The sequence below is a fragment of the Canis lupus genome, chromosome 29 (assembly GCF_011100685.1).
Source record: "Canis lupus familiaris isolate Mischka breed German Shepherd chromosome 29, alternate assembly UU_Cfam_GSD_1.0, whole genome shotgun sequence".
Taxonomy (NCBI): Eukaryota; Metazoa; Chordata; class Mammalia; order Carnivora; family Canidae; genus Canis; species Canis lupus.
This window is the reverse complement of record NC_049250.1, coordinates 21,426,406-21,498,494: the sequence shown is the minus strand read 5'-3', so window position 1 is coordinate 21,498,494 and position 72,089 is coordinate 21,426,406. Positions and strand designations below refer to the sequence as shown.

At 36.9% G+C, this 72,089-nt stretch overlaps 1 protein-coding gene across 1 annotated transcript; it reads left to right on the top strand.

The window, feature by feature from the left end:
- Positions 1 to 14,575: 14,575 nt before the first annotated feature.
- On the top strand, positions 14,576 to 66,885 carry TRPA1 (transient receptor potential cation channel subfamily A member 1). Its single transcript, XM_038579246.1, has 27 exons — positions 14,576 to 14,704; positions 21,416 to 21,575; positions 24,010 to 24,185; positions 29,480 to 29,587; positions 33,067 to 33,175; positions 33,366 to 33,511; positions 33,932 to 34,068; positions 36,095 to 36,143; positions 37,760 to 37,859; positions 38,541 to 38,641; positions 39,639 to 39,808; positions 39,894 to 40,058; positions 41,705 to 41,819; positions 42,943 to 43,109; positions 44,480 to 44,573; positions 47,765 to 47,824; positions 48,547 to 48,645; positions 51,315 to 51,385; positions 52,093 to 52,255; positions 53,034 to 53,123; positions 54,455 to 54,624; positions 56,218 to 56,347; positions 56,753 to 56,935; positions 59,817 to 59,885; positions 63,873 to 63,983; positions 65,623 to 65,720; positions 66,313 to 66,885. Exons 1-27 carry the CDS (start codon positions 14,594 to 14,596, stop codon positions 66,515 to 66,517), a joined length of 3,357 nt encoding a protein of 1,118 aa, XP_038435174.1. The 5' UTR covers positions 14,576 to 14,593; the 3' UTR covers positions 66,518 to 66,885.
- Positions 66,886 to 72,089: the final 5,204 nt, after the last annotated feature.

The window sequence follows — 72,089 nt, the reverse complement described above, 5'->3', positions numbered from 1 at the left end:
CAGACTTCTTTTTAATCTTTTGATGAATGATATCACTTATCACCAAGAAATATCTAATCATCTTAGAAAGAGGTCCCCTTTCATCTACCCACATTCAACTGCTTAGAATTTTAGCTGTTTCTTGGGGTGGCTGGGTGGCTCAGGAGGTTAAGCATCTGCCTTCAGCTCAGGTCATGATCCCAGAGTACTCTACCTGGGATGGAGCACTCTACCTGGTCCTCTGCTTAGTGGGGAGCCGGCTTCTCCCTCTCCCTCTGCTGCTCCCCTGGCTTATGCTTTCTCATTCTGTCAAATAAATAAAATCTTTAAAAAATAATTTTTGCTGTTTCTGTCTCCTATAAATCTTACCCATCCACCAGGCTCTCCATTTGTATTTCTACTGCCCCCTAGCCAGACTTTTAGCACTACCTGTCTGTTAGGACCTCCTAAGTGGGCCCCTATTTTTCTAAGAAGCAAATTGAATATTGTTCCATCTGTGTGTATGTGTGTATTTGGTGTTTCATACAATCTACAGGATAAGAAAGCCATTAGCAAACTCATTTCCCCTTTGTGATGCAGGCCCTTGCTATTAATTTTATACTCCAAGAACACTGAAAAATTTACATCAGACTTCCAGTCCCTCAAACCTTTGTCTATGCTGTTTTTTTTCTTCCTGAAATGTCTTATCTACCATCTCTTGACTCCTGCAAACACACCTATGTGTTTTTCCTCCCAGGAGGAGGTCTTCAGGCCAGAAAGCATGTCTTTCTTTCCTTTTTGTTATCTCCCGCATCTAGTCCAGAGGGTCTTCAGGAAATGTTAATTGAACAAATGCATCATTTAAAGTGGGAGATTAGGGGAAGGTAGGTGTCTCGGTGGTTGAGCGTCTGCCTCGGGCTCAGGTTGTGATCCCAGAATCCTGGGATCCAGTCCAGCATCAGGTTCCCCACAGGGAGCCTGCTTCTCCCTCTGCCTATGTCTCTACCTCTCTCTAGTTCTCTCATGAGTAAATAAATAAAATCTTTTAAAAAAGTGAAATGAGAGATTAATGTCTGACCATGTATTTATTAAATATTCTAGTTTAATTTATACACTAAGATTTATTTTAAATGTCATTAGAAAGCAAAACTATGATATTTATCTTGATGTTTTCAATAGTGGGGAAGCAATTTTTAAAGAAAGAGCTTAATAATCTTCACCCTGGCACTCCATTTGGCCTTTATTAGAGATTAATTGGTTATCTTCCTTGGATCTGTGTTTGGAATCTCTCAATGAGGGTGACAAATGATTTGTCCAATGTAAACCCTAATTTGGATTAATATTGTATCTTACTGAGCAAGTAAGCAATTGTAATTTGTTTCTTTCTCTTTAACCACAACACAGGAAATTTATATCTGGAAGGATTTCCTCTTGGGCAGGCAATCTGCTTGGAAGTATTTATTGAGCACAGCCAGGATGAATTAGACAATCAGATCTCAGTGTTTACAGATAAAAATAACTTACATGAGTAGAGCAATAAAGGGAGTATTTGACTTTTTGATGCATAAAAATCATTAAATGTTAGAACTGACAACCAAAAATGCTACAGAATCTCTATCTGTAACAGACCTTAAAAGCCATATACATTGATTTGGGAAAGACACTCCACCATTCTATGCCTTAATTGCCTCATCTGTAAAATGCGCAAAATAATCTACTTCATAACCTGTCATGAGAATTCACTGATGTAATAAATGTGAAGCACTCAAATGAGATAATAAGTATAAAACCTGGCTCAGTGTGATCATTAATAAATGTTACTATCAATGTAGTGAACGGTGTCCAGTGATTACTGTATCTTGGTGACTTTAGAATAAAGAGGAAGCAAAAGCATTATTTCCCTTTTATTATAGTGACTCAGTTTAAAAATTACTCTACAGTCATTTCCCCAAAGGCTCATCTCATTCCCAAGAACCTCAGTAACCTTTAACTTTAGAAGAGTCCAAGATTTAATGTTTCTCCACCCGAAAGTTTCATAAATGTTGCCTTGCATTGTGCTCCTAATCCTTTCTCCTATTACTGATCATCAGCATAATAAATAAGCATTTTTTATGGTGCTTGTAAAACACAGATGATTATGCTGCACTTTACAGTTTAACATTTTCTCATACACTAACTTGCTTGTAACATAAGCCTGGGGAGGCTGTTTTAACTATTTCCATTTTGTGCATAAGAGATGAGAAATTACATGACCAACCTAAGGATACGAAATTGCCAGATGGCAAGTTATGGGACTCAGACCTTGGTCTTATTTCAAGTCCTATGTCATTGCATGAACTTTTGGTCTTTTAGCCTGGAAAAGACTGGTTTAGCAGAGGATGTGTGGAATCCTCTGTGAGTAGATGGTACTTCGGGTATAGGTTTGCTGATTTCCTACTGAGGTGACAGACCAACATTTGTAGTGTCCTCTATTAGTCTATAGCTGTTTTACTTTTCAATATAGAATTATTGCATTTACCTCATCCCTGGGGAGTCCACAGAAAAACAAAACCCAAAATAACCAAATGTAAAAGGCAGGTTATTTATTTTTTTATAAGAATTCATCATAAGTTTAAAATAAATGTAAATTATTTGCCACTTAAGGTTTTGAGCTTCTCATAGAATATATTATGAAAAAGGTGCTCCATCTCACTTTTTAAGAGTATCTGTGATTGCGTAACCAAATATATTCAATAGGTCAATTTCCACATCACTTTCACTTCTTAGAGACTTTGTTATTCCAGATAATGCAGTATTACATTTTAAGTTTTGAGACTGTTTTCTTAGTAAAATCATACTCTTCCATTCTACCAATTCCAGTTTTGCTAATTTTTATAAGGTACTTCTTATTCTTTGGAGATTTGGTATTGGATATGAAATGTCTGTTATTAAAATGTTTATTATTTGATAATAATAACTAAAGCATATTATTTGGTATAAGGATTGAAAAAATAATTTTTGACTCTGCATACCTTTAAATTTTGTCATAAATTCCAGAAGTCATCATTTTTGCTAATAGCATTATCTTCTGTCATTTTGATATTGAACTTTAAAAAACATTAGTGTAAATTTCAACACTTAGCATGATGTTTTAGTATCAATAATCATATGCATATCATAATCAAATTTCCCAACAAATTTAGGCAGAGATGAAAGTCTTCCATATGGAGATATGTCAGAGTTAGAACTCCACTAATTCTGTATCAAAATCATCTTTTTTTATATTCAAAGCATAATCATTCATTTTAAAATTTGCCCAATATCATTGTGATAAACATCAAAGCCTCTTCCTATCTATAACTGAATCATGTAAACACTAAGGTAAGCTGTGCTGTTAACTTATCATAACAAATATGATATCATTTCCAATGTTATTAAAGTGCTTAGTATTAAAGAACAAATTTAAATTCTCATACTGCTGTTAGCAATGTAATCAGTGAGATTCTAGTTTCCACATTGAAAAGTTGACTTTTGGTTTTCATTTTCTTTTTATCATTTTGTAGATTTTGCAAAATTAAAATTTTCTCCCATTTTGAAACCTCTCATCTCAATGGCCTTCTGGATGACAGGACTTTTTTCTCCCTCCTCTCTGAACACATCTTACTTTTTCCTTCTTCTGCTCTCCATCTCAAGGAAACCAGGAAAACTGAAGCCATTCTACACTCTACTTTCGCTCATCTCACCTTCAAGTTAGTTATCCTTGAATTTCTGTAGTGTCTATGTCCTAGACATCTAATAAATCCTACCCCCTTTTTATTTCCATTGCCATGGTTCAGGACTTCTTCCTTCTCAACTTTATGGCCACTGTGCCATCCTTACTGATTTTACTCACTCTACTCTTGTCCTGCTTGCTTCATCCCCACCATATTGTTAGGGAGACATACAAAATATGGAGTTTTATGCCCTACAAAGTGAACAACCATGCTACAAAACCATCCATGGCCCTTCATGCTCTCTTTTTCTCCTATTCCTTCATAGGAACCCATGTTCTTGAAATGCCTTAATTTTACCATCTTCTCTCACTCCTGTGATTTGCATATGGCTCTTCCTTCTATCTACAATGATCTTGCTCATGTGCATCTTCCTTCACCATGCCAGCAATTTTCTCCTGATTAGCTGCTACTCATCAAATAAGATGGGCTTTGCTTCCTGTAGAGAGCCATTTTTGACCAACCTTGCACCCAAGCTGTAGTTCCAGAGCACCTGCAGAAGAGACTATCAAGAAATACTCTCATTCTTGCTGCTTGGTACTGTTTCCCAGCCTCCTTGGCAGTTATAATTACCATGCAACCACAATGGACCTAGCCCAAAGCAATACCTCTGGAACTGTTCCATGCTTTTTTGTCTTCCATGGCTGGATACAAATAAACAAGGCAACATGGAAAGTCCTGAGATGAAGATGGCAGAGTCACTATATGGGAGTATCCATGATCTCTGAACCAAACTTGAAGAAAAGTTTCTGGCTGATTAGGAATACCTATTTCAGACTTTGTATGTTTGAAGTACAAATTTTATTTCCACAGATAGTCTACGTTAGTATACTCTGTAAACTCTAGTGCAAAGGTCTACCTTCTTGTCTAATTAAGATGGTAGTTCTTTATGAGATCCTAATACACTACGTAGTATATAGTTACTGTTCAATCAGTATTTCTAAATAATAATTAAATGAGTGAATAAAATGCTTTAGGGACAGAAAACAGAGAATACATCAGATGGAGCATCTTCAATCAAGTTATCTTAGGTGATGTGCAAAGTTAACTTAATTTTTAAATATTATAGCTTTCATAAGGTAACTAGATAATCAGCATCTTTAGAAATGTATTTTTCTTCAATTCATATCTATGGTAGACACAGATATATGTTTATGGTATGAGGCATCATCATATTTTATTTTAATAATTCTCTCTCAGATAGGCCAGTTTCATCTCCAATTTTCTGGTATATAGCAGATTTTAACAAGTGATAATGCTACAATCCTTTACTTTTCTTAGTAATCTTTCATTTGGTAGGAAGGCGGTAATTCCTTTCCTAAAAAAGTTAGATGATTCTCCTAAGCCTACCATTGTTATCTATTTTGATTTGTAGTCATAGCAGGTGAGATAAACCTACAAGCAATAATTATATTAGGTGATTTTTTTCAGTAGCCAATAATAAAACTTAAAAGCTGAAATTATGCAATCTTAGTGTTTACCCATTATTTATAAGATAGTCTAATAAAAAGGAATAATATTGACTCTTAGAATGAACCACCCCTTGGATAATTATATGGAACTATAAAAGTGGGTGCCACCTATTGACTCTGTCAGAAAGAGAACAGTTTTCTACTTGGACATTTATATTTGTGTAACAACAGAAACAGGATGTCAATTTCTATGAATGAAGGTAAGCATAATTTTTACTATCTTGCAACTTTCATATTTTTAAAGGATGAATAGATTCAGATGTTAGATGAGTCAAGTATTTGAATATACAAAATTAGTATAATTTATTTTATTTTTTTATTTCAAAATTAGTATAATTTTAATTCTAATTATATACCTGAAAGGCTAGTTCAGGTTTAAACTGAAAGAAATGTAGCTCTCATTTTACATTTGATGTTATTTAGTTTATATAATTTGACCTACTTCCTGACATTAATTGGATAAAATAATTTATTTTACAATTAATTCTATTCTAATTAAGGTATTGCCCAGAATTCACTAAGAAGCTTAAGACTTGAGATCCTAAAAAGTTTTTCTCTTCACAGACTGGGATAAGTTAATATATGTTCTTGAAACAGTAAACAAGAACATCTGTAAATACTGAAAACAGATTTTGAACCTCAGACATTATTAGTGTTAGCTACCTAGGACAGATCCAATGAAATGTTTTCATATTTTAAATATTTTTAAATTGAAATAATTAAAATATCCTTAGACTAAAAAAGTTCCATATATAATAAAGTTGCTAAGGTAAATAGCAGAGGTGCTAAAGAGAAAAGAGCTTTCTTTTGTATTCTTACTGCTCCAGTCTGAATGATCTATGTATAAATTAGTTAAATGCGTATCAAGTAAAGTTGCACTATACAGACATTCTATAATCAGTAAGAAGCCTCAATTGTAATTTCAAATCCTATAAAGAAATACTACTACTACGAGAAATCTGCCATTACCTCTTATTAACTGGCAGACAGTATTTTAAATTCTGTTGCTTCAGCTTAATTAGAAATAAAAATTCACAATGTAAAATTAATTCCATCATAAAATTTTGGCTATCACTTCAAGTTAAATAGTTAGAAATAAAAATTCACAATATAAAGATTAATTTCATCATCTGATTAAGTTATGGAGTAAAAGTTTATAAGAATTTAATACAAACAAAATAAATTTATAGCTAATTTTATTCTAAATTTGAAATAGTTTTTGGCATGATCCAATTAACTTTTAGCAAGGTTTTCCTTGTCTAGAAGGTCACCTTAATTAGCTTTTTAAATATCTCACATTTTAAAGAATCCTATCAGATTTGCATTTTTATTAATTGTTCAAATAATCTCTCTAGACTATGGTTGCCTAAAGACCCTGAGAATGGTTGGTTTGGACAATCTATGTATAGCAATTGGTCTTCTGGGAAGTAGATAGAGCAGAATTTGCTTCAGGTTTCTCTATTACAAAGTATACAGAGTTTCTCTGATTCTCCAGTAGAAAAGAAAAGAGCATTTCATAGATATCCACAGTAGTGTGTGTGTGTGTAATTTATCCATTTATCAATATTAAACAGAATTATCTATCTGAGACTCAACTGTCACCAGACTAACAGAACATCCAGGTGAGTAGAAGAATCTCATGAGCATTAGTTTCTTTCCTTCCTCCCTGACACAATCTTTTTCTAATGTAACTTATTTCAAGAAATGCTATATGAAAAATTTCTCCTTTCCACACAATTTGGCAGAAACGGTAGTATTTTTAAAAATTACGTAAAAAATAAGGGAAAGCAATTGAATTAAGATGGTTGTCTGAGTACATATATTTATCTTCCTTTCCATCTGAAAACCTATGAAGTGTTTTAATAAAGAGTGTATACAAACAAGGTAGGAAACAATGAACAATGTCACCTACAGTCTAGAAATGTTAAAGAATTCTGGAAAGATAGAAGGTAGATCATATCTATAGAGATATAAATAAAGGAAAACACAAGCATAGGCAAAAGTATACTGAGGTGGGAAGAATGAAAGTGAAGCCAGGGGCCACAGGATAAAAGAGGTGGTCTTCTGAGTGTCTGGGTGGCTCAGTTAGTTAAGCTTCTGCCTTTGGCTCAGGTCATGATCCCAGGGTCCTGGGATGGAGCCCTGCATCAAGCTCTCTGCTCAGTAGGGAGCCTGCTTCTCCCTCTCTCTCTGCAGCTCCCCCTCCTTGTGCTGTCATTCTCTGTCAAATAAATAAATAAAATCTTTAAGAAAAAAAGGTAGTCTTTGAACATTCCTCAGAGCAGTTAAGAGGGGGAGAAATGGTTAGAGTAAGGCTAGTCAATACCACTCCCCTCTCTAATTTGTAGGCAGCAGTGGGCAGCAATATTTGCTCATCAGTTAAAGTGAAATGTGGGTAATGGGGCCCTGGAGGCGGAGAAATGTTCCACAGAGGACAAGAGCTACTGTACTCAGAAGGGAAGCTGAGGCACACTGCACAGCCTCCCAAGAGCACATCACCAGAGACTAACCTTGAACAGAAGAGGCAAGTGCATAGAGATACCAAACACAAAAATTGGCAAACAGGGTTACTCAACATTTGAGGGAAATGACCACTATTGTAAAGAGAAAAGGAGATCAGGATTTTAAAATAAAATGCCAATGTGAGAATATATTATATTATATTTACAGAGACTCAAGCAGAGATTTTTGAAATAAAAATTTCTTCATGAAATTGAAAAAAAATACTTGAATGACAGACATTCCTGGAGAGCATCAAGTCAAAGAATTTTCCCTTGATACTGTGTAAAAGGAAAAATAAATTATATGTACACACATATGTGTATATATGGGTATGCATTCATACATATAAATGAGTGATAGTAAACTTAAGATGCAAAGAAATGGATCAGGAAATGTTAATATGTAACCAGAAAAATCAAACAGAAATAGGGTATATAAACATCTACACATCCAGCTGGAAACAGCCAGTCGTGCTTCAATTGATCTCAGGGTGATGGAAATTATCCTTTTCCCATTCTCAGTCCATGCAATTCATGCAAAGTTGACTCCAAGTATGACTTTGACAAAGGGCATATAACTCTGATTTGAATTATCAGATCATTGTTTTTCTGGCTATGGTGATTAAGGTATTGAATTTATAACCTAATTAGAGCCAGTGGTGCATCATGAAATTTTGTAGAGCTGTTAGAAAATTCAGTGATCATATTCATGGATATAAACTTGAGAGATTTTGGGACACCTCAGTGGCTCAGTGGTTGATCTGCCTTCAGCTCAGGGAGTGAATCTGGAGTCCCAGGATCAAGTCTCACATCAGGCCCCCTGTAGGGAGGCTGCTTCTCCCTCTGCCTTTGTCTCTGGCTCTCTCCCTCTGTCTCTCATGAACAAATAAAAAAAATCTTAAAAAAAAAAAAACTTGAAAGTTTTTAGCGAGGGGTTGCTGTTAGTGAGCCTTCAGAAAAATGGGAGGTTTCTTGCTCTTGATATAACAAAGAGAGAGAGAAAAAGCTTTAAAAAAAAGATTTTATTGATTTATTTGAGAGAGAGCACTAGAGAGGGGCAGAGGAAGAGGGAGAAGGAGAAGCAGATGCCCCACCGAGCAGGGAGCCTGACTTGTGGCTTGATCCCAGGGCCCAGGGATCATGACTTGAGCCAAAGGCAGATGCTTAACTGAGCTATCCAGGTGCCCCCAAGAAACAGCTTTGATGACAGTGAGTCCAGGATCCATCTGGGTCTTAAGCTAGTTCTACCACAAAGCTTTTCAATTTAATTCAGCCAATTAATTCTAGTTTGGGTTAAGCCAATTCTGGTTGTGTTTTTCTATTACTTGCCATGAAAAGATGTCTAACCTATGTAGAAATAAATAATGATACTAAACAAAATAGAAGAAAATTTCCCAGAGCTCAAGAAAGATAATCACGAGATTAGAAGTGACCACAGAGTACACAACAGGGTAAACAACAAAAGATCCCCACTGAGTTGCATGATGGTGAAATTTCAGAATACCAAGAATATGATAAAAGTCCTAAAGGTTTCAGAGAAAAGAAATGAAATAAAGTACCAAGAAATGAATGAGAAATAGCTTGGCATAAGATACTTTATCTGCAAAAAATGGATGATGAAAGGAAACAATAAAGTTTTCAAATTTATGATGGAAAATGACTTTGAAAGAGTTTTATATCTATTAAACTTTCTAATAGAAAGCCAAAATAAGGAGAATTTACATGTAAGGACCTAGAAGTTTTACCACCAATCTACTTTTCCTGGCAGAATTACTTACATATAGACTCTAGAAGAACTAATATGAATTCAAGAAAAAGAATGATAAAGATTATAACAATACAATTTATAATTATCTAAATATTATATAAAGTTTAATATCTTAAAAATCAAAAATTAAAATACTGGATGTATTATTAATATGGATGGAAAAGGCAACCAGGGAAAAGAGAAATGCAAACATGCTAAGCTAAATGAGGAAAATATAGACAATCATTAACTTTTGAGGTTAACAAAAATCTTAACTTTAAATAGTAACAAAACTATTTTGATGATTTCTTATCAGAAACAATGGAGATCAGGATAACATTTGAGGTGCTTTAAAAAAAAAAACAATTGTTAAACAAAGGTTTTCTATCCAGCAAAAGTATGCCTTAACATATTTTTCAAGAAGAACTGCCTTACAAAAAATTCGAAGAAAATCCTCCAGATAGAAAAGAGAGGACACCAGACAGTAACTCAAATCTACAGGAAGAAATGAATAGTTGATATGGTAACTATAACACTTTATTTTGGAGTGCATATCATAAGAAAATAGCATTTTAAAAATGTACTAATAGGTGAATCGTTTTCTAAAAGAATTGTTGAACACAAAAGAAGTCAGTAAAGAAAGAACAGATGGCAGAAAAAGATATGAGACATAGAAAACAAATATCAAAACAGAAGTATCATAGCAACAATTACATTAAGTGTCAATGACTAAACATTAATTAAAAGGCAGAGACTATCAAGCTGGAAAAAAGAGCAATATCTAATTCTATGTTATGTATAGGAAAAACATTTTAAAGACACAAATACGTTAAAAGTAAAAGGATGAAAAGAGATTGACCATGGAAACGATAAATAGAAGATCTTTGGAATAGCTATCTCAGACAAAATTGACTTTAGCAAGAAATATTACTTAGGACAAAGAAAGAAATCTCATAATGATAAAGGAAAAAATACAATATAAAACCAACAATTAACAAATATGCTAAATCTAAGAACAGAGAATCCCTCAAAATGAGGGAAATCCTGAACAGAATGAAGAGACTAGACAATTCAACAATTATAATTGAAATATTAACACTCCTCTCTTAATGGCTGATGGAAGAACAGGAATAAAATAGAAATAGAGTAGTCTAAGAATATAGAAAGCCTGAACAGGCACTATTACCAACTGGACCTAACAACATACTCAGAAACTTGACCAAACCACAGCAGAATACACTTTCTTTTCTTTTCTTTTCAAGTAACAATCTCCAGGATAGACCACATGCAAGCCATAAAACATGTTTCAACAAGTCTACATTTGAATTTAAACAGACTGAAATCATTCAAAGTATGTTACCTGACCACAACCAGATTGGATTAGAATTTAACAACTGAAAGAAATTTGGGGAAACTCCACATATTTGGAAATTAAACATTACACTTCCAAAAAACAACTTGTGAGTAAAAGAAGCAGCCAGAAATGAAAACAACAAATCAGAGTTTATGGGTTTCTACTAACGCAATGTAGCTTTAAATGCTTACATCAGAAGGAAGAAAGGTCTAAAAATCAATAAGCTAAGGTTACATATCAAGGAAGTAGAGAAAGAAGAGCAAATCAAACCCAAAGTAATCAGGAAGAAAAATCAGAGAGAGAGAGAGAGAGAAAAAAAAAAAAAAACACAATAAAAACAATGAAACCTAAAGTAAAAAGGCAACAGAGGAAAACCAATAAAATTAAAAATTGGTTCTTTGAAAAGATCAAGAAACTTGATAAACTACTAGCTAGAAAAGAGTGATGACACAAATAATCAAAATCAGGAATATAAGAGGGAACATTAGTGCAGACCCTACAGTAATTTAAAGGATTGTAAGGGAATTTTATGAATAAACTTACTTCAAAAATTGACAACCTAGATGAATAGATACATTTCTTGAAAGGTAAAAATTACCAAAATTTACTCAAGGAAAGTATAAATTCAGAAAAGACCTATAAAAGATAAGGAATGCGAATTGGTAATTAAATACATTCCCAGAAAGGAAACAAAAAGCCCAGATAACCCAATTCACAAGGCTACACTGATGACTGGTATCAGAAATTTTAGAAAGAAATAATACCAATACTATATACACTACTTCAGGAAATAGAAGGGAACATTTCTCAACTCTATCAGTGAGGCAACTATTACATGGATACCAAAGCTATACAGAGACATTATACTAAAGAAAAGCTACGGACCAATATTCTTCATAAACATTAACACCAAAATCTTTAAAAAATATTAGCAAATTGAATTCAGCAGCATATAAAAGGTTGATTTAATATTAGAAAATCAATTAATGTAAAATACTGTAATAGACTGAGAAAAAGCATATAATCACTTTAATAGTTGTAGACAAAGCATCAGATAAAATGTAACACCCCATTATTAAAAACCCTTAATAAAGTCATCATGGAAGATATGTTTCTCAACCTAATAACAAGCAATTATGAAAACTCTAATATTAACTTCATGTTCAATGGTGAATGACAATGAATTTCCACTCTCTGGACATCTATTCAAAGATGTCCTGGAGCGTCTAACCAATGCATTATGGTGGAAAAAAGAAGTAAGGCATACAGTTGGGAAAGGAAACCCAGAGCTTGATCCTGGGTCCAGGCATCCAGTCCCGGGTTGGACTCCCCATAGGGGGCCTCCTTCTCCCTCTGCCTATGTCTCTGCCTATGTCTCCTGTGAATTAAAAAAAAAAAAAAAGATGGCAGTTTTGCCAAATTGATCTATAGACTAAGTGCAATTCTTATCAAAATCCTAGCAAGCTTTACCACGGATATTGACAAGCTGATCCTAAAATTTATAGTGCCAAGAACTTAGAAGAGCCAGAGCAATTTGGAAAAAGAACAAATTTGGAAGGTTTTTTGTTTTTTGTTTTTTTTTTTAATTTGGAAGGTTTATACTATCTGATTTCAAAATTTACTATGAAGCTACAAAATCAAGACTGTGGTGTTGACTTCCTTATGCATAGACTTATCGAGCAATGGAATAGAATATAAAGTCTAGAAATAAACCCATGTATTTATGGCTATTTGAGTTTTGACCATGGTTCCAAGGCAATTCTATGAAGAAAGCATAGTTTTTTCAACAAATGGTTACAACTGAATATCCATATGCAGTGAAAATGAACTTACACCTCTACCTCACACCACATGCAAAAAGTATCCCAGAATGAACTAAAATCATAAGCCCTTTTAATGTGTTTTGCATTTCAAAAGACATCATTTAGAAGAGAGAAGCCACACTCTGCAAAAATATTTGTGAATCATTTATCTGATACAAGACTTGTATGCAGAATAAAGAACTCTTACAATTCAATATAGACAACTCATTTTAAAAAATCAAAGTAATTTAATAAGCATTTTGTTAAGAAGACATATGAATGGCTAATAAAGAATGAAAAACATGGACAATATCATTAGTCATTAGGGAAATACCAATTAAAACCATAATGGGATACCACAATATACACACTAGAATGATTATAATCAAAACGATCGCTGACACCAAGTTTTGGTGAGAATATGGAGAAACTAGAATCCAGCGCTGGTGAGCATGTAACATGGCCCAGCCACTTTGGAAAATGGTTTGGCAGTTTCATATAAAGCCAAACACTTGTAGGACCCAGCAATTCACGAGTAGGTATTTAACCAAGCGAAATGAAAATATGAAAAAAGAAAAGAAAATGTGTCCACAGAAAGATTTGTATGAAAGATTTCATAGCAGCATTACTTATGATAACTTAAAATTAGAAATAATCCAAATGCCCAACAACTGGTAAGTGGTGATAACTTTAATATTATCTTCCTAAGGAATTCCATTCCAAGGGACAATTGATGGCAACCTGCAAAATCTATTGATAGATCTGAAGGGGGGGGGGGGTGCAGCTTCCCTAGTTCCTAAATATCACCACACCACTTTACCTACCCTTAAGTTCAGCCCAGTGTAGCCCCTAGGTCAAGTAGTCCACACACCTTTATTTAGCACAGGATCTATGCCAGGTCCTGGAGCCAAGAGGGTCTAGTGACAGGTGCTGGAGATGAATATGACAATCCAGGGTGACAGGTGCTGGAGAGGGCCAGGTCAATATGACAATCCAGGGCCTCAGAGGAGCACACAGATTGTCCAAACAAGGGACAGCCAAAGCTGAAGTTTTGGTCTGTTGCAAAGTGTAACCAGTTTTTGAAAAAAGTCTTTCCCTTTTAACCTTGTAGACTAAACGTACTTGCTACAGTTGCAAAGGCTCCACTGAATGAGCCAGAGAAGTAGCCTTTTCAATTGAGGGGAGACACCTTCCACTCCACAACTTACACTCGTGCTGTCGATTAATAGACGCAGGGCAGGCCCATGGAGATAAGCCTTTCACAAACACAGCTGAGCGAAAACAAGCCGACAGCGGTCAATATGATTTACCTTTAGACTGACAGTCATTTTTTTTTTTTTAAGCCATCGTGAGACACTGAATCCTGAGATTAGTACTGCCATCCACAGGAAACGGGACCTGAGCTTCAAAGGGCCCCAATCTAGTGGCTCAAACCAGCGCTAGGATTCCTTCTTTCTCCCTGATCTCCAGGAAAAAGAAGTTTGCATAAAAACCTTACTTCCAAGTCAAAGAGCCTAAAGAGGGAAATTCAACCTCATGAACCTTCCTTGGGGGTGGGGGTGGGGGTGGGGGTGGGGGTGGGGGGAGTCCTAAAAAAGAAAAATCCTCCCAAGACACTCAGCATTCAGTTATTCTCAGTCTCAACCACCACCATCCCCCGCCCCCCGCCTCGGTCCAGCGGGTGGGCGGTTCTTACTGTTTTTTCTTATAAAAGCTTCCAGATTCCTCGGATCCACCCAGACCTGACACCCTGATCGGGGGTGCGCGGCCCGAGGTCGGCGTCCCTGCCTCCTTCCCCGGAGCCCCGGAGCCCCCTGGCTTCCTGCGCTGCAAGTAGCCCGGGACGCCGAGCCCTTCCCGAAGTTCCCGGGGCCCGCGGGGGAGCGGGTGGCGGGCGGCGGGCTCCCGGCTCCCCGCGCTCCCTCGCCGCAGGTGCGGGCGCCCGCGCGGAGCAGCGGCGCAGCTGGCGCAGGTGGCGCAGGTGGCGCAGGTGGCGCCGGGGCGCGGTCGATGCGGCGCAGCCTGAGGAAGATGCTGAGCCCTGGGAAGCAGGAGGAGCCCCAGGGCGCAGTGTACCGGGGCGTGGAGAACCACACGGACGACTCCATGGACGCGCTGAAGGTACCCTGGGCGGCGGGCTGGGCCGGCGGTGCTTACCTGGGCGCTCCGGAGTTCCTGGGGCTCAGGCCGCCCGCAGCCCCGGGATGCGAGGAGGCCGCGCACTGGGGGTGGTGGTGGGGGGGTGAGGGGGTGGGCGCGTTAATGAGGCGCCGCAGCAGCGCCTGCAGTCCGGGGAGACTTACCCCAAAGGGCCGGGCTGGCGGGTTCCTCCAGGGGGCGGGGGGGGCAGGAAGGAGGGGAGGCCCTTTGCGGGGTAGGTGGTCTTCGCGAGGCGCCCAGGGCTAGGATGGGCGTCTGTACCCCACGCCCCGGCGTCAGGAGAGGTCAGGGGACTGCGCGCTTGGGGGCTCAGCGAAGCAGTCCCTGGCTTTCCGAGCAGCGCCAGCAGGAGGGAGGGTCTCTCTCTCTCTCTCTCTCTCTCTCTCTCTTTCTCTAATTTTTTTAAAGATTTATTTATTCATGAGAGGCAGAGACACTGGGAGAGGGAGAAGCATGCTCCACGCAGGGAGCCCGACGTGGGATTCGATCCCGGGACTCCAGGATCAGGCCCTGGGCTGAAGGCAGGCGCCAAACCGCTGCCCCCCCCCTCCCCACCAAGAGTCTCTTTTTGAATGTTAAAATACCACGTGTCTCTTCTGCAAACTCCCCCCCCCCCCCCCATCCCTTTCCAAAGTGGAATCTAGTTAAAGTTCCTCAGGTATTTTCCAGAGCACAGGGAGAGGGGGAGTTTGCACAAATTCACACACGTGACTTATGAAATTGTATTTTAGAGCGCTTTAAAATTCAGCACCTGGAGACATACCTCACTCTTTTTTTGCAGCATTATAGTATTCCCTTGTGTGAACGTATCCTGATTTACTTCACTAGTGCAGCATGAGTGGGCACTTAGGTTGTTTTTGTTTTATTTTGCTATCACACATGTGATTGTGTCTGTGAGCGTGGATACGGCTTATTGTTTTAGTACATTAGTGAATAGTATGTATGTTAAAGTCTTAGCAGGGCCAAGTGGTATGCCTAGCTTTAATTTTGATGGAAATCATCAGATTGCCCTCTAAATAGGTTGCACAAGTTGACACTGTTGCCATCGTGTGAGTCAGGCATGTGTAGTAAATCACATAAACCGACAAACCAGACTTCCCCTTTTTGCGCATCCAGATTAAACACTGATCTTTTTTTTTTCTCTCCTCCTTAATGTTAGCATATTAACTAGGGTCTTTTGGCTTAATCCGAAGAATTGATGACATGAGTTGATTTCAAGCACTAGGATAGTGTCTTTGGAATTAGTATTACAGATTGGAAGAAAATTTTATATTTCAAAAATCTCATCAGAAATATTTCATTTACCAGTGTGGTTTTGTTTTCAAGAGATACTTGCTGAAGGATTTCTCTAGCACAGAGTCTCTAACTTCATGTTTTTGTCTTCATTTAGTTTTATTGCCTAAGTCAAGTAGAGCCATTTATATTATTTAAGGCTTTTAGAAGCCACAATAGAGCTTGTTAGTTTGAAGGGCTGATGTATTTTATTATCTACAGTAATGTCAGCCCTGAGACCAATTGCAAATCAGTATGTATAATATTGTGGAAAGTTCTGACTCTAAGGATTTACTGATTAAAAAGACACAATAGGGGCAGCATGGGTGGCTCAGCGGTTTAGCACCGCCTTCAGCCCAGGGCCTGATCCTGGAGACCTGGGATCAGGTCCCATGTCGGGCTCCCTGAATGGAACCTTCTGCCTGTATCTCTGCCTCTCTCTCTCTCTCTCTCTCTGTGTCTCTCATGAATAAATATACTAAATATACTAAATCTTAAAAAAAAAAAAAAGACACAGTGTATAGTATTTTCTCCAGCATAGACATACCATCTCAGGAATACTAACAAAAATCAAAGGATGGAAGAAACCTTACAAGATGAGAAAGGTGGGAAAGAACCATCTGACTGAAGCCTTTACCTATTTCCATGGCTTTCTTTCAATAGAGTTAATACATTAGCATTTGACCCTTCATTTGCAGGTCTTTCACCTAGTTTCCCTCTTTTTTTACCCCATTGCTGCTTGTGTGTATTTCATTAAAGCAACTTAGAACAAATGTATTTGACATCTCTGTTTTAGAGTGCTTAGAATGAGCTTCTTTAAAAAGTCATGTAGTCTGTTATGTTCTGTATCTGGTCATATAGTTCAGAATCCAAAAGAATCTGAAGTAACCCTGTGACAATAAAAAGCTATATTGAGTGAATATATAATAACTTTGTCTAAATGACATCCTTGGTTACTTCCAGTACTTTCTTTAAGAAGTCTCTTCAAAACCCGACTTATCATATTGTGTACTGAATTCAAACTGTTTAGCACTTCTGATGAACTTATATAAAGTACTTAGATGCTCTTTTGTCATTGTGAATTCAACAGTACCTTATGAGCATCTGAACATAGTACTTGTTCTCAAGAGTGTGTAATGAGATTTGTATTGACAGCACATCAATGAACAGACCTGTAAATTGTTCTCTCTGGCACTGGGGGTGGGCAGTGTAATCCCTTTATTATCACTGGGAGATCATAAAATTCAATACTTCCAAATGATACTTTCTTTGATATAGTGAGACATTGTGAAACAGCTCATTTCTGTAAGAAGCTTATTTTAAATTTATTACTGAATCTGTTTAAGTTTGGAAATGTTTGCATGCTCATTGTTCTATCCTTCACTAAAATTATGTGTTTTGTAGTTGAAAAGTGATACCTGTGTATTTAAAGGAGTCATAGAAAAGTGATTTCTTTGGTACTATTGTGTGATAACAGAGCAAAAACCAAAATTCACAATTTTAAGGGATTTTGTCTTATTTATTTCAGCCTGGCATTTGTTGAATGAATGCTTTTGTTGTCGAATAAATCTAATATGCTCCATGTTTATTAACTATTTTAAAATACATTAGCTACTTTAATACTTTATTTCATGTGAGCAGATGTGATCAGTCACAACAAAGGTAGAATTAAAGCAAATATCTGGATCATTTATTTGAAGAAAGTTTCTGTATTTTCAGGAAGTAGTTATTTAAGGTGATTCCTATGGTAAGGTACTGTCTTGTAAGATGTTTTGGTTCATGTGATGAGATATTTGTTAAGAAATACCTTCAGAAAAAAAAAACAGATGTATTATTTGGTCTCATATATGCAAGCTGGGAGGGACATTGAGAAATAATTTTATTTTATTTTATTTTTTTAAAGATTTATTATTTATTTATTTATTTATTTATTTATTTATTTATTTATTTATTTATTTATTTATTTATTTATGATAGACATGGAGAGAGAGAGAGAGAGAGAGAGGCAGAGACACAGGCAGAAGGAGAAGCAGGCTCCATGCCAGGAGCCCGACGTGGGACTCGATCCTGGGACTCCAGAATCATGCCCTGGGCCAAAGGCAGGCGCCAAACTGCTGAGCCACCCAGGGATCCCCGAGAAATAATTTTAGTTTATATATTACTATTACAGTGGAATGAGGTTCCATTAATTTTTCTCATTGATTTCTAAAAATGTAGTCTGGGAGGGTCTCCCTTCATGGAGCCTGCTTCTCCCTCTGCCTGTGTCTCTGCCTCTCTCTCTCTCTGTGTCTCTCAAGAATAAATAAAAGAAGATGTGGTTTATGTATACAATGGAATATTACTCAGCTATTAGAAATGACAAATACCCACCATTTGCTTCAACGTGGATGGAACTGGAGGGTATTATGCTGAGTGAAGTAAGTCAGTCGGAGAAGGACAAACATTATATGTTCTCATTCATTTGGGGAATATAAATAATAGTGAAAGGGAAAATAAGGGAAGGGAGAAGAAATGTGTGGGAAATATCAGAAAGGGAGACAGAACGTAAAGACTGCTAACTCTGGGAAACGAACTAGGGGTGGTAGAAGGGGAGGAGGGCGGGGGGTGGGAGTGAATGGGTGACGGGCACTGGGTGTTATTCTGTATGTTAGTAAATTGAACACCAATAAAAAAAAAATAAAAAATAAAAAAAAAAAAAAAAAAAAAAGGTAATCTGGAAAAATTGTAGGGTGTATAATAGTCCATATGGCTCCACCTGCTGTTCTGTAAGAGCTCCGGGTCTTCTTTTCTCTTCTCCTTCCTTCACTCTCTCTTTCTGGAAAACCTATTTGCATATATAGAATATCATCCAAAATAAGTATGCAAATGTGTAGTATACATACAGCATACATAGTATGAGGAATGAACTAGAGAGTATTTCTCAAACTTTTTCTTATCTTAGAATCCCTTTACACATGAACAAAATTGAAGATTTCAAAGAATGCTTGTTTATGGGGTTAAAGCTACCAATAATTACCGTATTAGAAATTAAAGTGGAGAAAAAATTCAAAACATGAGAATACATGGCATACATTCCAGTAACTGTCAGCACTGTAATGTCACCATACATTCTATGGCCTGTGTCTCACTGTGCAGTCGTGAGAGACATAAAGGCTAAGCTAGAGGAATGGCATCTTGTAGCTCTCGTGAAAGCGTCAAGAAGGAGGGAGAATCTAAGAGGGCATTAGGAAGGTGAAATGGAAAGGAAAGAGAGAAGGGCCCACTTCGTTCAGGTGGACAACCTGGTATAGCTCAAGCTAAGCACAACATGAACACAGCATCGTGCTAGAAGAGACTGGCATCTGGAGTAGAACACTTGTATGCAATTCAGCGACATGCCAGGGTTTGGTTACAGCCTCAGTTTTGGGCCAAACTCTACAATTTGGCTTTGGCAGTCAAATAGCAAAATATGTAATTCAGTGCCATTTCTGATGTCTCTGGACTGATGTGTTATCAGTAATACCACCATACCCAAGCAATATGAAAATGTTATCAGTAGAGTAAGACAGGTCATATTTCTTGATAATACCTAAGTACTTTCAAATATAAGGAATTCTAGAAGCAACTTTGAATAAAACTTGTCAATTGAAGCATAATAAATATAATTAAAATTGATTTTTTGAAAATTCTTAATCTCTATAAAACAGACACTAAGAATTTTCAAGTAGGGAACTAGAATAGGGAATTAGAGATTGTCAGTTAAGAGAGGATCCATTAGACAATTTTTGGAAAACCAATATACTTTTGATCTAAAATATTTGTGAAAATTTAAATAATGCAAGGCAGGATAATAGAACCAAGTTTATCACATGAAGGCTTTTATAAAATTTTGTTTGTAACATTTATAACATCAAATAAAATTATTTTTAAAAGATGTATTTAATTTTTAGTAAGTCCATTCTGTTTAGGCCATGAGATTTTCTAGAAAAAATTCTGTTTGGGAATTTGTGATATCTTGTGAGAACGAATCAAAAGCAGAATGTCAACACTGTCACTACAAAATTTTATAAGGAAGAAACACAATGTCCTTTATGATAAATTATCCTGAGTCCAGTCATAATAAAGAATATAAAAAGCATGAGAAAGAAAAGAGAATGTTAGAGAAAAATATTCAAAAAAAGCTCTTACTCCTCCCCTGACATCAGAGGAAGTGAATATGTGTTTAGAGTTACACTTTCACAGGCCAGAGACCATAGCCAACTATGCCTAAAAACCTACTGAACTTGCTTTCTAATGTCTGTTCTTATGGTTTATAATATCGTAGTCTGTCACACAGCTCATTCCATGACAATGGTTTTTACCCCAGTTTCTATTGTATGTTGGTTTTTCCAGCATTCACCAGTCAGCCAAAATATATATACCATGTGTCTCCTGTTGAAATTATGACTTTGCCATTGACTGGGTATCTTTGGCCAAATTGTGTAACCTCTCAGTGTCCTTGTATCTGGTCCTTAGTATTAGTGCACAATAATGCTTGCATTTTCAGTATGCAGAGAACGATGAGGAGGTTGAGCAGACTTGGCCTGGTGCAGGAAACTGGTAGCCAAAAGAGGAGGAATTACTTATTTCTGGGGGGGTGGGAGGGGGAGTGGATAGCCATCTAGACTACTGATAAAGTAAGTTATGTGGCATTGCTTCAGTACGATTCTAGTGCTGCTATATAATGAGACATTGGTTGGGAATTGACTGTCAGCAGGAAGGTCAAAGAGAGGACCATAATTTAGATTCCTGGACTTAATCTTTTACATTCATGAAAATCTTTTTATCTAATCAAAATCTCTCATGCTATGATTTAAGTACATTTTCACCTGGCAAAGAAAATTTCTCTGTATTTTCATATACTTATTGTTTCTTAGATCACATCACTTAGAATTACTTCAACAAAACTTTTCTCAAGGGCTTTATTTCTACAGCATATACAAAGTTTATTATCAGAAAAGCAAGTCATTTATTTAATGTACTTATTAATGTTCAGGCATTTACTTATACCTTCTATATGTCTTGTACTCATTTTGTGTCCTTCAAAAAATGTTTACTTTATCATAAGTGTGATAAATAGTTTTGAATGATGGTAACCTTTTAATAATTAACTTGTATTGTGGTGCCTGGATGGCTCAATTGATTAAGCGTCTGACTCTGGATTTCATCTCAGGTCTTGATCTCAGGGTTGTGAGATTGAGCCCCAAATTGGGCTCCACCCTCAACAGATTATCTCTCTCTCTCTCTTTCTCTCTCTCCCCTTCTCCCTCTGCCCCTTCCTCCTTTAAAAAATTAACTTGTATTAATAAGTTTTATGTTTGCTTGTTGGAGGTAACACTTTTTTTTTTTTTGAGGTAACACTTTTTTTTTATATACTTCCAGGTGGTTTTTGATGGAAGTGCATGTCGATATAAAAACTTTATGAAGAAACGAAAGAAATTAAACAAATATGATAATATGAACACATCCCCTTTGCACCATGCCGCAGAAGAAGGTCAAGTGGAGCTGATGGAGATGATCATCAGTGACTCCTCTTTTGAAGGTCACAGGATGTTACAATGAGTGCTGCATAAGTCCATCATCCCATTAGATTCATTGGGAAGAGTGGCATGAAGGAATTCTAAAGGGCAAATTACTTCCAGATTATAAAAGGCCTGAGTACCTCACTCAGGAGTGTGGTTTTCCCTTCAGGCTGGTGCTCCTCAATATTTCCACTGAAGTACTGCAAAGGGTGGTACAGAGATCTGGGATACTACACAATATGCATACACATACACATACACATATACATTTTATGTATTCTTCTTCATTATTTCCATTGAGATACTTTTGCACTTATATTGCATATCACTGAATAAAATTGAGACTCTAAGAAGATGGAACATCTTCTCCTATCCAGCTTTGTGCATACTTAGACTTGTTTGAGAAACTCAACTACAGTCACATAAGGAAGGGGAATGCCACAGATTTAAGCAGTGAGATATTGTGATAAGACCTTTATTATCTAAAACTGATTCTATCAATATTGTAGAAGATGGATTATAAATGGAAGCCTAGTTGAAAAGCTCTAGTAGCAAAAAGAAGATGAGAATCCACCAGGGTTTTGGTATTGGAATAGAGAGAAAGGGAGAGAATCAGGAGCTATTTTGCATGTAGTGCGGACAGTGCTTGATAAGAGACTGAATGTGAGGAGTAAGTGGCAAGCAGTTAAAATGACTTTGAGATTCCTAATTTAGGAGATTTGGCTAATAGTATAGCTATCCAGAAAAGAAGGCATATAAAAAGAACAGAAGACAAATGAGAATGACGTGTGAAGAATAATGAGTTTGATTTGGGCATACTAAGTCTTAAAGGTCCAAAGGGCATCTACTTGGAAATACCCAGTAGACTGGTAGCTAGTGTTATAGTAGACTAGAACTCTAGAAGGGGGAAAACTGCTCCCATGGGGCCATTGTTCAAAGAAAGTAGCTGAGGCTGTGGAAGTGCATGAAAATCCTGTAGGAGACCTCGAAATTGATAGCAAAGGTAGCTAAGGGGAGAGCACCGATATTAAGGATCAGATGGCAGAGGAAAAGCCAGCAAGAGGATGGTGAAGAGGATGGTGGATATGAGATTGATGGTAAAGAAGCTGAGGGAAGAGTTATTGGATAGATGCATCATAAAGATAACTGCACCAAAGAGATGCAAGTAGGAAGAAGATCACAGTAACTCTTGTGTTCAAAGGCCTCAGTTACCTTTGTAAAAATGATTTCTGAGAACTGATAGAGATAAAAGTCAAATTCAAGTTATTTAATGAGTGAATGGGCATTTATCATTTTAGGCCCCTGTTTAAGTTTGGTGCTGAATGAATTGCTTGAATGGAGTATCTTGATCAAACATAATGGTCAAAGAGAGAGAGAGGGAGGGAGGGGGGGAAATAGAAGGAGGGGGAGTGTATTTGTGTGGCTGAGAATGAGGTACTTGGATGAATGAAAGTGGAAAGATAAATTTTGGAAGGGGAAAAACGGGAAGTGTGGGTGCAGCATAGTTGCTCATGAGCCCCAAATCATGACTGACGACTGCTCCCCCCAGATATAATAATATCCTGCCACTAATTAAAATGGTTGATAAAACAGTCAGTCATGTCTAGAAGACACTGTGGTATGAAAGGGCATGTTCTTATGCTGAGCTTCCAGGGTAAATAGCACAATGTGTCATATTATAGAAACAAGTGGCAACGATGTGTAGCATCAGGGGCACAAGCTCTAATTCCAGTCTTATGTTTTATTCGTGGTGTGTCTTTTTTTTCTCATTAATATTTTTTGAACCATTGCTATGGGTCATGCTACTAAGAACTTTGAAGTCATGATTTGATATTCTCCTCCCTGAAATGTTACAATGTATATATATTTTAAATTTTTTCTTTCCCCCTTCCCTTCCTCCCTCCTTCCTCCCACTTCCTTCCTTCCTGCCAAATTTGAATATGTTAACACTAGGTTAAAAGAGTAAGACAGTTTACAGAACTCCATATTGGTTGTGGAACACTGGCAAAATTTTGAACCTCTCTAGGCTTCATCTTTATTTTTCTGAAAAATGGTCATGGTTCCTTGTAGGCTATTGGAGGGTTGAGGGCAATAATGGTTGTATGGAACACAGAGTTTCTGGCATATAGTTACTGTTTTTATATAAGCTCAACATTTTATAACTATCCCCAAATTCATACTGCAGATAAAAACACATAGCAAGAGGAGAATCTATTTCTTGTGGATGCTACAGATAGACCTCTAACTCATTTGACATTCAATGCCATACTTCAGCATACTGTAGGTGTCCATTAGATGTTTTTTGGTAACTGAAGCTATATTTTAATTTTGTAATAAAGAAGGGCCTATGTCAGTAGCACTTGGCAGTGAGTTTTGAGGTGAACAGTCATGCCATATGTATTGAATATAGTTCAAGCAAAACCTAACTCTTATTTCGATGTCTTTTTTTTTTAGTGCTGAATGTGATGGATGATTATGGAAATACCCCTCTGCACTGGGCTGCAGAAAAAAACCAGGTTGAAAGTGTTAAATTTCTTCTTAGCAAAGGAGCTAACCCAAACCTCCGAAACAGCAACATGATGGCACCCCTTCATATAGCTGTGCAGGGCTTGCACAACGAGGTAATAAAGGTAAGGCTGCTGTTCGTGCCCCCTCAGAGCATGGGCTGGGACCCAGGTCCACAGTCACTGCTGGAACCATAGTGGTCCATCTAGCCTGCCATTGTGAACAAAATAGAGTAATTATAACATTGGTTTTGCTTTTGACCAGCCGATAATGATTGATGATGATAGTTTTTATCGAAGAGTTATGTATCAGTATTTTTTTTAAAAATGCTTTGTATGTTTCAGCTTTTAAATCCTCATTAAAAGAAACAAAACTATGTAGTAAGACTATTATTATGCCTATTTCCTACCTGAGGGAACTGAGGCAGAGAGAGAATGAAATAATTTGCCTAATCTCATATAACTGGTTGAAAGCCAGAATTAGAAATTTTGTCCTCTTTGTGTCTGTGACTTAATAATGCTTTACCTTTTTTTAACCCGATATAATGATTAAAAGGAAGACAGTGATGAATTCCTCAGCAAAGACAAAAAAACATAATTGTGATTTACTGTTTTTTGTTGGAGTAGATGACATGCCTTAGTGGATGGCATGTCTTAGCAGAAGACATAATGATACTTTTGAGGAATTTCTAATTTTTTTGGTGAGTATTCAGAGTGAGTTTCGTCAAATAGAGAGAAAATACTGGCAAATGCCAAAAGAGTAAGGTTTAGTCCCAGGCTTTTAAATTGCATTGCAGAGTCTCACAGACCCACTTACTTAGATAGCAATGAAGTTTACAAATGGATCACATGCCACATATTTATTTCTGAGAGAGGCAGTTTGGAACTTACTGTGTTTTCCTGAGATAATTACATTGCAGATAATTACTTGAATATTGTGCTAAGCCACATATCTTAATCAGTTCGAATTGCTATAACAAAATACCACAGATTGTGGGCCTTAAACAACAAGCATTTGTTTCTCACAGTTCTGAAGGCAGGGAAGTCCAAGATCAAGGCACTAGCTGACTTGGTGTCTGATGAGGGCCCGCTTCCTGTTTCCATAGATGGCTCTCATCTTACAAAGCAGAAGGGAGAGAGATATTTCTGGGATTTCTTTTATAAGGGCACTTACTGTCATTCTTAATCACCTTCTGAAGGCCACCCCCACCCCAATACCATCACAATGGGGATTAGAATTTCAACATACGAATTTTGGAGGGACAAAAATATCTGGCCCATCACAGCATACCAAAACCTACTTTGTCTATAAATCACCAAAGGAATCCCAAGGGTGTTCTTGAACTCCATGCTCCCATTAGCCCGGATACCTTCCTCTTAGCCCCCTGGGTGATTGGTTCCTTGAAGTCAGGCAAAGAGGGTGTGAGGAGCCTGCTTTTTGCTTTCCTACTGTAACTTGTGTATAGCTCAATAATAATACTTAGCACATGGTATTATAATCCAATGTTCATGTGGTTTTCTCTGGCCCTGGCTGGTTATCCTTGAAGGAAGGGACTGTGTGCGACTCATCTAAATATCTCCAGTCCTCATCACTATGGCTCTTGAATAAATGAAGTTGTAAATGGGCATTTTGCTTAAAGGAGAAGGAATGAGCTTAAGTATCAGTCCTTAAGAAGGTGGTTCAGGATAGCCCCTTGAGGAGGTTTTTGAAGAGGCCTTTGGCAGTAGGCTGTTTTTAAAATGTCTGCATTATTTCTAAGCCAGCTGGTTATTCTATACCATTTACATTGGGCCACTAGTGACTGTGGGGACACCCCTCCTTCTCCTCCCAGAGAGGCCACATATTTCCCCAAGGAACACTTATGCTTCCTCTGAAGGCTCTTTTTAGAAGCTAATACCCATCAGCTGAATTAATCTTGATCCTGAAAGTGTGATTTGGGAATTCAAAGGCAGGTAATGGTTTAAAAGCTATTGTTAATTAGAAATCAGAAATCTCAAGACTAACAAATATAGAAAGGTATCACACAAAAATATAGAAGAAAATTTAGAAATAAGCCCATAACTGATTTATAAACTTAGATGGTAGATATAACAAAAAAGAGTTTCCCGGTGACACCAGAATAAAAAAAAAAAAAAAAAAGTAGAGTTATAAGAGAATTGAAATTAGTTGTCTCTCTTTTGCTTGGTCTTTCTCACCATAACTTCATCTAAAACTATTTTCAAACCCCTCTACTTCACTGGAGATGAAGAGAATGGAAGGAGGAGAGAATTTTGGAGTGTTTCTCTCTGTGCTTGCAAGCAAATCCTGTGGGGGTGCCTCTCCCAGTTATGTCCATTGGCCTGTACCCCACTGGCCTTTGCTGAATGTAGAATGTTTCTCCATTGTTTACTTGGCCAGCCTTTCCCCCCAAACCTTCTACCATATGCTTATAAAGTAAAAAAATTTTTACTTGCCCATCATCTCAATTTCTTGGGCAGACACCAGTAGTGTGCAGTGTTCCCTGGGAGAAGTTGGCCTAGGGATTAGTGGGTGGCCTTGTTTCTCATAGCCTGTAAGCCTTTAGTGCTTAGGACTTAATGCCTATGTATTCAGTGGTTTAACCGCCCCCCACCCTCCCACCCCCACCCCTGCCCCCTCGCCCAATGAAGTTTCCTGGATTTTTATCAAAGGGACCTCTGGAGGCCACACCTGCAAACTTCCAGACTTGCCTGGTCATGAGTAAATCTGAAATGGGCACAGTTTAGTTGCTCTCTCTGGGATGTCTGCCACATGTAATCTTATCCAGCTTTATGAAAAATTGTGCTTATGGTAGTAAGCAATACCATGCTAATAAGTGCTATAAATCTATGATCTAGGTCCCTGCATCCCTGCCCCTGCCATTGGCCAGCCTGCCTGGTGGCGCGGGCCCGGATTGGCTGGACCGCGAAGGGTGGGGGAGGGGGTGCAGGGGAGGAGGGGGCAAGACATGTGAACAAAGCGTGATCAGCGGCTGCTCCGGGCTGCTCAGGAAAAAAAAAAGAAAAAAACTATGATCTATGATTCTAAGAGGGCAAACAGAAAAAAATCTCTTACAGACTCAGTAGGTTATTTTACATGGGAATCTAGAGTTTGTTGAGAACAGAATATGTAAGTGCCTAAAGTTCAGAATGAACCTGTGCTCTCATTTTCTTTCATCTATCAATAATTTCCTATGTATTCTTACATACTAAAATCTGCGTTTAACTTTGTTTCATGAGCAAAGGTAATTAGTAAGCCTAATTCATTTGCGGACATATCAGGGCATATTCTATTAACAAAGGGCTCTGTGCACCTTTTTTTTTTTAAGTCAAAGTTTTTAGGAAACAGTTTAATAAATTATTTTTGAGGAATTTAGTTGTAAGCACATATTATAGTTTTATCATAATCTTGCTATAAGAAAAAGACCTCTAGTAGTCCAAATCAAACGTTCTGTCTTGGGAGAGACATTTATATGAGATAATTATCATTAGATTTATTTTTTTTAAATTTTTTATTTATTTATGATAGTCACAGAGAGAGAGAGAGAGAGAGAGAGACAGGCAGAGGGAGAAGCAGGCTCCATGCACCGGGAGCCCGATGTGGGATTCGATCCCGGGGTCTCCGGGATCATGCCCTGGGCCAAAGGCAGGCGCCAAACTGCTGTGCCACCCAGGGATCCCCTATCATTAGATTTAATATAAAATGAAGACTGGTTAAAGATTTATATATAGATTCTTAGCCATGATCAGCTGGAAGTCAACCAGGTGTGAGAGGGTTCTTGAGTACACCATGAAGGTTCACAAATGAGTTGTGTCTTTCCACAATGTCCACCTTATTTAATCATAAAGCAGACTTCATCACAATTACAAAGCAGGTTTGGGATTTCAAACTCAGTGACATTTCACCATGTGATTAACCTTGGCTTCTTACACAGCACACAGCAGAACATAAGACAAGCTGCACAACAAACAAAATAACAGAGGGTGTAGGAAGTTAACGAACCAACAGTGAAGTCACTTTGTGGGTTCACAGTTGAGATGTGGCCTCAGTCCAGTTTGGGTCAGCTCTTACCACTTACTGCTCCTATGTTCAAGCAGTGAAGGACCTCAATTCTGTTTGGAGATCTACTGGGTAGGGCCTCCAACGGCAGCTGGCTGTCTTAAGTAGTCAAACATAGAGCAGTCATGTTTGAAGAGTCTGACAGTTTGCTATAAAACTCCTCCTCTTTTTAAAGGGATTTAATCAGTCTTGGGCTTCTGCAGACCTCCTCTGGTTCTCCTTGCTATCAGTTCTGGGGTGTCAGCTGATGCTGGTCCCAGCAAGATCTTCTAGCTGCAGTACCTTAACTGCTGGCATCGTTGCTTGACACAGGCCCCTGCTTGACATGAGAGACTCCATTTTGCTCTCTACAGAGGGTAACAGATCATCAGATAAATTCCATCAGAAAAATTGCTTAACCATTTTATCAGAAATGTTATTACATCATAGAAAAGGTTTCTGTTCCAGACTAAGTTTGAATTAATTAAGTCATACCAGTGTTACATGAACTCTCTTTTCTCTGATGAAAATAGAGTTTTTAATTGACATTTCCCAGAATACTTAGAATAAAAGTACAGGAAAAAGACTGGAGGAGAGAAAGTAGCCCTTCCCTTCCCCTCTCTATTTCCCTTCCCCCTCTCTCCTTCCCTCTCTCCTATCACTTCCTTCTCTGTCTCTCCCTTCTTCCCCTCTCTTCTTTCTCCACACTCACATTCCAAATGGCTCCACAAGTTTATTTTCTTGAAGCTTTTAGTTAACATAGTTCATTTAATACAAGTGAGAATTAAGTGAGCTGTTTACTTGTATCCACATGTGTTACTCTACTTCCAGTTTCACAACTCCATATTGCCTTAATTGATGTGATATAGAAATTTCCTTCCTCCCTTCCTTCCTTCCTTCCTTCCTTCCTTCCTTCCTTCCTTCCTTCCTCCCTCCCTCCCTCCCTCCCTCCCTCCCTCCCTCCCTCCCTCCCTCCCTCCCTCCCTCCTTCTCCAGTCTTTGGAGAGAGAGAGAGCAAGATCACGTGTATGCATGTGAGGGGTGGGGAGAGAGAATATTAAGCTCCATGCCCACCACAGAGCCTGATACATGGCTTGATCTCATGACCTTGAGGTCATGACTTGACCCCAAATCAAGAGTCAGTAGTTTAACCAACTGAGCCACCCAGGTGCCCTGAAATCAACAGTATTTCATCTTTTTGGGAAATTAATGTAGTACCAACTATGTACAAGGTTTGTGCCAGATTCTGTGGGAGAGGGATGAAAAAAGATGAATAAGGACATGGTCCCTAGCATTCAGGAGCTTATAATCAAATGGAACACAAATATTCTGTTTGGAAACTTGAAAGCTAACTGTTTGACCATTATTCCCCTCTTTTGCGTAGGTCTTGACTGAGCACAACAGTACAGATATTAATTTGGAAGGAGAAAATGGAAACACAGCTGTGATAATCGCATGCTTGAAAGATAACAGTGAAGCACTGCAAATCTTGGTTTGTATTTTTACCACCCCCCCATTTTCTTTCCTTTCATTAGAATAACATGAATCATTGTTATTTATAATAACTCTCAGTTTCTCTTCTTAGCAAAATATAAAATACAGAAAATGCCAGAAAAAATAGTTCTGTGTCGCTTCTGTATTTGTACACACTCTTTAAATCCTAAATTGAGGGATCCCTGGGTGGCGCAGCGGTTTAGCGCCTGCCTTTGGCCCAGGGCACGATCCTGGAGACCCGGGATCGAATCCCACGTCGGGCTCCTGGTGCATGGAGCCTGCTTCTCCCTCTGCCTGTGTCTCTGCCTCTCTCTCTCTCTGTGTGTGTGACTATCATAAATAAATAAAATAAATAAATAAAAATAAATAAATCCTAAATTGATCTGAGGCTGCTTATAGAACACTAATAGGAAAACATTAAAGAAAATGTGAAGAGATCCAAGTGAAAAGAAAGTATAGACAGCAAAAATGAAGATGAACCTGGTGGTCAGGCTAGACTACAAAATACAAACCAAGATTTGTTAGTAAAAGTGGACCATACTTTTGACTTTGAGCTTCTGAATAGTCTAAGAGACATACATAATCAGCTGTAAACTTACTGTTGGGCTCATGATATAAAAGTGAAGAGAAACAGCCATTCATGTTCCCAGGAAGTTGCTGCCATGGATTCTCAGAAAGGGAGCCCTGTGTAACATAATGACCAAGGTCCTTGGCTGCAGCCCTAAAAGTAGAGCCAGCCCTCTCTCTGGTGAGATTTCCTGGGGTGGTCCACTGAAACCCTGGAGATGCCCATCTAAAATGACTGACTCCCACCCTACATAGTATCCCTCTGTGGTACTAGAATTCCAGAAAATAGCTTTCTTTCAACTATCCCTTAATCACTTGTATGTTATTCAGGCCAGGGTATATATTTTTGCCACTTGATTTTTTTTTTTTCTTCTCGATTATCCCAGAGAGTAGGAAAATGAAATAAAATAATTTTAGAACATCTTCCTGAATATTTAACTTTACAGGGCAACTCAGGTGGCTCAGTGGTTTAGCGCCTGCCTTCGGCCCAGGGTGTGATCCTGGAGACCCCGGATCAAGTCCCACGTCATGCAGTCCCTGCATGGAGCCTGCTTTTCCCTCTGCCTGTGTCTCTGCCTCTCTGTCTCTCTCTCTCTGGTCTCTCGTGAATAAATAGAATCTTAAAAATAAATAAATAAATTTACAAATATGTTCTAACATGTTAATTAGGTGTTTTGGAGAAAAAAATACATATTCCTATAAACTGTCATGATTGGACCAAAAAGAGGATAAATATAAATTAATTAACACTCAAGCCAAGAATTTAGAAAAAGAGCCTTAAATTAAAGACAAATTCTAATAAAGAAACAAAAGAAAACTCTAATAAAGGAATCGTAAAGTTGAAAACAAAGTGATTTTTGGAATTATTTGATAAGTTGTTTCTTTGAAAAAGATGATAAAATCAATCTGGTATGAGGCAAGTCTAAATAAAACAAAAAGATAAAGTGCAAATCACAGAGGACTTTGGATATGATGGGGGATTTTAAGGTAACAAAAGATCAGTGTGCATAATCCTATTAAAAAAAATGGAAAATCTTTTTTAAATGAATAAATAGCTGAAAATAATTGAAATTTGGAAATTAAAAAGACTTTTAGAGAGCCATAAAAATTATTAAGAAATGCATTATTATGTTCTGGAGCCAGCTAGTTTTACAAGTTTTTTTTTTTTTAAATATTTATTTATTTATTTATTTATTTATTTATTTATTTATTTATTTATTTATTTATTTATTTATTTATTTATTTATGATAGTCACAGAGAGAGAGAGAGAGGCAGAGACATAGGCAGAGGGAGAAGCAGGCTCCATGCACCAGAAGCCCAACGTGGGATTCGATCCCGGATCTCCAGGATCGTGCCCTGGGCCAAAGGCAGGCGCCAAACCGCTGCGCCACCCAGTGATCCCTTTACAAGCTTTTATAGATTTTACAAGTTCTTTCAAACTTTCAAGGAGAAAGTTTCCATTTTAGGTAACTTTTATAGCACAGGAAAAGAGTGAAAATATGCAGATTAATTTTAAGGAGAAAATGAAATAATTCCAAAATTTGACAGTTTTCCTCAAAAGAAAAATTGTTATACCAGTTTTACATATAAATAAACATAGATGTAAAATCTTAAAAATACTATCAAAATTGATTGAAATCATTGAAAGAGTAACACACAGTGCCACATTGGCCTTATCTAGGGAATGTACAGATAGTTCAGTATCACAGTATAGCATATCAATTGACCTGATATGCTACAGAGGGTAACAGATCATAGACCAAGTATATGATTATATCCAATTATTTATCTTTAAATGGATAAAAACTTAAGGTATTATTATAAATCTGTGAAGAAAAGGCAGTGTTCTACAGAAAATTGGCCAGGGACACCTTGCCGATATTCAAGGTTAGAGAAATTTTGACAAACCAAAGAAATTCATTCACTGTGGGTGTGAATACTTTTTGATTCACCATTCCCAATTTTTGGAATACATTCCAAGAAGATAATTAAAGCTATTACTGATATTAATGCTAGTTGTACATCTATTAGAAGGAGAAAACTGAAAAAAAAATAGAAGTTCAGTAATAGGGTTTTATTGTATAAAGTTTTATGTGTCCAAAAGTAGAGTATGTACTTAATAAAATCATCTTTTTAAAGACTGTCATTAAGTAAAAACTTTTTGAATAATGATGATCACACAGTATATACATAATTACTTTTGCAAAGAAATAAGACAGAAATATTGTCTCCTAAAATGTAAACCAACACTGTCCCTGCAAGGTGAGATTATAGGTAGTATTTGCTTCTTCACAGCTTTCTGCTTTTTCAAATGCTTTCCTTTTGTGAAAATAAAAGGCACTTAAAACTGAAGTTCAGTGATGTGTAAAAAGTGATAGTTGAAAATATAAACTCAGAGATCAGGGTCTTTAGATTCAGTTCTTCTGAATAGTAGAGGATTTCCATTAACAGAAATACCTGGTTTTCATAGTTAACAAGAGTGCTGGTTTTACCATTTATTAATTTTACATAAATGAGAAGAAAAGAATCTGGGAAATATCCTTTATATAAGGAATTTGAGCGTACTTATAGGAGAAGTCATGATAATGTTTTTAAAACATTTCATTAATTCTATTGAAAAATGTGTTGACTTTAGTTGAAGTCAACAAGATTGATATTTTTATGTCTACATTGTTACTTTATCTTTGGAAAATATAAAGTGGCTCTAGTTCATAATCCTAGCCTACTTTCAAAATTACCTTCTTGCCTAGATTTCATATACTATGCAGCTTTTCTATGTAGTGTTTCCTAGGTACAGAATCATGAAATGGCCTGGGAGAGGTATTTAATTCTTTATTTATCCTTGTGATTTGGGGTTTAACTTGTGTCAGTTGACTTTTTTTTTTTTTTGGTACTTTCTTTTCCTCCAGTTAAATAAAGGAGCTAAACCGTGTAAATCAAATAAATGGGGATGTTTCCCTATTCACCAGGCTGCATTCTCAGGTGCCAAAAAATGCATGGAAATAATATTGAAGTTTGGTGAGTAGGGGCCTTCATACATTATATTCTACAAAGAAGCCAATTCTGGTAGATGCTTATATTAATTTGAAAAATATTTAATAGAGTTTATACACAGGGTTTTATATGAGTCTAAATATCCTTTCTTTTTAAAAAATTCCTTTTATTTATTTATAATGTTTGTCCTCTCGAATTCTATTTTCCTCTAAAGGTGAAGAACATGGATATAGCAGACAGTCTCACATTAACTTTGTGAATAATGGGAAATCTAGCCCTCTTCATATGGCTGTTCAAAGTGGTGACTTGGAAATGATTAAAATGTGCTTGGACAATGGTGCACACTTGGAACTGATGGAAGTAATTGTTCATGTTGTACATGCTGCTTTTATTTAGGGTTGTTATAAATTAGTTTCCAAAATGCTTTATAGCTCTTTTACAGTTAATTTAGATTGAAGGAGGTATTATTTTTTGCTGTTCATGTAGAAGCAGAATAAGAGAATATCCTACCTAGATTTCAACCTAGCCAAAGAATTTTGAGAGCTATCTGGAACAATTGCAAACACCAATACAGTACAGGTAACGATACTGATATTGATAGTAGAGGTACTGTCAGAGCTGTCAAGAGCTATCAGATTGCAAGGAAGCAAAATTGCTAGCTCTGATTCTTATATTAATGCTTGATTTTGTTGACTTTGGAAGAAAAAAACTCACAGCTGAATTTAGATTATAGCTAAATTTGGACTTAAATATTGATTCTGATATTAAAACTCTTTACAGAATGGGAAGTGTACACCCCTTCATTTTGCTGCCACCCAGGGAGCCACTGAAATTGTTAAATTGATGATATCCTCCTATTCCGGTAGCAGTGATATTGTCAATGCAGTGGATGGAAATCAGGAGACACTCCTTCACAGGCAAGTTTCCTACCTATCATTGTGTATACACATTTTTAGTTCCATGTGTTAAATTATACCCTGCAAGGAAAAGTTAGCACTTATAGGAGCAGAGATTCTATAGTTCAAAAGAAAAGAACAGAGATAAAGATCCTATGTTTCAACTAGAATCTCTATATTCCTCTGAAATTAGAGTGTTAAATAGATTTTCTTAGAATAAAATCTCCAGTGGCATGTTCTGGATCATTTCTTATGCCAGTGGATATAGGGTCAAGATTAATTTCCTATATGCTCAGGAGGTTAACATATATGTGTTTCTAAGCCTTTTCTGATTTGTTTCAATTCCTTATGCGTGTCTTCTCCTCATTTTTAGTAGAGATAATGGAGTAGAAACATCTGGATGTTCCACTTTTCCCACCCCATGCCCCTTCCCTCTCTGTGTCTCCCCCTCTCTCACTCACAAATTGGCATTTGTGAACGAAAGATTGGTGATATGAAAATGGCTATTAAATCAGAACAAAAACAATGGACCTCCAGACTGGAGATTCTCAAACACCTGCATATTAGAACCATGGGGGGAGCTTATAAAAACCCCAATGCCAGTTCATAACCCAGATTACATCAGCTTCTTTGGGATGGTCTCAGGAACTTTTTACAACTCTGTAAACTATTTCCAGGTTTTAGCCAATTCAGGAACCCGGTGATCTGGATATAGTTAAAATGCATCCATTTAGATCACAGCTTTAATATATAAATATGTATAAGAAGGAATTATTTTAGAAAAATAGATCTATTCATCTGACCTATAAGTGTCCTCAGCCTGCTGACTACTCTAATTGGACATACTCAACTTGAATTGGCTGTAGATTTTTTGGACCAGTTTAGTCCAATTCTGATTAACCTAATACTGACCTACAAACCTGGAATGTCTAATAACTAGTGACATTTGGAGTTTACCTTGAGCTTCAAAGGGAAGTTTGCTCTTTGGGCTAGAATTATTTTTGTTACCATAATGCAAAGATCCCAGTACATTGTTCTGGCTGAAACAGTAAGCTTTGGAGTAAGGGGAATGGGGTATCAGCCTTGACTGGCTGTGTCACATTTGGCAGGTCATTAACCTCTGTGAGACTCAGTGTTGAGATTTACTGATAATTTGCATATTTAATGAACTCTCAGGTAGTCCAGTGCTGCTGGTGCACCACACTGAGTAGCAAAGCTCTAGAGTGAGGAGATAGAACAAGTCAAATGGGGCCCTGATGTTATTATTTCATTTCCTACAATTGCTAAACATATTTAATAGAATTTAAACGTAATGCAAACTCTTGCGAATTTGGGGTGAAAATTGACAGGCTGATTCTGAAATTTATATACCAAAGGCTAAGAATAGCTGAGATAATCTTAAATAGGAACAAAGAAAGAAGATTTGCAGTAGGAAACAAAGTTTTCAATCATTTGTGTTAACTTTTGTTTACGGAAGTGCTTTAATATGGATTGAAAGTTGTTACTTGCTTTATTACTATCCTTATGGACTGGCTGTGAGAAAATACCAAAGGACTTCATTTCTACCCATAATTTGTTTTTGGCTTCATCAAACCTTAGGAAACCTAATGCTGCCTAGTGAACTTTTGGCAAAGAGAGGGTATTTTGAACACTGCAGATGAATTTTAGGTGCACCTTGCTTGCAACTACTTTTATTCCCCATGTCACAGTGATAACAACCAGTTTTTTTGTCTTTTGTTTTAAGCTCTTTGGACAGATGTTATTACTCACTTCACATCTTTATGATGATTTTATAAGGAGAAAATCATTTTACCAAAAGATGAGGAAAATCTTGTGATGTATTTGAACTTCTTCTATTACTGTTACTTTGAAAATATTATCCTCATCACAATCAATTATAAATTTTGAAAGGTTATTTGATTGCCTAGCATTTTATCATGTTGTTAAACAGTTATTTAAATTGACTTTTTTGAGCGCAGTATAGTAGCTTTATTTTGTATATTTATATCAGCAGTACCTTAACATGCATGTCACTTTCTTTTTACAGAGCCTCACTATTTGATCACCATGAACTAGCAGACTACTTAATTTCTGTGGTAACTATTCCATGGACAGTTTTTTATTTTATTACTATTTACAGTTGAAAAATCATATAATTACATAATACAGCTTCTCAAAAGCCAAATTTTAATTTGATGCTTCTCAGCAAAAAATGTTTACAAAAAGATGACTGACACATTTACAAATAGACTATATTGTATATGAATACATACTGGCCAAACGTCATTGTCATGAAGTTGGTCAGAAGTACTGACATATACTTTTGATACCTGGATCCATGTTTTTAGTGTTGGGAGTTGGTGCATTCATGGCAAGGGCAGTTCTGTGAACCAATCCTAAAAGAGGGTTAGGCTTCGCAACTCTGCTGACTCTTCAATGCATGAGAAGCTTTGAGGTGGAAGCGGGACAGGTAGCATGTGTAGCCTCCACCATTCACTGTAAACTTCTACCCAGCTGCCTCCATACCACCTTTCAAACAATGAAAAACTGAGATATTAAAAGTATTGTCCAAAAGTCTGTGACAAGTGAAAGCACATGATCTTTTTCATTTTAAGAAGTGTACTCAGTTGGCTTTTGAGTTAAATTTTAACAAGTCATTTACACAGATGAATATATGATGTATTTATTTAAGCCCCACTGTATCAGCAATGAATGTAATTCCATTTGTAGTGTTTATCGTGGGTTGTTAATAGCAACTATTGAAACTGGATATTTACATAGAGGAATGCTGGAAGGATTCATTATATGCCATAGTTTTGTCATGCATGGTTTCCGACAAATGCAGCCTGTCTTCACCTGGCAAGAGAACTGTAGCAGAACCTTACTAACCAGCAAGACTCTCAGAGGGGATGCTAGTGCTATCCTTGTCTGTATTCACTGGGTCCCCAGAGAACAGGGAAATATCCATAGTTGGAGTTTAAGTTATTTTTATTACTCTATCCCCCCCAAAAAATTCTTTCCATGAACTTTTTAAAGCCTTTGTTTCTGGTCATGTAAAATATTATAACCATAACACATCATGATATATACTGACTTAGTCATTTAAGATATACATGATTTTTAAATATAGATTTTCTTAAATATTTGGCTATAATTTTAGGATCTGAATTAGTGCAGTTCATCTATTTCAGATGAAGCAGATTTTTAAAAAGTGAACAACAGGTTGAGCACTGGGTGTTATGCTATATGTTGGCAAATTGAACTCCAATAAAAAAATATATATATATATAAAAAGTGAACAACTTGTGAATGTTTTAAAAATCGCATATGCAATAAATTTGGAAGATTTTCTTTTATCATAGCTATTTAAAAGTGTTTCCTCACACTGAGAACTAACCTATTGCTATAGGTCAGAGGATTTTATTTTTATGATTTAGGTAGTAACATTGATCTATTGCCAGATGTCAATCAAAAAGTTGACACGTGATGATAATTTTTGTTGTTGGAAATGTAAAAGAATGCCTTGATCTCCAATGTTACAATATATGAATTACAGGGAAATTCCAAGTATTCCAAGTTCTATAGTTAGTCATATGCTTGAGTGCTAGCCATATTATGGATACCCTATTCTAAAAACTTAACATTATTTGCAGATTACAATGTAAGCTTATTTGTTCATAAGCTCCTCATTGAATAATGTGTTTTATTTTAGGGAGCAGATATTAATAGCACTGATTCGGAAGGACGTTCTCCACTTATATTAGCAACTGCTTCTGCATCTTGGAATATTGTAAATTTGCTACTCTCTAAAGGTACTGTAAGGGGCCAAGCCAAGCTTTTAGAACTATGACTCAATTTGATATTTAACATTTATTGACCATTTATTGTGCACCAGGCTTTGGGCCAGGTGCTGTGAATACAAAGATAAATAGAATACTTTCCCTGTCTAGAAAATTTTTCAGTCCAGTAAGGGTGTGATACTTAAAAAAATAATTTCAGAGCAATAATAGACAACATTTATAAAGCAAGTATTATATTGCAGGCAAGACGCTGAACATTTTATCTATATTCTCTCAATGATTAATTCTCTGATGTAGGAACTATAACTATCCCCATTGTGGGCACTAACCCGATGTGAAGATTACAAAGAAGAGAGCTACTGTCCCTTCTTTTTTCTTGATATCTAATCTCTCCATCTTTATATTTTATGCTTTAAAAGGTACAATCTCATATATTAATGTAACAATATATTCTCTACTTCCCCTACACACATATACACACTGTAAGATAAACCCATTTTAAATAATTTTCTTGTCAAATTACCTAGAAAACCTTCCAATCATCCTGAAAATTTTCTTGTCTAAATAAAGTTTCCTGTAAGTTCATGGTTGACAAAATTTTAAGTAAAAAATTTATTTTCTTAAATTGAAAATCCACTATAGATCATGCAATAAATAAATAAGTAGAAGTTATTTTTATATTGTATTTTTTAGGTGCTCGTGTAGACATAAAAGATAATCTTGGACGTAACTTTTTGCATTTGACTGTACAGCAACCTTATGGATTAAAAAATCTGCGACCTGAGTTTATGCAGGTAATATATGTATATGTGGATTTCGACAAACTGAGTTGGGTTCCACAGAGAGTACACTGATTTTGCTTAATATGATTTTTATTATTATGATGGCTAATTCTGAAATTTAAAAATTGGTTTAAAATAAAGATGCATTATTTGAATATTTACAACACAGTAGTGATGATATGATTATGATATGTTATGATATGTTATGATAAGGTAATACATTTCATTGGGATTGAATTTTCCAAATTACAGAGGGTTCCCATATAGCCCCATCTATAATGAGTCAGCTTTCCATCACTTTTTTAACCATTACAAATTGCATATCAGTAGAAGAGCTAGGTGCATGAGTGAATTAGCAATATTTTATCATCAATTAAGAAAAATTATTCAACATATTTGACTTGACAGGTTGAAATGTTATCTCCATATTTGTATATTCACCAGCTCATACTTACTGAGTGACTCTGAGGTTTATCATATTTTTGTAATAAATAGATATTAGTATTGTCAGTCTTTAATAAAGAATAAAAATACTTTTATTAGAATATTTTAAACAAAAATAAAAATTAAATGCTCATTTGCTATTCACTTTGCTTTTATATTCATATAAAAATAAAGTAAATATAATTTGAACATCTCATTCCTTTTGCCTAACAGAACACATTAGCATTAAGCTCTTAAGTGTTATTTTGGGGAAAAATGTAAAAGGAGGGCTGAAGGGGGTGGCCTGTAGCAAAATATGTTTAGAAAATGCTCAGTTGAACATAATAAGTACATTTCTTATTCTTAGGATCTCTCAGAGCCCTTAATACAGTAATGCACATTTTAGGGAGACAGAGCATATACCATCATCCATGTTTATTTCACTCTAGTACCTTTATTTATATTTTTGCCCTCAAGGTATACATATTGACCCTTATTGGGAAATACTGTCCTACAGAATAGTTTGAAAAATACTATATTCACATGAGAATTGAACTACATTTAGAATATTGATTTTTTTCCCTAGATGCAACATATTAAAAATCTGGTAATGGATGAAGATGATGACGGGTGTACTCCTCTACATTATGCATGTAGACATGGGATTCCTGTCTCTGTAAATAACCTACTTGACTTTAATGTGTCCCTTCGTTCTAAAAGCAAAGATAAGAAATCACCCTTACATTTTGCAGCCAGGTAAGAGTCAGTTTATGCAACTTACAAGCATGTCTTCTTTCTGTTTAATATTTGCTTTGAAATCATGAAACCTAATTTTTACAAGTTATGGGCGAATCAACACCTGTCAGAGGCTTTTACAAGACATGAGTGATACGAGGCTTTTGAATGAAGGTGACCTTCATGGAATGACACCGCTCCACCTGGCTGCAAAAAATGGACATGATAAAGTAGTTCAACTTCTTCTGAAAAAAGGTGCATTATTTCTCAGGTAAGAATATGTGATCAGAATATTTACATATTTTTAATCAGCCATTTTCTGGCTGTTTTTCTGTTGTATTTTTAATTATGATAGCTAACTTTCTATCTCACTAAGTACTTTTTATCCACCTTATTTAATCCTCAAAGCATATATGACTTCTCAAATATTTAAAGGGATGTCAGTATATTTCTAATTGACAGATAAAGATGTCACGATTTATAAAGGCGAAGACTTCATTCGAAATCACAGAGTAAGTGGCTTTGTGCAAAGTAGTTCTCACAACCTTTGAAATATAGTTCTTCATATTTTGCTTCATCACGCTACCATCATTTTATGCAGATGCATGTACACAAACACTCCATACAAATTCAAAGACCTTTCATTCAGTCTGACGATGATGGACATGAAAAGTTCCCTTTATGCTACAACACCAAACATGAAGAATTCCTAAATTTCGCTATACTCAAAGAAGTCTAACACAAGGAGCAAAGACAAATTAAAATAATTAAGCATTTTAAAAAGGTAGCATAATTAAGTTACCTCTTTGTAAAAAGAAAAATGTTAGAGAGATTAGGTGAGCTATCTTCTAATTTTGAAGCAAAGAGCTCATTAGGCTGATGTTCAGGAGCACATTTCTTTATCAGAGCACCAATCATGCAAAGTAGAATTGCAGCTGCAAAAGGAATGTTTTGATCATTTGCTTCCTGCCACCAAGGAAACACCAGGGAGCCACATGTAAAGGGGACCCCAAATGGATCCAGGCCAGAGACTTGTTGATTAATTACATCATGATAACTGAAATGACAAGGTGGCCTTTATACCCTAAAATAGTTGCTCACTGGCACTGAAATTGTACCAGGATCTCCAGCTTTTTTTTTTCTATCTCTAATTTGGAAAAATGACAAGCCTTCATTGTATTTATATCTTGAATTTCTGTGAGAAAGGACAAACATTTTCCAAAGGGATTAAGAAAGCATCTTTGAGAGCACAGGAGGAATGATATCTTCAGACCTGAACAATTAGAAAAATAAGTAGCATTAAGCTAAGCATCTTAAGACCAAGTGTTGTAAGATAATATTATTATTATCAATTATTATCATCAGCAATAATGGTGGACATGAAGACTAATACTACCATCATGGACATTTTTTTTTAAGATTTTATTTTTGAGTAGCGTCTACACTCACTGTGGGGCTCAAATTTACAATCCCAAGATCAAGAGTCATGTACTCTACTGACTGAGCCAGCCGGGCACCCCCCATCATGGAAAGTTTTTGATACAATATTTAATGGAAGAATAAAACAAGATTTAAAATAATGTGGATAAGTACATTACAGCCTTGAAAAAAATACATATGACACAGACATGCTAACTGTAGTTGTATTCGTCCCTAGATGTTTGAAAATGTTTATATACTTTTATATGTTAATCTGCTAAATTAAAATATACATGTGAATCACATTACAGAAAGGTTATTTAAGACCGTTGGGCTTGAAATGAGCTTATTTATAAGAAATATGTGATATTAAGTTGCTAGAACTCAGATATGTTTGTTTTTTGTAGTCATCTGACTCACCTTTCAGATGAATAGCATCCCTTCCCATGATTTATCTGTGTGAAGTGAATGCACAGTCTTTTCTTAACTCTCTAACAGTGACCACAATGGCTGGACTGCTTTGCACCATGCTTCCTTAGGCGGGTACACTCAGACCATGAAGGTCATTCTTGACACTAACTTGAAGTGCACAGATCTGCTAGATGAAGAAGGGGTATGTACCGTGTTCCTCATACCTACCCAGTGTCTTGGCATAGAAATGTCCAAAATTGCAAGAAAGCCTCCTTCCTAGCCACTCTCTTTCCTTCCTTGCCTGCATTAATACTCTTTTCTGGGTTCTTACTCTGCAGGGGGAAAGAATGAGGAGAATGCCAATAGGGTAGATGCATATTGAGGACACATCTTAAGTCTCACAGAGACTCCATAGGCCCATGTAGATTGATGAAAACATTTTCAGTACTGCCTGGTGAACTGACAAAAATGAAAGGGTTAGGGATAAGTTTTCATAAAACTAATTGTATTGGATTTGAAGTACTGTATTTTGCTATGATGTTCTCCCTCATTTTTATGGAATGTATTAAGATAAATGCACATTCTTTAATGAAATGATAGAGGGTTGTTACTGCTTTTTAAAATGTCTCTATATCCCAAAATTAAAGACTGGCAACCTTCTAGCAATCTGATTTTTTTTTTTTTTGTAAGCCTGTGAAAACCCCAAATCTGGAAATCATTGGTCTAAGACAATAAATCTCTTAGAATTATTCTGCATTCACCCCAATATCCTTCCCCTGGAAGTTTGTCATTCATTCTTGTCGAATTATCAGTGTAAAAACAAAATAAAATGAACCGCTTGAGGGCAGCCCGGGTGGCTCAGCGATATAGCACCGCATTCTGCCCAGGGCGTGATCCTGGAGACCCGGGATCGAGTCCCACGTTGGGGATTCCCTTTTGGAGCCTGCTTCTCCCTCTGCCTGTGTCTCTGCCAGTCTCTCTCTCTCTCTCTCTCTCTCTCTCTCTCTCTCTCTCTCTCTCTGTGTGTCTCTCATGAATAAATAAATAAAATCTTTTAAAAAAATGAACTGCTTGGAATTCCATATACACACACAACACCCTTCTCCTACACACACGTGCATGCGTACACATACACAATGTTTGAACTATAAATTCATTATGTGAAGCCTGATTCTGAACACTGGTTTTAAATTTTATGTATTTAGGTATTAAATAGTTAAGTTTGTTAACTTATTTTAAGCAGTTCAACAATGAAAGCAGTAAAATAGCCAAAGGATGACCAGACATTGTTACTGGATTTTTTTGTATTCTATTTTTTCTAAAAGAACACCGCGCTACACTTTGCTGCAAGGGAAGGCCATGCCAAAGCTGTTGCACTCCTTCTGAGCTACGATGCGGCCATTGTCCTGAACAAGCAACAGGCTTCCTTTTTGCATGTTGCAATTCACAATAAGAGGAAGGAGGTGGTTCTTACGACCATCAAGAATAAAAGGTATGCCTACAGTCTTCCTGTCCCACCGTCATGTAGTGTGCTCTGACATGAGGGATGACTTACAACTTGAGGGGATACAGCTTCAGCAGTTAATCAACATTTCTTCAACATCAGTTGTTTACATAAAATTTTTAATGAACTCTTTGGGTAGCAACAGACATGTTACTTAACCTCTCTGGTTTTCAATTTCTATCTCTAAATCATGGAAGGATAGATCACCTTCATAACACCTATGTAAGACGCATGTGTAGCTTAGTCATTGTCTAGCACACTCTGCCCTACTCCACCTGAATCTGTCCAACACTCTCTTGCCAATAGAAATGTCAAAACTGGATATTGGTAAAAATAATTTCCAGGGTATATCCATGCTGTTACTAGAGCCATCTATTGGAATTTCTCTTAACACCTGATCTTTTGTGGTTGTGACTTTTTAAACCATACTCAAAGGAGTTTTAATGGAGAATTTGTACGGTAGTTTGTGCTACTTTTCGTACATAAACTTTCTGTAGAGTCACAGATATGCTCAAGGGCCCAGTGTCATCTAGTCATGGACACAGATGTGAACCATGTCATATTCTGGAGAGATTGAGCCTGTGTTTTAGAGTATGAGCAATCTCAAGATCCCCCCTGTTGGTCATTTATTTGAAACACTAGTCAGTGCAAGTGTGCAACTGGAAGTTTTCTGATTATGCAGATATTATAGATGGATTTTACTGATAGGGTTAACAGGACATTAGGGTACTTTTTAGAAGTAGTCTCCTATGAAATAAATAGGATTTTGGGAGGTAAATGTCTTTTCTTTGCTTCCTGTTGGGGATTTATTTCCCCCTTGGTATTGTAAGTATCTTCTTATTCTGTTCAACTGGAAGGTGATGAAGAAAGCAGGCTGTGTGGTCTCCTGGAAGAATCCATGCTTATTAATGTGTTTGACAAATTATTTTCTAGTTTAATGCAACACATGATGTATACGTGGGCTAAATGTTAAATATCATGTGTCCAGTACTATGTTGCTATCGTATATACGTGAATATGATAGATTTCACATCTACCCAACATGACCAGCTCATACTATTTCATGATTTTAGGTTGAAAAGAAGGTAAAAGTCTACCTTTTTTTAGAAGGCATTTAGAGAAAGGGAACAGTGATTAATAACTGCCATCTTGGAATTTGCCCATATTCCTAATTTCCATTATGGACAAGGACCCTATTAATGGATTGATACTGATTCACATGTTGGTTCCATTGGAACAAATGTGGGTTTCTTCTAAAGATATAATCTCGAATTTCGATTTAGAGCTTTGTTGTGTAGAACAGAAAGATCAAGACTTGTGTCTGTTTTACTATCATCACCATTGTCATTTTTTTACAGGTGGGAAGAATGCCTTGAGGTCTTTAGTCATTATTCTCCAAGCAATGGATGCCCTGTCTTGGAAATGGTGGAATACCTCCCTGAATGCATGAAAGTAAGCTCTCCAGATAGAACTGCTTCTGGGTACAAGGGGATTTAGTGTCATAGTCACAGTATAAATAATAGTACTTTGCATTCTTAAAGTTTCTAGCTTCCCCTAGGCTATCAATCAGGGAAGTTGGCCAACTAGTATTTAATAAGGACCTACTTGGATTAAAAGAATGCTCTTAGTCATTGTGTGGAAGGTAGGAAAATATAGTCAACAGGTGTTTTTCTTAAAATAGTCCAAGTCTAGAGCAGAGACTACTAACGGTAGTTGTTGGCTGAATAAAGTCTCTAGGTGGTTTCTTGGGGGCACACATGTTATTGTACGTTAGTTGTTAACACTCAAAACCAGGATGGCTCCCTTAAGGCTCTAGCTATCTGGCTTCCTGTAACAATCAGAAGATCTGGTGGCTGGGCCTCCTCACAAGGAAGGATCTGCTTGGCTAGTAGCAGCTGCTTCCCTTAAATGGGACAAGCACTCTCCCGTTTGGTACAACCCAACTCTTCTTTTTGTATACTCAGTCTAATGCCTACCATTAGTTGCCGTGTATTGTCATTCTGGTACCGTGACTGCTTTCCTTGTAGCAGAGAGATAGTTCTCTATATATGTATGCCTCTCTGCAAACTGTGGAGATAGAAGCCAGCCCAAGGAGAGCCAACATTTCAAAAACAATGGGAAAGAGCTCTTAAGGCTGGCACAGTTTTATTCATTTATACTATCTCCTGGCCTCTGAAGACCTTCAAATATGTGATTCTCTCCTGGATTAAACGTACACCCAGCATATGACTGTACTCCTACAACAACAGAAACATCCAGAAACTGTTGAGCATGTGAATGTTTAAGGCTGCAGATAGAGACCTCCCTGGGAAGGCTGAGTTTTGAAGATAGGGATAGATACAGAGTAATCAAAAAAAAAAAAAAAAAGGAAGGACATCGAGTGTCATTCATAGGACAACATATATTCAAATACTGGAGAAGGTATGAGACAGAGTGGACATAGGACCAAATGTGGAGCCTGATGGTCCTGGCTCTGTGTCTTGCTGTGCTGCTTCAGACCAGTCATTTCGCCTCTCTGAGCTTCATTTTCTGCTTGCTTTCTTTAAAAAAAAATTTTTTTTTTAAGATTTTATTTATTTATTTGAGAGACGAAGACAGAGAGGGAGATAGAGAGGTGTAAGCATAGGCAGGCAGAAGGGCAGAGGGAGAGGAAGAAGCTGACTTCCCACTAAGCCAGGAGCCTGATACAGGGCTCCATCCCAAGACCCCAGGATCATGACATGAGCCGAAGGCAGACACTTAACTGACCAAGCCACCCAGGGGTCCCCATTTTGTGCTTTCTTTACCTCTAAAAAAGCGTTGCTGATACTCATCTTGCAAAGTGATTATAAAAATTAGAGGTAAAATATATGAAGTATTCAGGATGGTGCTTGGACTATATTATATATCCTACTATTTTTATACTGCCTGTGTGGTTATTAGTACTACAGCTATTCACACTTACTATTCTTATTTATTCAGTAAGCACTTAGTATGTGTTAAATGCTTCACATGCATTATTTTCTTTATAATATCTAATAGAAATTGGAGCTAGTCCAGTCCATAAATTAGCATTTCAGGTGCTTAAATTTCATCAGAGGGCACATAAATATTCAGGATTGAAAATGATCTCAGAATTTCTTACTTAGTAATTCCAGTTGTGGGTGTCTGTCCTAATGAATAACCAGAAGTACAGATAGCTTTATATACAGTAATGTTTCTGTAGCATTAGTAATAATAATAAAATATATATGTTAGAAATATTCACATATGGAAAACATGGGATAGAACTGGAGAAATTAGACCAAAATGTTAATAAGAATTATTACAGTTGTGGGATTATGATTAGTTTTTCTTTTCTTTTTTTACACTATATGTTTTCTAGTTAGTTTTCTATAATTTCTTTGTATTTTAGTATTGTGAATTTTTCCTTAAATAGGGAGACTTGAAGATCTTCCAGTTTAGCCTCACATGACACATTTGAATGATTTACATAATCCCTTACCCCTACCTCCACCTCCTTCAGCCTATCTTTATTTTGCCTATGCTGATTATTAAAAACTTCTCAATCTCAAACCTACTTCTCTAGTTTTGCCTTACATAGCACTACTGACTAGTTTTATCTTTATTTTTCTTATGATGTCTTTTATGACCTTTAGTATCACTGCCTGGTAACCAACAGAGATTGAACTTTTTAAAGTCCCTCCAGTGTTTGAGACCAACCAGGACATCAGTGCCCTCCCAGTGACTGGGGGCGGGAGATGTCTGGGTCCCTGTTTATTCCCTTCAGAGTGCTGTCCAGTTTTCCAACCTTGTGTCTTGCAGGTGGGGTTGACCGGATGCCCCAGGAGTTTTGGGGGACACACTGGTGGGGTCACCTGGGGCTTTGTGTCCATAGCCTGTTCCCGGAGGGCAACCTATTGGGCAGTATTTTTCCCTCAGGTTGATGAATTTGGGCCACTAGAAAGGTGTCAAAATACAGATCAGGGGTGACTGAAACTGTTTATGTTAATAGGCACCCTATAAAAATATTTGTCCCTACATACCCTAGAGGTGTGGCTCCAATGATCTCTTAGGCGTTCTCTCCTTTTCTTAAGCATCTAGAGGGTCTTCAGTATTTCTCCATCCTCCCACTCTGCTGTCCATGCTGCTCTGGATGAATACTCTCTCAATGTTGCTCAGCAAGTGAGGTACAGAAGCCAACGCAGTACTCCACGCTTGAGCAATATGAAAAATGACACGTAGACCAAAGAAAGACCCCAGTGCTCAGCCATAAGATCACAATTTGAGACAATAACTTATCACTGTAAGATGAGGAGCAAAGGAACCGTTTATAATCTAAATATTCTCTAGAAGCCCAGAAGGACATCAAATCTTAGGCAAAATTAAAGAAGTACTTCTTACTCAAATTTTAATAAATGTAATTTCATTCTTAAACATATGGTACTTTTTCTGAATCACTTGGTATTTCTGAGGCATGCAGTGATAGTTGAAGCACTTTAAACTTTTCTCCTTAATGACATTGATTATAGTTTACCTTTGAGATACTGGAAATAAAAAGAGGAGAAAGGAATACCTTGGGAATACATTTTAGAATAGGAATCAAATCCTGTCTCTTATGTAATCTTCTGACTAATATCTTAGCCACTTTTTCTCTCTTAAAGGTCCTTTTAGATTGCTGCATAATACCCTCCACAAGAGACAAGTCCTGTGAAGACTACCATGTACGTTTATTTTATCATGATAATTTGAAATTTATTCTAATTCTTTAATGGATATTAAAAGCAATGTTACTGAGCTCCACAATCTCAGAAGGTAGTAATTATTGCTTTCATTTGTCATATTACTATATGATGTGTGAGAATTTTTCTCCTGCCTTCTCCCAATATTTTAATTGTTTCTAATAGCATTATTCAGGGTTGTTTCTAGTCTTTATATTTTCTTTGGTAGTACTGCCTAAAGAATGAATTTTCAAAGAAAGATCTAAGTAATCTTTTGAGAATTCATCTTCTTTCATGACTGTGGGTTATAGAAGGTTAAGTGTCACCTTTCTAAGATACTTATTTTTTTTAAAGATTTTATTTATTTGAGACAGTGGAAGAGAGAGCACAAGCAGGGAGGGAGATGGGGAGGGGGGATTGGGGAGAAGCAGACTCCTCAATGATCAGGGAACCTGACTTGGGGCTCCATCCCAGGACCCTGAGATCATGACCTGAGCCAAGGGCAGACACTTAACCAACTGAGCCACCTAGGTGCCCCTAAGATATTTATTTTTTGAAATTAAGATGAAATAACTTATTCTACATTTCTTCAGACAAAATGACTTAATTTTATTTGAACTACTTAATTTTCAACAGAATTATAGCCTTGCATGTTTGATTTGTTAAGACCTATTTTGGGAATATATACTAAACTTTTAATTTTTTCAAAATTTTATCTTCTGCAGATCGAGTATAATTTCACATACCTTCAGTGTCCATTAGAGTTTACCAAGAAGGTAACACCTACGCAGGATGTTACATACGAGCCTCTTACCACCCTCAATGTAAGTCCAGGTAATTTCTACATGGCTTCTATAATGTTGCTGTGTAGTAGTTCCAGGAGGGAGCCTGGAAGAATTCCACATTAATAGTTTTATGTCTCAAAAAAAAAATAGTTTTATGTCTCTACCTGCCATGTGTCCTAACCCTTTATTTTTTAGAAAAGAAAGTCCTTTTCTACAGTTGCTATGATTTGGTCACCTTAAAGTTTCACACTCTTGATCACTTTAGTCTGAATGGTCATGTGAAACCTGCCCCAACCCAGAATCCAATAAACTATGGACAACATAGGCTGACAGTCAGCACTTGCTCCCCACCTCCGTCCACCTAAATATAAACATATATATTTAAGTGTTTCCTGCATGCAAAATCACGGGAAAATCCAGGGTTGACAGAGCTTCCAGATCAGTTAACCACTGTTTGCCACAGTAAACTCTGAACATTCAGAACCCTTTTAGATCCTTCTGGAGGAGTGATCCCAAGCTGAAAGTAGGCCCAACATGCATAGTATGATACCAAATTCCCCAGGAGACTTAAGACCAAACCAGCTCTTATTCCAAAAAGTACTTTGTATTTCCAGCAGATAGGACAATAAAAACCATACAAGATGATCCACTGCAACCTAAATCAGGGGTCCCAAACTCAAATAACTACAGGGGAAACAGGTAACAGATGGTTTAAATTGAGATCAGTTACTACCACCAACAAATTGGTGCCATATGGGAACAGCAGCCCAGCCTTATAAACACTGGCTACAAATTAACACTGTGTGAGCAAAAAAAAACCTATTTGAGGGTTGGATTTCCAAATGTGGTCTAGGGTCTACATCTACACTGCCTAATATGGTAACCACTAGCCACATATGACTACTTAAAACTAATTACAATTAAGTAAAGTTAAAAGTTCATTTCTTCATTATCAGTAGCCACATTTCAAGCACTCACTAGACTGTGCCTTGTGACTCTCATATTGAACAGCACAAATATAGGACTTTTCCATCATTGCAGAAATTTCTGTTGAACAGCACTGGTCTAGACTAGTTGGAAATTTTCATTCACTTTAAATGAATTCATTTCCCTACATGGAAGCCTTTGGTACAGACTGTGGTACCAACCATCACCTTAAAGTGATATCTAGAAGTTTTACTGAGTCATTGGAGTGGGAAGGATGCAGAATCACATGGACTTAATGCCCACAAGGCTGGCAGTGGAAACTGACTCTCACATTGGCTTTATGCAGAGCATTTTAGCTCTGCTGGAGTATGTTATGTTTTGCAGTTGTTGTTCTAGTTCAGACTCAATAGCTAAATGACCTAAACATAACTATGCTACAGCTATACTTAGGAGAATTTTCATGTATATATGGTTTTTAAATTGTAGTTTAAAAAATATGCCATACATCTATCAGAGTTTATTGTTTCCAGTACCAGAATAAGAAGAGGAGGAAATAAAATCTCTGTAGTTTCTAAAAAGTAATAGACTTTATATAACATAGACTCAGAATAATTTATATAAAAAAGGTTTGCTTGAATAAACACACTTAGTGGATGACTTTTGGCATGATTGAATAGTACCTTAGTAACATGACAAACTTCTCCTTATTACAACTGAGTTGAGTGGGGTTCTTCTGGATGTATAGCTGGTCTGTCATGGGAAATTATTGCATACACTAGATGGACCTGTCAGTGCTTAGATTCAGGCAAGACGAAAACCAGTCCCTTGGGCAGCTCCCTACAAAGTTAGAACATTCCATGCCTCTCTTTCCTCCTCAGAGGGAAGCCAGGAGTTGGGCATTTTCTCTTGATCACACTGCTCGGTGCTAGAGGAGGGGCTATGGCGAGTAAATGCCATGAATTTTCCTACTGTCTTTGATGTGGTTCTTTTTGGCTACAGGCTCACTTGGGGTGCAGGAACTTAACTAGTTTCTTTATTTCTCACAAAGGCAGTTGGTCCAGATATTAAGTTGATGTCTCTTCTCCCCATGGGTATGGAGAGCCTGGGACACCCTGTTCTGCTATCTTACTGACATCACTTACTCTGTATTGCTTGAATAATTAAAAATTAATTTGGGGACTCCTGGGTAGCTCAGCTGGTTGAACGTCCTTCTCTTGATTTTGGCTCAGGTCATGATCTCAGGATTGTGAGATCGAGCCCTGCACTGGACTCCGCACTGGACATGGAGCCTGTTTAAGATTCTTTCTCTCCCTCTCTCTCTGTCCCTCTGAAACTCTAAAATTTTTGGGGGGAATAGAAACTATTAGTTCCCAGTAATATGTGAAAACTTAGTAATCTACAAATGATATTAATGACTATGTGTATTCTACTATTTAAATTTTTTCTAGAAAGACAATCCTGAGTTCAAGGGAAGAATAAAAGTGTAGCTCTTGCTTATTTATCTTTAATATACCTTTTCTGGTTGTAACTGTATAAGAGAAAAATAATTCTTCTATCTCAATTAGTAAGAAATCGAAAGAGACAAATAACTGCATCTGTATAAAATGATTCTAATTTGTTTTTTTAATATGCATTCTTAATATAATTTTTAAGTTTTCAAATTTTTCATGGACAAATGTTACTTTTATAATATTAAAGTTATAAAACCAGAAAACAAAAAGCTTGGTTTGTACTTAATAGTTTAATAGGTTTATTTTTATTGATCTTTCCTTATTTCTCAGGCAATGGTACAACATAACCGCATAGAGCTTCTCAACCATCCTGTGTGTAAAGAATACTTACTTATGAAATGGTAGGTATTAAGTAGTAATTCTTTTTAATAATACCTCCATTGAGTTTGCTTAAAGTCTTCTAAATAATTATGTTTAGATTTTATTAATGTTTTATACTTTGAAAAAAAAATGTGTCAAAGGCAAATCTTGGTATTGAAAATGCTGTTGTTATGGGCAGCCTGAGTGGCCCAGCGGTTTAGCGCCACCTTCAGCTCAGGGCTTGATCCTGGAGTCCCAGGATCTAGTCCCACGTCGGGCTCCCTGCATGGAGCCTGCTTCTCCCTCTGCCTGTGTCTCTGCCTCTCTCTCTCTCTCTCTCTCTCTCTGTGTGTGTGTCTCTCTTGAATAAATAAATAAAATCTTAAAAAAATTAAAAATACTGTTGTTTGACATTAAATATTTTGGGGGTGGAAGCACTCCTAGGCCTTGCATCTTAGAGCACAGTGAAGTGAGAGAGGCACCTAGAAAGAGCAAATAATGTGGAAGTTAGAAAATATGAGCTTAAGTCTCTGTTCTTCCATTAGTTGGTGAGAGATTTCAGCAAGTCATGATTTTCTGGGAAGTTGAGATTCCTTTTATAAAAATGAAAAAAGGTGAATTTGAAGATCTTGGTTCTAAAGATCAATGAATGTACCAAATAGATTTCTGAGAGAGATTACAACTACTTTTTCCACAGGTTATCTTATGTAAATATTTTTGGTTGAAATAAATTGGTTTATTTTTATAGGTTGGCTTATGGTTTTAGAGCCCATATTATGAACCTAGGATCTTACTGTCTTGGTCTCCTGCCTATGACCTTTCTTGTTGTCAGTATAAAGCCAGGTATGGCTTTCAACTCAACTGGAATCATCAATGAAACTACTGATCACTCAGAAATATTAGACACCAAGGTATTTTTGATTGGCCTTCGTATTTCAACTTCTTAAAAGATGATCAAAAGTATGCTTTTTTTTCTTAGAAATGCTGCATAATCTGAAATATCAGGACTTTGATTATTATAAACGGACTGTAGAATTCATATATGAACAATTTCTCCTGATATCCTTCATGGAATGAGAGGGAATATAAATAAATCAGTCAATAATTGATTTTGTAAATTAAAGAGACATGATATGTATGAGATACTAGCTTTAATGCTGAAGTAGAAAGCTTTAAAATAGGTCTACAAAAGCAGATTTGTAGCTGTCAGGATTTAGGGAGAGGGAGTGGTTCTTAGTGGATATAGAGTTTGTGTTTGGGGGTGATGAAGAATTACGGAGCTAGAGGATGATGGGTAGTTGTGGTGGTTGCATAACATAGTGACTGTACTTAATGCCTCAAAATTATACATTTTGAAATGTAAATGTACATGTAAAACTTTTAAAATAGTAAATTTTATGTGTATTTTACCATAGTAAAAAAAATTTTTTTTACATAGGTCTACAGATTCATATTCTTTTAAAATTTGTGTGGTAAGTTTTGAACCTCCCTTAAAAAAGGACATTATGAAATGAGTATGAGTTGTCTTTATATTGGTATCACAGTAATTTTCTGCTTAAAGCAAATATGAACAGTATGTAGGAGTGAAGCAGAAGAAAAAGTAAACATTTTATAGTGGAAATTATGAAGAAGCTTAAGCGTTGTTTTGATATCATTCATAATTGTTTGCTTTATACTTTTTTGTTTCAGAACTCATATTCTATAAAAGTTTGTATGATTTTAGTTTTTTTATCCAGTATATTTGGATACTGCAAAGAAGTGACCCAAATCTTCCAACAGGTACACAATACATTTTATATCTCTAAAGTTGCAAGTATTTTAATATGCAGAACCTAAATTGCTAAACTATATATGAGGCAGTATATGTCAGAATAAAATCACATAACTTGACAAATGGGTAGATTAGAAATACCAAGCATAAACTTTTCAACTGTAGAAATCACATGATTTTAGATAGACTCTTGCATTGGATGATGCCTATTTGATAAATCTGAAGTAAAGATGTTCTGGTTTTTAGTCCATAAGGGTCTGTTTAGTTACAAATGAGCTTATGAATGCCTTTTCTGTCTTTTCTCTGATAAGAGTTAGATATTTTACTAACATAAGAGATTTTGAATTTGATACTCTTGAATGTAACTATTTACTTGGTCCATGACTCCATTTCAAATGGGTTATTCTTCGAATTCCTTTCTTAATAAGGCTTTTCTTTATTGGATAAAATTTCAAGTTATAATAAAATTTGGGAACTCTTTATAGCATAATTTTACTTCATACCTTTTTTTTCAATGGGTGAACCAAGAATTATGTGAATTATCTACAGGTCCTTACTTTGGTTAATAAATGGCATCAATCTTTTATTTCTCAGTTTAAAGTCTTATTATTTTTTATTTTTTGTGCATCTTTTTATAAGATATCTTTTATACAATACCTCATATTATGTGAAAATTTATTTTGTTACATAAGGACGTTAATATCCATGTTAAAGAATGTTAATGATTCAGTGCTTCATATTTGAAACACTACATTGAAGTGTATATATATATATATCTATATATATCTATATAGATATATATATATGCATGTCTATTTATTTATTTATTTTTTTAAAGATTTTATTTATTTATTCATGATAGTCAGAGAGAGAGAGAGAGGCAGAGACATAGGTAGAGGGAGAAGCAGGCTCCATGCAGGGAGCCCGATGTGGGATTCGATCCCGGGTCTCCAGGATCGCGCCCTGGGCCAAAGGCAGGCGCCAAACCGCTGCGCCACCCAGGGATCCCGTCTATTTAGGTGTGGTGTGTACTTGCAGTAAATTGTCACAATTCTGAGAGACTGTATTGTTTTCATTTTAGCTTAAATGATCTAGGGCATATTATTCTTCTCATAATTTTCATTTTTTACAGATTACAGTCTAAAGTAAAACTGTAAAGTTATATGATTTCTCTAACAGAGTTAGTTGGTCTCTACATTTTTTATTGATAATGAAATGGTCACCTCTATAGGATATTTGATGTCCAGAATATGAAATCTTTAAGAATAGGAAATGACATCCATAAGATGCCAGGTCTTGGTCTCTGCATGTGGTAATTCTGAATTCTTTTCACCCTCAGAAAAGGAATTATATGTTGGATCAGGCCAATGCAGTTGAATGGATTATCTACACAACAAGCATTATTTTTGTGTTACCCTTATTCATTGGTATACCAGCTTATGTGCAGTGGCAATGTGGAGCAATTGCTATATACTTCTACTGGATGAACTTCTTATTGTATCTTCAGAGGTAAAGCCAGCTTGAATAACTTCTATATCCCTTAGGTATTTTTAATATTAAAAGTACTATTATAAGTACCATAAATTTATAATTGGCTTATTCCTTTTCTAATTAAGACTGTGAAGATAGCTTTTATATACTATTAAGGAAAAGGGAAAGGAGGTTTGGAGTTCAGAGTGTAGATCAGGATTTCTTAACCTTGACACTACTGAAATTTGGGACTAGATATTTTTTTGTTGTGAGGGGGATGTCCTGTGCATTGTAGAATGTTTAGCAGCATCCCTGGCTTCTACTCACTAGATAATCTGTAGCACCCCCTCACCACGTGACAACAAAAAATGTATCCGGATATTGTCAGGTATCTTCTGAGTGGCAAAATTACCCCAGGTCAAAACTATTGGTCTTGACAAATCTATATTAAATATTGGGAGTAAATGGAAATAAAAGTATTAGCTATTTTTGGTTTTACTTGGTATTATTTGCTAAGCATTTACTTTAGATTAAAAAAATAAAAATGAAGTGATAGGTATGGGAATAATAGTGATAGAAGAGAAAATCTCAAAAACATCTAATTCTAGAGGAGGGAAAAAAGGACTAAGTTCCCTTACTTCCCACACTTGCTGATGTTAACTGTTATTTCATAGAGTCTTTACAATAATAAGAGGTACATGTTATTACTCACACTATATAAAAGATGATGATAAGGGCTAAGTCAAGTAACTTTCCCAGGATCTCAGTTTAAGTCAAGATGTAGCCATTTTACCCAAGTAAAATGAGTACTAACCCTAGAGACCATGCTTTTCCTATCATATCACCTGCATTGCTGTGTTCCAAGCACAGTGCTGTGGGGTTGAGCCCAGCCCTTTGGAAAGGACATGATATGGTGGGAAGAGCAGTGGCCTGGAAGTCAGGAGGCCTCAAGGCAAGTCCAGGTGCTGCCACTCTCTTGGCTTTGTCATTATGAGTGACCTTAGTGAATTACCGGACATCAAAAAAAAAAAAATTACCGGACATCTTTTGGGAACTTAGTTTCTGAGACCTCTAAAAGCTAAAGTCCCTGTCAGCTTTAAAGTCTTGTGATTCCCCCTTTAACAAGTTGTCTTTACCAAAGGAAATGTCCAAATTGGTGGCTAGATGACACATGCATTATCTACTCAAACATTTCACAATGTTTGTTTCTGAGAGAGAAAAAAGGAAAGCTCAGGAGGCCCTGAACATGGTGAATGTACATCACATGCATGTGCCCTTCAGGTACATGAGTTCATATAGAGTCTCCACTGGGTGCATCATATAACTCATCTCTAGGATCCCTTTATCAAGCTTTGATGGCACTTGGGAAGATTTTCCACTCCTACTTTGTTTGAAGTGATGCCTAGTGGTCAAATAGTCAAAGATAAACATTAACAAGAAACAAAAAGAAACAAAGCTGTTCGACAAACAGTTTGAAAATAAGACAACTATTTATGATTTCTCATGTCTCCTTTTTTGAAAGTAACTGGCCTCAGTTACTCATCTGTAGAACCTAGTGCATGATAAATATTGACACTGAATGAAATATGGTTTGGCCAGAAAAGTGAATGTATAATTTTTATTTTTTCCTAGATTTGAAAATTGTGGCATTTTCATTGTTATGTTGGAGGTAATTATGAAAACTTTATTGAGGTCTACGGTCGTGTTTGTCTTCCTTCTTCTGGCTTTTGGCCTCAGCTTTTATGTTCTCCTGAGTTTGCAGGTGAGGCAGCTGTGTCAGGAGTTGGTTGTGCTAATGTCAATATTGGGAATACATATTTTTACTTAAATCTGAATACCCTAGGAAATCAGTAGTAACATAACAATTTTTTATCTGATAAAATAGCCTTCAAATGATTTTTTGCAGGAAAAAATTTTGTCTAACTAAATGACTTTTTTCCATTGTCAAAAAGTTTATAATGCATGATGGTTTGTTATAGATGCAGAAAAGATCTTTTTTTGATGACTTTATCACCAGTTTATTAGTAGTTCTTATCACTTGCAGTAGCTATAGTCCTGTGACTTAAAAAAAAGTATTTTAAATATGATTTTTATCATTATCCTTCAGGAAATAGTTTTTCATTATATGCATTTTGCATTTCATTTTTATCTTACTGTCTTTTCTCAGGATGCTTTCAGCTCTCCATTGCTTTCCATAATCCAGACCTTCACCATGATGCTAGGAGATATTAATTATCGTGATGCCTTCTTAGAGCCTTTTTTGAGAAATGAATTGGCATATCCAGTTCTTTCCTTTACACAACTTATTGCCTTCACAATGTTTGTCCCAATTGTGCTCATGAATTTACTTGTAAGTAATTTATTCTTGTATTTTCTGTTTGTTGATCATTTGGGGGCTTTTAGCCATGATAATTATTCTTAGCCTTCTTAATCTCCCTTCATGAAAGGAAAAAGAGACTATTATAAAATACATTCATTCAACATTCATTTAGTGCCTGGGGTGTACCAGGCACAGCATGAGGCCCAGGGGATGCAAAGATGCATTCACTTAGCATATACTTAGGATGAATCCAGACAGTGATCCAGGTGCTGGGAAACAGTGGTGAATAGACCAATACCCAGTACTTACATTATAAACTGGTCATGAAGTAGTAAATAAATATAATGTCATGGGGATGATAAATGCTGTGAGGAACTACAAAGCAGAACAAGGAAACAAAGATGGTGTGTACTGCTCTAGGTTTGGAATGGAGGTCAGAGGTTGGGCAGAGACCTTGGTGGGATGAAGGATTATAACCTCATCTCTGCCTTTAAACTTCTCATTGACCAGAGATTCAAATGGGGAAGAGGGCATCGGTGGCATTCAGGTACCATCTCTAAACCAGTTACAGCCTGAAAATCCTCAGCATACATGAGCATGCCCTTCACAGAGAACCTGCTCCAGCCATGAGCATGTTGGCCAATGAGGCAGAAGTACACACCAGGCCCATGGGATGCCCAAGCTGATATTACAGTACATGTTTTTTTCCTTATTCATTTATGTATGCACACTTTCAATACACTTTTACTGAGTTGACTATGCACCAGGGATTGTGCTATTCAATATTTTTAAAAAGAAAAAAAACTACTTAATGTTTTGATTCACTTAATACAACTCCAGAGTTTTATTTTGATGACCTAGAAAAGTAAAGGATAGCACTAAGAATAATAAAGAATGACATAAAGCCCACATTCTTCTCTTAGCATCACTTACGTTTTGGAAGATAATTATCTAGAAGTGGATTTGGCCAATGGGTACACATTGGTCCCATCTCCACCTGCACATCCCAGACCAACAGAGCCAGGACTGTCAATGTTTTCTTTCCTTTAAACTCGGCTGCTGCCTCTCAGTAGCACCTCCTAGTCATCTGACTCAGATCATTGGAAGATACTCTAGAATTCAGCCCTGTCCTCTCCTCACTTCTTATGGTAAATATTTGCCTCCTACGCCCTCATTAATGTAAGGTAAATATTTGCTTATGCCCTCGTAGTTCCTCATCCATATTACTGCAGTAGCCTGAACATTCTGTCTTGTCTTACTTCTCTATCTAATCCTTCCTGAAAACTGTCACCACAGTGATGTTCTGATAAGGAAAAGCTGGACCTGTCAGTGGCTTTTTCATCTTTTTTTGCCCCTAGGACTCTTCAATTCAGTCTAAATCCATCAGCATGGCATGCAAGCGTTCTCATGATCTGGATCTTACCCAGATTCTTACCCAGCTTCCCACTGTTGGCAGGATTTACCCAGACATGCACCATGAATGTTCACTGAGTGTGCCAGACTTTTGTGTCTTCTGGGCCCCACATAAACTGCTACTTTTCCTGCAAGGCCTCCCACTTTGGGCTCTTTCTAAGCTCTCAACACTCGGCTCAAGCAGCATCTCTCCTAGGTAGACTTTCTTAACCACACCCCCTACACCCCCCGCCCCCTGCCATCACCCTAGTCTGAATTGGGCATCCAATTTAGGGTGTTTTCATAGTTTTGAGGACACAAATCAGAAAAAAAAAACATAAAACCTACTTCCTAGGTTGTTGTGAGGATGAAATAAGCTAATACAAAAGCACTTAAAACAGGGTTTGGCATATGATAAGCATTAAGTGTTAGCTACTATTAAATATTAGAAATTTATCTACTCTATGACTCATCAGATCACAGGTCTTCAGATCCTAGGGAAGTAACTTAAATGTGTGAAGCAGCAGGTATGATATAGCTGGTTTTGATGGAGGCTGATATAAACTATAGAGAGAATGTCAACGTCAAGGCTTCTGAATTAAAAATCATTATCCTGCCAAGTAAAGCCTACTTACACACCATACATGGTTCTTAGTGCTAGTTGGCGTACCCCAGCATATACTCTTTCGCTGCTTATTCATGCACTCAGTCGCTACATTGTATACCTACTATGTGTTCCACATGGTTCTAAGCACTGGGCATACAGTAGTGACTTGGACAGACAGAGCCCTTCTCTCATGGAGTTTACTTGACTTCAAGCTTTTTGAGAGCATCACCATCCGGGAGGCTGGTTCAGCATAGATAGGTACTGCCTGCCTATCAAATAGGAATCAGCTAATGTAAGTAAGCTGATTTAACTTGGATTGAGTAGAACTGAGCTGACAACTTCCCCCCACCTAATTCTACGAAGCCGTGGATTTCTAGACAGAGTTACTGTTTGTTTTTACCAAAACCACACCCACCCTTGTAGTGTACCTTTCCTGCCAAACATATGTAAGGTATACATTCCTGCATTGCCTCCGTTTACCATTTAACTTTTCTACGTTGTTAAGTCACTCTTGTTTACCCATGGCATTCAGGTAAACAAGATGCTAAATTCCTGGAGTTTGCAACCATCTTGCATGGCTACCCTAATGGCATTTGATATCATTATTACCCCTGTCATCTCCAAAAGAACATATTTTTATTTTAAATTAAAATGAATTTCAGATTAATTTGGGTACTTAATTTTTTACGATAACACTTAGGATTACTGAATCCATTGTGGTAATACCAATGGTAATACCATTGTTACCAAGGTATACAGGCTTTGCAGTTTTCTGCAAGATGTGTTAGCAATGTGTGTTGAGGCCACTACTATGCAATTACATGCTAACTCCCTCCATTCAGCCAGAGATCTTAGTGCATTTTTAGGTGAGCCATTAAACTGGTAATGACTCAATGCTGTGTTTTACTTCAGATTGGTTTGGCAGTTGGTGACATTGCAGAGGTCCAGAAGCATGCATTATTGAAGAGGATTGCTATGCAGGTAAGTACTGTATTTATTTTAAAACAGAATGAAATTAGCCCCATCTTAATTATTCATGTATAAGAATAGCTGATTTCTGTGAACAATTATTTAAAACTGATATTTTGTCAGTGATGAGAAACACCACAGCATAGAGTACCTATTGTGCATGTTCTCTGGTATACCTGTTGTCAAAGAATCACAAATGATGAAGAAATTTTCCTAGAACAATCTTAGCAGAGAAACTGAGAAATTATCTGAGCCTCTTTTAATGTTAACATGTGGCCCACCAGGTGGCTAGCTGCTAAATAAGAATATCATAGGAATGTCACCAGTGTGAGGTATTGTCCTATCACAGCCCATCTGTTGCAAGGAGCTACTGATCTTCTAGCTATAGCATTGCAAGATTCACACATCATGGGTTATATTGAAGTGTTAACCACATCCATGAGGTTTTGTTCATTTGTCGCAATTCTTACATATTTGTAGACCATTCAATGTAAAATTTGCTAGTCAGAGGCTTCTGGGTAGGTCCTTGGCTATTGAATCATATGAGGTACTTACCTGTTACACAATGAAAAACTTTCTATGCTCTTACTGCATTATCTTTAAATTTCATATTTGAATGGGAATATTTGATGCTTTAAAAATATTGATAACCGGGCAGCCTGGGTGGCTCAGAGGTTTAGCACAGCCTTCAGCCCAGGGCCAGATCCTGGAGTCCCAGGATCGAGTCCCACGTCAGGCTCCCTGCATGGAGACTGCTTCTCCCTCTGCCTGTGTCTCTGCCTTTCTCTCTCTCTCTCATGAATAAATAAATAAAATCTTTTAAAAAAATCATAAAAAATTAAATAAAAATACTGATGACCAGTTGAACATGCACATTTAGAAATTTAGGCCAGTTCAAGAAAAAGAATAAGTCATGGTAAGATTTAACTTTATCCTCTTCACTTTTGTCATGCTGCTTTCTTCTCTCTTACTCATTCAGCTATACATTAACATATGTTTATCTCTAAAAAAACTGTTCTAGTACATGATATGTGTGGAACACAGTACAATTTATACTGACTTTAATAAATAAGTCTAATCAGAGACCATATCAACTAAACAGAGTATAAAATATTAAAATCAGCTTAGAACCATCCTTAAACTCTTATTTTCTGTGACTAAGCCATATATTATACAGAGGGTTTGGCACATTTAAAGAACAAAAATATATAAATTAAATGGTTAAAATGTTAGGTACAGAAAATAAATGCCAACGCAGTTAAGGAAATGCTACATGAAAGAGTTGGCATGTGAGACGGACACTGAAAGATGGGATTTAGAAGAGCAGCAAGGCCAGTCCAAAAGGCAGGACCCAGCAGGAGCAAAGGGCTGAAGGCAGAATAAGAAGTGGCTAAGGAAGGGTGAAAGGCCACATGGCCTGGAAGGATGGCTCCTTAGAGGGTACTAAGGCTGCTTAAATTGATAGAGAGCTTTATTAAAAAGTAGCAAACAAAGGAAAACCTTAGCTTTGTTGTTTTTAAAGATTTTTTTAAATTTTTATTTATTTATGATAGTCACACAGAGAGAGAGAGAGAGAGGCAGAGACATAGGCAGAGGGAGAAGCAGGCTCCATGCACCGGGAGCCCGACGTGGGATTCGATCCTGGGTCTCCAGGATCGCGCCCTGGGCCAAAGGCAGGCGCCAAACCACTGCACCACCCAGGGATCCCTTAAAGATGTTTTTGAGTAATCTCTACACCCAACCTGAGATCTAGAGTCTCACTCTACAAACTCAACAACCCTGAGATCTAGAGTCCCACTCTATTGACCAAGCCATCCAGAAACCTTTTGCTTTGAAAGTAAGGGCAGTAAATGATGGAAGGGCTTCAAATTATGTTGTTAGTAAGTGGGAAGTTATTATCAGCTCTTCCAAATAATGGGAACAAAATGAAAGTGGTGTTTAAGGTGACCTGTTATGTTCTTGATTTAGTGGGGAAAGATTACAGGAAGGAAGAGCTAACTGACCAGTTATTACTGTAACAAAGATGGAGTGCAGGACTCTGGGTAGGTGGATGAGGAGAGGAAAAGAGATGTATAAATGTCTTTGCAGGCATGTCAGCAGTACTTCATAACTAATAACTCTTGGAGAGATCAAGGAAAGTAAATAAATGAACAGAAGCAATAATACTACATAGACATCTGGGGGAAGCCCACTCTACTACAGGGTCAGTAGCGTTGATATGAAAAGCACAATTCAATATTAGATTTGATCTCTTCCCTGAAACACAATAGTGCAAAAGCCTGTAAAGGAAATGGGCAGAACAATTGCTCCTATGTTATCTTCCTAGTTTTAGATTATGAAGAACATTGACGAGAAAATCAGGAAGTCATTCTCTTATTTCCCTGAAGTTATTTTTTAAGCAAATCTCTTCATCCATGTAAAACTCTCTATGTTATACCTACAACCCTAATTGGAGGCCACATCAGACCTGGGGCCCGAGGAGACAGGCAGCAGCACATTTCACAGAGGGACATTTAGTCTTCTCCAAAATCATCTCAAACCTACATCGGGGCAGAAAGGTTCCTGGGATGCTGCATGCTGGGAGATGTAACAGTTCCTCAAGGACAGGAGTTGTGAATGTTTGGGGGGGGGGCTTGGAGCTGTTTAATACCTCCACTTCCAGTACAGGCTGGCAGCTATAGACACTATATACACTTATGTACATCATGCACACCACAAAATTACCTTCAATATGGAAAACCCACCAGTTAGAAAGGGTGAAGATGCTCCCTTAGTCCAGAGGAGCCACAGTCCGTGGGTCTACTAGACCAAGCTTGGACTTGAGGCTCTGCTGGCCATCCTTCCCAGGATATTTATTTGAGAAGGAAAATCTGGCAAATCCTATGTAGAAAGTGAACAAGGTTAAGACTTATCGTGTGCTTTGTCTGTTGGCAAACACTAGGCTTAAATAAATCTTTTTCAATCAAGTTTGAGTAAGCAAATGATAATGTGTGACCTCTGAAAAAAAATGTATATTGCAAGGGGAAAGGAATGTTGTCCTTAAGACCTGAGGGAAAAAGGAACCTTGGAAATTATTTATTATAGAAACTCAAAGAAAATACCTAATTGGTGGTGTTAATAAAATACAAGAAAACATAGCTGCTCTTGAAACTGGAACTTATAGCACATGAAGTAGCGGAAATGCTATGAAAATAGGGAAAAAAGATACAGAGTATGTTATGTGGGAGATGGGTCAGAGTTCTAAACAGGTGGTCAGGGAAGTTGTTAACCATTTCACCATTTGTGGATATAAACCACTTACGCGCCCATATATAAAAAAGCCTATGGCCTTAGAGAACTCACCTACATGGCAACAGAGAAAAAGGACTATAAGAAAAAAAGAGTAGAAGATAAATTTGGCAAACAAAAAGAAAAGTTGAAAATTAAACTAAATATCAATTCAAGGTAAATCCATTAAATGAGACAAAAGATTGTCTCTGAAAATAGAAATTATATTCAAGATCTGTCATGAATAAACCATTTTGCCCCAGATAGCACAGCCATGAAAAATTGATAAGAGTACTTGTAGATGTGCCGGTTGTAATCCTTTCACTGCTTCCTGTCGTTTTCCTCCATCTAAGCGCTGCTTCCTCTCCCGCACCAGTGCACATTCATACCAACCACACATCCCAGTTGTGTGCATTTTGTAGTGTAATGCCCCAGAATATGGACGAAGTTTTATTCCTGTAGGCCCACTGTCAGTCACAGTCTATGACCAGTGAACATCTCACTTAAATTGAATTTCTTCTTTAAACAGTTTCCCCAACTGCAGATTGCTGCCACTGTCTTGTCAGTGGATGAGGTGGGAGACAGGGAGGCTGGCCAGCCCTGCTGCCTGTACCTAAAGCAGAACACATGAGTCAGCTTTTAGTTTGCTCTACTAATGATTGCTTCTGTGTCATATAAAAATTCTAGATGCATATTAATGATTCCTCTCAATAAATCTAAACTGTCCCTTAGGTGGAACTTCATACCAGCTTAGAGAAGAAGCTGCCACTCTGGTTCCTACGCAAAGTAGATCAGAAGTCCATCGTCGTGTACCCCAACAGGCCCAGATGTACAGGGTTATTAGTAAGTACATGTGAAAAATATCAGCATAAATCACATGATACTGCTTGACATTCATTCATTGTGTTATCTGTAAGCGTACCCTTGTATAGACTTTGAGTCACTGTGCCTATGGAAAAGAATTAACTGTGATTTAAAAAACAAAGTGCATGATTATCACATGAGAAAGTGAGAAAGTGAGAAAGTTATGGGCAGTGGGAGGGAGACATTAATTTTGTTCTTCCTAGTGGCTCATTCACAGCCCTGAAGTATGTACCACACCCCTGTGATAGCCCATGGGTGGATGGCTGGATCAGCCATGCCCTGTATCTTTTTTTACAGTGTAGATATACCTTTTCTGTTTTTTATAGTCACATACCACTTACATATATGGAGCACATGGTTACATACACTTGGATACGTATATACACACATGCGGATATGTGGGAAATGTACACTATAGAAAATATACTAGTTGTCAGAGACTAAACAAAGCTATTGCATTATAATGAGAAAGGGACTGTATTAAAAGTCAGAAGTAATGGATGCCAGTCCTGACCATGCCTGGGCTCCCTCCTCTATGAATATTCTGAGTTCTCTGCACATTAATTTTTTACTGTGTATTCATAAAATGATAAAGTCAATCTGAGTATCAGCCTAGGCTTTTTCTAACTCCATTATTTCCCTGTTTAATTTCACTCATATCCATGGTTGCAACTACTCCTAAAACACAGAAGACTGAGCAGTTGATTCTGTAGCCTAAAGCTCCCTTTGCATTCCAGGCTCCTATGTCCAACTATCTACACTGGTAGATACATAACATCTTCACCGGTATGTCTTAAAGGTATCTCAAATTCTGCAAATTCAAAACAAACTCATGCAAAAGAAACTCACAATTTTCACTCCTCCTGTGTTTCACTCCCCTTGTAGGGAAAGAATAAAGAAGCCTCTTTCCTCTCCAAAGTTTCTTATTTCAATTAATGTCAACACCATTCAGTTGCTTGTGCAAAATGTCATCCTTGATGTCTCTTTTCCCTTTCTTGGCCCCTCATATCCAGTCATTCCCATGTTTAGGGAGCCTCCCATAGGCCTCCTGGGTGGTCTGTGTGAGCTGTCCTCTTCTCTTGCCTGGACTCCTATAATTGGCTCATTCTTGGTCATTTCACATTTTTCCTTGGCCTTTTCCAGTCTGCCAGAGGTTTAAAAGACAGTAAATTTTAAAAATATACATTAAAATAGCATTTCAGAAACTTATGGGAAATTCAATTGTGTTGGATAATGGTGCAGGGAAGTTTTAAGAGAAAGAACAGCTAGTCCTATATGGAATACCACCACTTATGATGGGCATTTTTCATGAGAAAATGTAAGATGATTCAATTACACATTTTCATAAACGATCCTCTGCTCCAGTTTCCTCCTCCTCCTACACTATCCATACATCTTGTACTATCCTTTATTATTATATATATGATTTTGTTTTATAGCTCTTGATAATAGGTTTCTCTCAACAGATTGTGAGCTCCTTGAGGGCCATAGCTATGTCCTAGAATATTTGTGGTGCTAGCTAGCATACCTGGCTCGGTAGCTGAATCATGGCACACATTCAAGAAATAGTTCCTGAACTGAGTTCAACCTGAGTAACTATTAATCTCTTATCCTACAGCGTATATTTCATTTCATTTTTTACACCAAAGAGGCAAGACAGGAAATTCCAAATGTTGACACCTCTCTAGAAATAGAAATATCAAAACAGAAATATCGGTATGTATTTTTCATTTTGTCTGTATTTGAAAAACCTAAAACTTTTAAATAATATATACTGTCAGGTTGTGTGGTATGTTTGTGTTTACTTCATATATTAAGTCATACTTTCATTGACTGATGTCCTAGTATATTGAGAATCATGAGAAATTTTTTAGGCCCAACAGCTTATTTGGTACAATTCACCAATCTGAATTCATTCATCAAAGCTTTGAAAGATTCTGAGGATTCCTAGAGCTATATAGTGTAGAGTAGTTAAGCATGAGGGCTTTAGAATGAATTTAACTGAATTTAAAGCCCTATTCAACTACTTACTCTAGGACCTCGAGCAAGCCACTTAATCTTTCTGTGCAATACCATTTTAATCTTTAAAATTTGAATAAAGATAAACTAACCAAGAATCAACAGTGCAACCTTAGGAAGAACACTTTAAAAATATGTATTGCTGAGAAAGATTATGACTACCATGAAGCTATGACCTGAGAACAGCCCCTCTGCTGTATAGAACACTTCTAGTAACCTAGGCCTTTCTGCACTCATAGACTGAAAAATTAGTTGATGATAAATTCACAAGATTTGTATATCCTTTTAGGCTGAAGGATCTCACTTCTCTTCTGGAAAAACAGCATGAGCTTATTAAACTCATCATTCAGAAGATGGAAATCATCTCTGAGACAGAAGATGAAGATAACCATAGTTCTTTTCAAGATAGGTTTAAAAAAGAGCAGCTGGAACAAAGGAATAGCAGGTGGAATTCTGTGTTGAAAGCAGTAAAGGCAAAGACACACTGCCCTTAGCATTAGCCTGCAGTGGTGCTTCCTGTGGCGCGTGGCTTGACTGACCCATTGAGTCTCATTCCCAGTTTGGAAAGAGTGAGGAAAAAGTAGAAATATGATTATTTCACTACGTGTGAAATGATGGTTTCTACATTCTTTTAAACTATGTCTTTATTCATATTTTATGCCAGTTACTACGCCTAGTAAGTTCAAGTTGCACTCCACTTCTCATTATTTGGGTATAAAACTAATTTGTTGGAACATAAATTTTAACAAGGACTAGTAAATGTTAACTGTTAAACTACAATACAAATGTCAATACTGGATTTCTGCTTGATAATTATATAATGTATAATGCATTAGACAATAAAGTATTATATTAAGTTTTACTATTTGGTATTTTTGTTTTTGCATTGGAAGGACCTGTAAGTAGAACACTGTGTACTCCATCCTAATTATAAAAAATTGCCACACCCTTCTTGCTGCTCCTGACACACCTAAAGTCACTTTGAGTTGAGACCCAAATTAATAGACCCTATGGCATGCATGAATTTTAGTATAGCTACAGATAGTATATGTTATTTATGTGTATGTTGTGTGAGTTTTTTTATTGCATTTAAGTTTTTTGAGATTTGTAAAAATGCTTCCATCAAATATGGAACCAGAGAAAGACACTACAAAAAAAAGAGAACTACATTCCAATATCTCTAATGAACATAAATCCTCAGCAAAATATTAGCAAACTGAATCCAACAACACATTTTAAAAAATCATACACCACAATCAAATGGGATTTATAGCCAGGATGCAAGGGTGGTTCAGTATTTTCCAAACAATCAACATGATACATCACATCAATAAGAGAAAGTATAAGAACCATATGATCATTTCAATAAGTCCCAAAAAAGTATTTCACAAAGTATAACATACATTCATAATAAAAACCCTCTGTAGGGATCCCTGGGTGGCGCAGCGGTTTGGCGCCTGCCTTTGGCCCAGGGCGCGGTCCTGGAGACCCGGGATCGAATCCCACGTCGGGCTCCTGGTGCATGGAGCCTGCTTCTCCCTCTGCCTGTGTCTCTGTCTCTCTCTCTCTCTCACTGTGTGCCTATCATAAATAAATAAAAGTTTAAAAAAAAAACCCTCTGTAAAGTAGGTCTTATATGAAAAATCCACAGCAAATGTCATACTCCATGGTGAAAAACAGAGCCCTTCTCCTAAGGTCAGGAGCAAGACAAAGATATCCAATCTCACCACTTTTATTCAACACAATACTGGAATCCTAGCCACAACAATTAGACTACAGACAAAAATAAAAGGTGTCCACATTGATAAGGAAAAAATGCCACTCTCATTATTTGCAGATTCTATGATACTATATATAGAAAACCATAAAGATTCCACCAAAAAATTACTACAACTGATAAATGAATTCAGTGAAGTCACAGGGTACAAAATTAATGTACAGAAATCTGTTCCATTTCTATACAATAATGAAGCAACAGAAAATGAAATTAAGAAAATCCCATTTACAATTGTACCCAAACCAATAAATTTTCTAGGAATAAATGTAACCAAAAAAGATGAAAGACCTGTACTCTGAAGACTATAAAACATTGATGAAAGAAATTCAAGATGATGCAGGAAAAAAAAGGACACTCCATGCCCATGGGTTGGAAGAATATGTTAAAATGTCCATACTATCCAAAGCAATGTACTGTCAATGCAATTCCTATCAAAATACCAATAGAATTTTTCACAGAACTAGAACATACAATTCTAAAATTTGTATGAAACCACAAGAGATAAGAGCCAAAACAACCTTGAAAACCTGGAGGTATAACTATTCCAGATTTCAAGTTATATTACAGAGGAGTGGTAATTAAAACAGTAATGGTATTGGCACAAAACTAGACACAAAGAGCGATGTAATAGAACAGAAAACCCAGAAGTAAGCCCACAATAATATAGCCAATTAATCCTCAACAAAGGAAAAATGAATATACAATGGGAAAACATCTCTTTAGCAAATGGTACTGGGAAAACTGGACAATATGCAAAAGAATGAAACTGGACCACTTTCTTTTACCATACACAAAAATTCAAAATTCATTAAAGATCTAAATGTGAGACTTGAAACCATAAAAATCATATGAGAGAGCACAGGCAGTAATTTCTCTGCCATCAGCCCTAGCAAGATTTTCTAAATACATCTCCTAAGGCAAGAAAATAAGGCAAAAAATAAACTATTGGGACTCTATCAAAATAAAACATTTCTGCAAAGTAAAGAATCAAGAAAACTAAAAGGCAGCCTACAGAATGGGAGGAGATATTTGCAAATAACATATCCAATAAAGATTTAGTATCTGAAATATATAAGGAACTGATACAACGTAACACCCAAAAAGCAAATAATCCAGCTTAAAAATGGGCAGAAGTTATGAATGGACATTTCTCTAAAGAAGACATACAAAGGGCCAACTGACACATGAAAAGATTCTCAACATCACTCATCATTGGGGAAATGCAAATCAAAACCACAAGGAGATATTATCATACACCTGTCAGAATGACTAAAATGAAAAACACAATAAACAGCAAGTGTTGACAAGGATGTGGAGAAAACAGAACCTTTATGCACTATTAGTGAGAATGTAAATTGGTGCAACCACTGTGGAAAACAGTATGGAGGTTCCCCCCAAAATTAGAAATACCATATGATCCAATAATTTCACTACTGGGTATTCACCCAAAGACAGATGATGATAGTCTCAAGTGATACAAAGAATTATACCCTATTTTTTTTCCATCCTTTCATCCTTTGTAGCTTCCAGCCCAGGCCCTTACACATAACAGATGTCAATGAATACAACATACGAATTAATAATAAAAATCAGTGAAAACAATAAATATCACAGGCCTGAAAGATACTGCAAGAAAACTGGTTCAATCTGCCTCAGAAAAGTTTATTGTCCCGATTCTGTTGACCTTTATCCTTTAAAGGTTTGCCTCTATTTGGTGAAAGAAACATTAAAATATCACTTTTTTTTTGCCTTTTCAACTATTTCCATCTCCTATTGTTGTTGATGATGATGATGATGGTTTTTGACTATGGCTAGCATGGGTGAAGTCTGTGCTTTGCAATTAGACAACTTGAACTTTTTTTTTTTTTTTTGACAACTTGAACCTTAATAGTGATCCTAATTCTATTGGCTGAGTGACTCTGGATAGGTTTCCACATGTCTAAAATGGTGATAAAGAATATATATCCCTATGGTGTTGGTAGGATTGAAAATTATCATGCATGCAAAATACCTACCTCAATAAATGCTATTGCAGTGTGTTTAAGAGAACTGATTTACCTGAGGTAAAGAGGATCATGTCATACTGATTACTTATGGAATTTCCTCAGATATAAGCCGGCACTCCCCGGTACTTCTGGATCTTACCAGCCAAACAAATCCTGGAGTGTATACTACAATAAAAACCTCACATGTAAAGAAAACTAACTAAAATATATATTATAGCACTTTGCCTTATTTTTGTTTTTGCCCCAGATTCAAATCACCAAACAGAACACTAACTCTCCATTAGTCAGGATAAACCACCACCATTGTGTATGTTTAACCATTTTCACCATTTTGATATGAGCCAGTTAAATGACAGTAACAAGAAGATGGCTTATGAATTATTTACTGTGTATCAGGTACTGCTCTAAGCACTATGTATTAACTCATTTGATTCTCAAAACAACCCTATGTAGTAGGGACTATTTTATTCATCATCCTTGCTTTATGAAAGAAATCATGACACTTCTCGATAGAATAGCTTATCCAAAGTCACAGTGCTGAGGTGAGACCTCAGAAGTCTACTTCTGGATGCCGTGCTCTTATCATGAAGCTATCCTGTCTCTTAAATAAAAATTAGGGAAAAGGTAATTTTTTTCCCTTGGGGACTCTATATTTGAAAGGTCACTGAGCAGATATTTGCAACGTAACATTCACAGGTAAGTGCATTGAAGATTAGGAGACATAGGGCACTGCAGGCATAATGAAATTAGGTGTGCAGGCTCTGAAGCCTCTCCAAGTCAAAGGACTTTCTAGCTGTGTGATCTTGGTTAGGTGGGGATAACCCTTTAACTTAAACTCTTAGTTAGGTGGGGATAACCTCATAGAATTGAGCTGATGGTTAAGTGTGTTCCTGCAGGTAAAACGCTTGGAATAGTGAATTGGCACTATTCTGAGTATTAGCACTCAAAAAATACTAGCCACTACAGAAGAGTAAATCATTTGCAAAGTTCTGAAGAACAGCTATTTATTTAAAACATTTTTTCTATTTTTATCTAAGCTGAAAAATGTAAGAACTGTACAAGGATGATCTTAAAACTCAGCTATCATATCCTAGAGATTTTTCCCCCCAGTTTGATTCCAAAATTTCTCAAATCCAATTACATTCATGTGCTTGATATGACATCACTATCTTCTCAGATGAGTGACATTTTGTAAGCTGTAAAAACTCAAATGGGCCAATTGCTTTGTTTACTATGACTAAAACAGAGGGCACCATGTACTTAGAGCTTTCATGGGTCGAATATCTATTTCAAATGAATGTATAAGAAGACGGTGAAAATAAAACATCATTTGAAGACTAGATATAAATGTTAGTGCATATAGGAATTGTCCAGGTTATCTTTCCTATCTGCCAGATGCATTTGGACCACAGATTTATTTTAAAGGCTGATTTTTAAGGGGAATGAGATTTTAAAAGGCTGCCTGGAAATGACTCGGGTCCTTCCAAAACAAATAATCATTGGCTAGGGTAGAGAGTGAGTTTTAAAAAACCTATCAAGTACATCTAACTTAATGTATGCAGCATATGCAGGCCCAGGGCTTGACAGTGGGGCCAATAACTCCATAATCCAAGGTATCCCAGGTGCCAAGACTGCCACAGAAACCTCCAGAACAACACCTGCTTGGCTGTGTTGCAATTACGGGGAAACTGCAAGAATCAGAGCTAGAACACCTCCTGATGACATTATGGAAATGGTCTCTAAAAAGCAGTCAGAGCCAAATGACAGAGGACTTGTCTCTGATTCTAGGGACTGTCACAGTTCCGTTTGTTGTGCAGCTTTATGATGGGTTAAACTTCATTCTGTTACAACTGAACCTTCTAACTTAAGAGTCTCTTGCACTAATGTCTTTATTATTAACATGCTTTCAAGGAAGCACAGCTTCAGTGGGAGACAAGACAGGAAGCTGCAGGCCACCCTTTGCAATTTCCACCTGTAGATTCCCCACCAAACAGCACTCAAGCCTTGCCACCTGTTCTCAGTAGGCGAAAGAAGGCTTAAGACAACTGAGCATCAATTCCACTAACGGCAACAATAAAATCAGCGCCCCCTAGAGGTGTGATTGATACTGAACCCACAGGGAAGACCTCATTGACAGAGACTTGTTTTGTGCAAAAGGGTTGTTTGTTTGTTTTTTTTAAATCTCAGGAAAATCAACAGTGGCGATTACATATGGTTTTGCCCATTCCTCTACTAAAATGTATTGGTCACTTGCAAGGGCTAAGGTGGATGTTGGTACTGATT

What these genes read in the sequence shown, in the direction of transcription:
- TRPA1 (XM_038579246.1), top strand. Translation starts at nt 14,594, where the DNA reads ATGCGGCGCAGCCTGAGGAAGATGCTGAGCCCTGGGAAGCAGGAGGAG. An exon ending in GTGAAGCACTGCAAATCTTG is followed by an intron (nt 29,588 to 33,066) that starts GTTTGTATTTTT and finishes CTTTTCCTCCAG; the next exon opens with TTAAATAAAGGAGCTAAACC. An exon ending in CAGAAATATTAGACACCAAG is followed by an intron (nt 52,256 to 53,033) that starts GTATTTTTGATT and finishes TTTTTGTTTCAG; the next exon opens with AACTCATATTCTATAAAAGT.